The 71,828-nt window shown below is 36.5% G+C and overlaps 5 protein-coding genes and 1 pseudogene across 5 annotated transcripts; 2 read left to right on the forward strand and 4 right to left on the reverse strand.

Annotated features, from left to right (window-relative positions):
* The first annotated feature begins 3,939 nt into the window (after nt 1-3,939).
* LOC130947929 (probable LRR receptor-like serine/threonine-protein kinase At3g47570) lies at nt 3,940-7,155 on the forward strand. Its single transcript, XM_057876643.1, has 2 exons — nt 3,940-6,609; nt 6,777-7,155. The coding sequence occupies exons 1-2, from the start codon at nt 3,948-3,950 to the stop codon at nt 7,130-7,132; spliced, it is 3,018 nt and encodes a 1,005-aa protein (XP_057732626.1). The 5' UTR covers nt 3,940-3,947; the 3' UTR covers nt 7,133-7,155.
* Nucleotides 7,156-8,717: 1,562 nt separating this feature from the next.
* On the reverse strand, nt 8,718-20,742 carry LOC130949144 (probable LRR receptor-like serine/threonine-protein kinase At3g47570). The gene is made up of 2 exons (XM_057877951.1): nt 20,068-20,742; nt 8,718-9,106 (listed from the first exon to the last, which is right to left on the reverse strand). Exons 1-2 carry the CDS (start codon nt 20,639-20,641, stop codon nt 8,718-8,720), a joined length of 963 nt encoding a protein of 320 aa, XP_057733934.1. The 5' UTR covers nt 20,642-20,742.
* A 38-nt stretch (nt 20,743-20,780) lies between these two features.
* LOC130949145 (putative receptor-like protein kinase At3g47110) lies at nt 20,781-21,951 on the reverse strand. Its single transcript, XM_057877952.1, has 2 exons — nt 20,869-21,951; nt 20,781-20,786 (listed from the first exon to the last, which is right to left on the reverse strand). The coding sequence occupies exons 1-2, from the start codon at nt 21,949-21,951 to the stop codon at nt 20,781-20,783; spliced, it is 1,089 nt and encodes a 362-aa protein (XP_057733935.1).
* A 954-nt stretch (nt 21,952-22,905) lies between these two features.
* On the reverse strand, nt 22,906-28,511 carry LOC130949146 (uncharacterized; annotated as a pseudogene).
* Nucleotides 28,512-35,826: 7,315 nt separating this feature from the next.
* Nucleotides 35,827-39,356, forward strand: LOC130950592 (probable LRR receptor-like serine/threonine-protein kinase At3g47570). The gene is made up of 2 exons (XM_057879143.1): nt 35,827-38,537; nt 38,694-39,356. The coding sequence occupies exons 1-2, from the start codon at nt 35,837-35,839 to the stop codon at nt 39,071-39,073; spliced, it is 3,081 nt and encodes a 1,026-aa protein (XP_057735126.1). The 5' UTR covers nt 35,827-35,836; the 3' UTR covers nt 39,074-39,356.
* Nucleotides 39,112-44,163, reverse strand: LOC130950593 (probable lipid-A-disaccharide synthase, mitochondrial). Its single transcript, XM_057879144.1, has 8 exons — nt 43,854-44,163; nt 43,377-43,476; nt 42,774-42,879; nt 42,463-42,686; nt 42,167-42,245; nt 41,563-41,801; nt 40,712-40,938; nt 39,112-40,553 (listed from the first exon to the last, which is right to left on the reverse strand). The coding sequence occupies exons 1-8, from the start codon at nt 44,093-44,095 to the stop codon at nt 40,364-40,366; spliced, it is 1,407 nt and encodes a 468-aa protein (XP_057735127.1). The 5' UTR covers nt 44,096-44,163; the 3' UTR covers nt 39,112-40,363.
* Between the last annotated feature and the right edge of the window lie 27,665 nt (nt 44,164-71,828).

The following is a 71,828-nucleotide window of genomic DNA, read 5'->3' on the forward strand; positions in this document are numbered from 1 at the left end:
TTATATAGAAACTCAAAAGATAATAAACACGGTCCAAAATTACATAGTTTTCATACTCATGTTACAATAACGGAACGTATATAATTGTCATGGTTCTGAAAACCGGACCGGACCAGCCGGTTCAACCGGAATAACTGGGAATCGGTTACCTAGCCGGTCCGGGTAACCTCAAAAACCGACTGGCAAAGAACCGATAGAAAAACCGGTCGAGACAGCGGTTAACTGGGAAACTGGAAGAACCGTCCGATTTTTTGGCGGTTTAATGGTTTGCAACTTCAGATGCCAAACGACGTTGTTTTGGCTTTTTAAAAAAAAAAAGAAAAAATAGAAAGGCGTACGCGTAATCTAACCCTAATCTACTATGCCACTAACCCCAATCTCCCCTTTCTTCCCCTTTCCAAGTGCATTCAGCGCCAGCGGCCATTCACCCACCAAGGCTACCATTGCCACCGCCCACCAAGCTCCAGATTCCAGAAACCACCGAGCCACCCACAACCATCCACAGCAGCAGTGACCACCACCGCGTTCTGCTTCTCGCTGAGCCCGCCTCGTCGTCGCCGAACGTCGCCGAGCTCGCCGAGCCCGCCTCCTCATTCGCCACCAATAGCCATCCACAGCAGCCGCGACCACCACCGCGTTGAGCCCGCCTCCTCGTCGCCGAGCTCGCCGAGCCCGCCTCCTCATTCGCCAGTAAGACTCTGTTCTTGTCTTCTTTATTTTGAACTTGCTTCTTTCTGAATTCTGATTATGGTTTATGAGTTCTATGCTTCTTGATTTTGATTTTCTGAGGTTCTGATCTTGATTTATGAGCTCGCCTGTTCTATGCTGCCTTCTTGATTTTTGTTTTGATTGTCTGAGGTTCTGATCTTGATTTATGTTTGATTTATGAGCTCGCCTGTTCTGTTTGCTGCTTCTGAATATGTTCTGATCTTGATTTTTGTTTTTTATTTTCTATGCTGCCTGTTCTGTTTGCTGCTTCATGAATCATGATGAATATTTTTTGCTGCTTCTGAATATGTTTGCTGTTTCATTATTTTCATGATTGCTGTGGTTGATTTTGAATATGTTTTGCTGCTTCTGTTTGATGCTTCATGAATCATGATGAATATTTTTTGTTGCTTCTAAATGGAAATAGTTTGAAATTTTTATTTTATCTGAATCAGTTGATTTTTGTGACTGTCAAGCTGCATGAACAAATTACATATATTATGAACAGTGTCAATTATCTAGGCAGCAAAAGTTATCTTTCATATACATGACCAAATGAATATCATATATACCTGTATGTTGATATAATCTTCTGTGTCATCAATATATTCACGCAACTGCATTTGCAGAAGTATCGAACATCAAAGTTTATCATGACTCTAGTAGTGTTAATAGAAATCATATTGGAACTTAGTATGAATAGGAAAGAAAGAAAATGCAGTTCTAGCTAGTTCATACTGTGTTTAGTTTATTCAATGTGCCATTGATTTGCGTGAAATATGCCTGCAGGTTGTGCACCATAGAACAATTCACTAATCACTAGAACAAACAGTATCATGATCATGATGAATATTTTTTGCTGCTTCATTATTTTCATGATTGCTGTGGTTGATTTTGAATATGTTTTGCTGCTTCTGTTTGCTGCTTCATGAATCATGATGAATATTTTTTGCTGTTTCTGTTTGCTGCTTCATGATGAATATTTTTTGCTGCTTCTGAATATGCTTGCTGTTTCATTATTTTCATGATTTTCTGAAGTTGTTTTCTTATCTTTGATTTTCTGATTGTTATAGATGGAACAATCACAAAGTAACCCCCCACAGCCACAAGATAATGTTGTTCAAGATTCTCAAACTGGTTCATCCAGAGGTAAATCTGATCTAGCTTGGCAGTATTTTACAGTGAAGTATGACAAAAATAACAAGGCTCAATATACATGTATTTTCTGGTTGAATACTTACAATGGAGGGGATATATAGAATGAAATATCATCTTGCAAAAATTCCTAGACAAATTAAAGTTTGTAACAAAGTAACTGAAGATGTTGAACTTCAATTGAAAAGGCTTTTGGAGGAAAACTAAAAAAATCCAATTGACATTCAAAGCATTGTCACAATAGATTTTTGGGTAATGCCGGATGAAGATGATCCTGAATTTACTAATGGAGACATCGAAGGCATTGAAAATTTAATTATACGGATAATGATATGCCTTCATATCCTAAAGGTGATTGAAATAGCAAAACTTGTTTCACTTCCTCTCAATATCTGATGTAAAGTTGTAACTTTAATTTTTTCTTGATTTTCTATTTTATTTTATTAGATGGAGGAGATGTGGAACTTGATGTGGATTTCTCTAATGTTGCTGATTCTTCAAATACAGCTTCTTTTCGTGGTACTTCTGATGATGGTGGCTTTGAATTACCTGTTTATGATGGAGATGTTGGAACACTTAATGATAATTATGATTTTTGATGAGTTGCACCTTTGATTAGTTGAAAACTTGCTAGTAATTGTATCTTTTGAATGTAGAACATTATGGGTTTGTCATTATGTATGTTTTTTTTTGTTTAGTTATAAACTTTGATGTTTGAAGTTGTTTGTGAACCTCTAATATTAAGTAATGGATAATTTATTATGTGAAATATTAAATTTATTAAGTTAGAAATTATTGAATTTATATACTTAAAATTATTTTAAGTTTTTTAATAATTTTATTTAATATTTAATTAAACCGGTTGAACCCCGGTCGAACCAATGAACTATTGAACCAGTAAATTTACCGGTTTATTGATCGGTCCGATTCTCGCAACCTTAATAATTGTAGATAACAAAATACATGAACAATTTCGTTTTATTTCACACTATTTATTGACTGAAAAATATATATATCCACCATTTACTGAAAGATTTAATTAGTATTAATTTTTTTTTAAAAATTTAATTAATCCGAAGTCAAAATTCCCATAATTTAATTGTCACTTTACTTATTAATCAAACATACATGATACACCATATTACTTGGATCATGCTGATATCATAATTGATAGTGGAGCGACATTTTAAGATAAAGCTATTACTAACTAAGATACATTATTGTCTGAAATATACTTTATTAAGTAGAGAACTGCATAACTCTGAAAGTCTTAATAATTATTTTCTATATTTTGACCCATCCGGTTACGAATGTCGGCCTTTCTCAAAGTAAACTTCCCCATTTATTGTTCACGCGCGAGTCATTGTTCTTGGCCATTTGTGTAGCATATGTGGCTCATACATACTGGTATGTTATGTAACTTTTAAGGGTTATATATTTGCAATAATATGGTAATAACGAACGAAATCTATATAAACTTTTGAAAAATACTACTAAATAATGATTTTTAATTATGCAAATAAAAAATAAAATCAAGGAACACAACGCTAAGAGAGAGCATGATCAGATATCTTCTATTTTCTATCAATTTAGTGTGTACTCATGGAATGCAAATAATAATAAAAGCTAGCTATTCATTATATTTATTTTAGATATATAATTTTTAATTGGTGAAAACTCAATGTTTTTATGTGAAATTGATAGTAAAAAACCATTAAATGACAATTTAGTAAAACACATCAAATCATCTAACAGTTCTCAATTATTAACTTCACATAATGATAACTGCACATGAGTTTATATTTTTTAGTCGCTTCTCATATAGTTTTGTAGGTTGCAACTGTCATGGCCGGCAAGTTGACTAACAAAAAGCAATTCATTAAGAAAAAAATCTTTACAATGTGAACAATTTCTCAATTAATTTGCGGTTTCTTTATTAAATTACAGCGGAAAACAAAATCAATTTGCATCATCTTTTGAAAAAAGTGACATACGATCGGCTGCAAGCATCTCCCATTGTGTATAAAAAAAAAAAACAAGCACTGCAATTTTCAACTTGCAAACCAAAAATTAATATCCAAACAATGTTCTTAACTTCAATGCGACTCCTTTTCTTTTATGTATTCTTTGTGTGGCTTAAAGCTTCACTAGCCACCAACATTTTAGGAAATGGGACCGATGTTATAGCATTGCTTCGGTTTAAAGAATCAATATCCAATGACCCATATGGAGTTTTAAGCTCATGGAATACTTCAAGCCACTTCTGCAACTGGCATGGAATCACATGCAGCATTAAGCATCAAAGAGTGCAACACTTGAGCCTTCAACTATGTCAGTTGCATGGCACAATATCTCCATACATTGGAAATCTTTCTTTCTTGCAAACTCTCAACCTTGCGAGCAATAGCTTCTATGGAGAAATCCCTCGGGAGATAGGTCGTTTATTCAGATTACAACAACTCTACCTCCCGGATAACAAACTGACAGGAGAGTTTCCTGTCAGTTTGACTAATTGCTCGGAGCTAAGGCTTCTAAACATGTCGAGTAACAATCTCTACGGCCAAATACCAATGGAGATTGGCACTCTTAAGAAGCTTGAAAAGTTGAGTCTTAACAAGAATAACTACTCTGGAGAAATTCCATCTTCCATATGGAATATCTCTTCTCTAAGTATTCTTTCTATGGGTTATAATTACTTGGAAGGTAAGATACCTGAAGAAATTGGAAAATTAAAAAGCTTATCAGGTTTCGCCATTGGTGCCAATAAACTGTCCGGGGAGCTTCCTTCTTCGCTTTACAATCTGTCCTCCCTCACTCTATTCTATGCTGCAGACAACCAGTTTCATGGCTCCCTTCCATCCAACATGTTCTACAACCTCATCAGTCTGCAAGAGATTGGCATTGGAGGGAATCAAATTTCAGGTCCAATTCCAACTTCTATTTCAAATGCATCTTCACTTCAACTTTTTGATATTGGCTATTGCAGTTTTGTTGGAAAAGTTCCAAATCTAGGAAACCTGAAGGATCTTTATTGGCTAAATTTAAACTACAACAATCTTGGTAGTAATTCAACTCTAGACTTGGATTTCATAACATCTTTGATTAATTGTACTGAATTGGAAAGTTTGGTTTTGAGTTCCAACAATTTTGGAGGTGTTTTACCCAACTCTATAGGGAATTTGTCAACTCAACTCACTGAAATTAGTCTTGATTTTAATCACATACATGGAACTATCCCTGAAACTATATGCAATAACATAAACTTAATTACCTTGAATTTGGAATATAACCAACTTACCGGGTTTGTTCCAAATTCTTTTGGAAAGTTTCAGAAAATGCAACTATTGAGTTTGGGTGCAAACCACCTTATTGGTGACATACCTTTCTCCTTGGGTAACCTCACTCAACTGCTTGAAATAAGAATTTCAAACAACATGTTGCATGGGAAAATTCCACCAAGTATTGGAAATTGGCAAAACTTGTTGTACTTAGATTTTTCAGGAAACAATTTTAGTGGTGCTATACCAGTGGAAGTTTTTAGCCTTTCATCCTTGTCCACAAATCTGAACTTATCTCATAATTCACTGAATGGCACTCTTCCTGTTGAGGTTGGAGCTCTTGGAAACCTTGGAACTTTGGATATCTCCAATAACTATCTATCTGGCCAGATTCCTATGACTATTGGAAAGTGCACAAGTATGGAATATTTAGACTTAAATGGTAATTCTTTCAGTGGTATGATACCTTCATCAATAGCTTCATTGAAAGGCCTTTCTCATTTGGATCTCTCGCGAAATAACTTGTCCGGATCAATTCCAACAGATATGCAGAGGCTTTCTCTTCTAACATATTTGAATGTGTCTTTCAATATGCTAGAAGGGAAGGTACCATTGGAGGGTGTATTCAAGAATGCAACTGCAATTTCAATTGTTGGTAATAATAAGCTTTGTGGAGGTGTCTTACAGTTACATCTTGCACCATGCCCTGCCAATGTTATGGCAAGAAGCAATCACCATAATTTGAAGCTAGCCATAATCGTAATTTGTGTGGTTGTATGCCTTATTTTGCTTTCAATTGTTGTTGTTGTTTTCTTGAGCAAGAAGAAAAAAAGAACATCATCTTTGACAGCATCAACAAATCAGTATTCAATGGTGTCATACCAAATCCTACATCATTCAACAGAGGGGTTTTCTACCAGTAACTTGATTGGATCTGGTAGCTTTGGTTGTGTGTATAAAGGATTCCTTGAATCCGAACACAAGTTCGTCGCCATAAAGGTGATAAACCTTCAAATGAGTGGAGCTCACAAGAGTTTCATTGCTGAATGTAATGCTCTAAAATTTATCAGGCATCGAAATCTGGTGAAGATTTTAACATGTTGCTCGAGCATAGATTATAGTGGCCAAGAATTTAAAGCATTAGTGTTTGAGTACATGCCTAATGGAAGCTTAGAAAAGTGGTTGCATCCTAGTGCTGAAATCACAGATAGGCTATATACATTAGACCTTACTCAAAGACTAAATATTGTTGTTGATGTGGCTTCTGCATTACATTATCTTCACTATGGATGTGAACAACCTATTGTTCATTGTGATCTAAAGCCAGAGAATGTGCTTCTTGATGATGACATGGTTGCTCATGTGACTGATTTCGGATTAGCAAGGCTTCTCTCAATGACTAATGGTGATCCTCATAATCAATCTACCACAACTGTGTTAAAGGGAACTATTGGATATGCTCCTCCAGGTATAATCTGTTTCATCCAATCTTATAAGGAATTTTTTAGTTTAAATTTTTATTCTCTCTTTCCATTTTTAATGTTTTTAAAATAACTTAAAGAGGAAGTGGAAGCGAAAAACATAATTTTATTGTTTTCACTTTTTAAATGTGGTATTGGCATGTTGTTTTGACAGAGTATGGAATGAGTTGTGAGGTGTCAATGCAAGGTGATGTGTATTCATTTGGAATTCTAGTATTGGAAATGGTGACTGGAAGGAGGCCAATGGAAGAAATGTTTAAGGATGATAACAATCTTCATAACTATGTGAAGATGGCATACTCACACAATCTTCTAGAGATTATGGACTCAACTCTTTTGCCAAAACAAATTGGAGAAGAAGAAAACTACACAAAGAAGCTCACCATGTGTGTATTTTCTCTAATTAGAATTGGACTTGCTTGTTCAGTTGAATCACCGAATGAAAGAATGAACATGGCAGATGTCACTAGGGAGCTAAACCTTACCAAAGATATATTTCTTCAAGATTGATATATAAATGAATGCTACTAAATAATGAGTACAATAACAAAGAATTGTGTCTAATTGATTTGGTGACCGATTTTTAGTGTATACATAATATGACTGATTTTTACACATGCACCTAACTACGTAATATCATATCAATAAAATTGACTGCGTAAATAATTATCCAAAAGAATGAATGTCATCGAACGATGATGTAAAACGCTTTACACGGATCAAAATTAAAATTTTTTGTTGTTAACAAAAATTGGAATAAAAAAGTTGGAGGCAATTTTGGGAATTTACTAAAAATAACATATAACGAAGAAAACACACTTATTGTCTGTTCATTTAATCACCTATTACGTGATTTATCATTGAATTTTGTAACTTTTATTGCTAGTCAACAGTGGACATGTTTTATTTCTTTGTTAACGGTCACTGTATCTTTTGTTCTCTAATTTCTGGTTACTACTTTGTAAAGAAGAAAATGGTTCATTCCTTTATTGACTGGAATAACAAATTAAGAGTAAAGAACGTGAAAGAATTGAATTCTTTTGTTGATTATTGATCAATGACCAGATATTTATCACAATTATTAACACAAGTCAATTATTGATGAAAAATAACATTTTCTTTTTCTTTCTAATTTGTCTCTGTCAACATTAGATATTCTTTGCCGTTGACATATTTGTTGTGGGCTTCAACTTATTAATGTAAGTCGCTATTAACAATTAGGATTAGGATATTCGATGAGCTAGGCAGCGTCCATATGGATATGAACGAGTTTGTATGTGAAAAGGTTGAAAAGAAGAGTACAAGACAAATAAGCAGATGATTAAATAGATGTATAATAGAATCAATCAATACAAGACAATAGATTTCTATGCCCCATATATATATAATGGTTATTATAAATTATATATTATAACTTTTTTTAAGTATACTTCAAATTAATATTTGATTTCTAAATTATTGTAGAGCACAATAAATTATATATATGTTAAATTAAATGGTTGATTTTTAATTTTGAGGTCCTGTCATGTCATATTAAGTCAATAAAAATAACTATTTTTATATTAATCGCTTGAATGGTCATCTAAAAAAATATATTTAATTAAAAGACGGTATAATATATTTTATTTTATCAATGTATCAAAAATAAACTAGCTCAATGTTATATTATTTAAAATTTTAACATGTTGAAATATTTCACCACTCAAATTTTATATTATGATATTAAATGTTTTAATTAATATTGATGTATTGAATAAGTGATGCTAAATATTTATCGAACAATTAATGCAAATAATAATCAAATACGTAATTTTATTTTTTGTTGTCATCACATAAATTTATAAAAGTATAAAATTGTATGTCCAAATCTAATACTAAAAAGATATGCCTTGTAACCTGTATTTATTTATATTTATATTTATATTTTTGGGTTCTAGACTTGAATCATTTTCCATAAATTGAAATTAAAAAAAAAAACTACATGTTTTTTCAAAATATACAAGTTTTTCCAAAATAAGTTGTAAATTTGTATAGATTAATTTATCCAATACAAAATTCTTTAAGGGTGATTATATGATCTAACATTCATTTATATTTAACCATGAAGAAATGCACTTCTAGAAAGATTTAGCTCCCTAATGACATCCTTGATGTTCATTCTTTCATTGGGAGATTCCATTGAACAAGCAAGTGCAATTCTTGTTAGAGAAAACACACAAGTCTCTTCTTTTGGAAGAATGATGATCACATTCTCTATAATGCTTTCTTCCTCAGTGGATCTTCGTTGTATTTGATTTGTGAAAAGAGTTGAGTCCACAATCTCTAACAGGTTGTTTGAATATGCCATGCTCACATAATGATGTAGATTTTCTCCATCTTTGAACATTTCTTCCGTTGGTCTCTTTCCACTTAACATTTCCAATGCTAAAATTCCAAAAGAATATGTGTCACCTTGCATTGACACCGGAGAACCAATTCCATACTCTGTAATAGTTTATACAGTAGATTATTAATAGGGTTTAGCTAACGTGTTATGTAAGGACTAAATGATAAAGCTTATCACTAATAAAAAATTTTAAATATTTTTATTTAATAAATATAAAATAAATGTATTAAAAATTTGGATTTTTAGGGTATTTGGTTTGTAGTTTTATTTTTTGTCTTTATTTTCAATATTTTTTATTTTTTATATTTTATAAAAAAAAAGTAAAAACAAAAACTGAAAACAAAAAATAAAATTTTATTGTTTTTATTATTTTTATTTTTTTTATAAAATTCAAAAAATAGAAAATATTGGAAATAAAAACACAAACTAAATGCACCTTTATATTTTCAATAAAAAAATTTTTGTTTTGTAATATTAACATATGTCTTTATGACACATGATAGATAAATTTTTATTAATATAATCCCGTTATGTTACCATCAGCATTTCTATTAATTTCTGTCTACTCTTGTTTATAACGATATTTTATGAAAGTATTTTTGTAGATGTGTCTAATAAAAATGTCTTTTTTATAATTGTGTCTAATGAAAGTGTCTTTATAAATGCATTTTCTGGATATATCTCTTTATACATGTATTTAAAATATAATAATTAATTATTATTGACAATAAACTGACAAATAATATATTGATACCTGTTACGGTAGGTAACCGGAGATTAATACGACGAATGGCGTTTGGCGGCCCAAGTGTGTGATGGAGGAGAACTCCGGGTAGGCCCGCAACTCGGGAGGCTCCGTCCGACTTGTGCTCGCGTGTGAATGGGGGGTGGTACCTGCAAAGACACTCCGATGCCTAAGTTAGCAAGAGTGTGAGCAGGTCTAGAGAGTATTGGACTTAGAGATACCTGAGGGGTGTCAGTGTATTTATAATGGTGAGCCAATAACCACCGTTGGTGTAGTGCCGTATCTTTAGGGTGGTAACCGTCCCTATTATCTTGGGGAGGTTAAGATATGGCTTTATGAGGCGGTTAGAGAGATTTTAGGGACGGTTACTCATTTGAATGAGTGTTTATCTGCCAGCTAATCTCACATCCGACCTCTTCAGACCAAGTCGTGGTTGGCACCGACTTCTTATGTGAAGGTCGGCACTTAGCAAGGCTCTAATCCTTTAGATTAGGCCTTTTAGTTGGACCCGGGCCTTTGCATTGGGCCAGGGTATGAACAGTGCCCCTACTTGAGCCCAAATTTTCTCAAAAGTTTGGGTTCAAGTATTCAGCTCGGGTGCGTAGTCGACTTGTTTGAAGAAAACGTGGGTCTTGGAAACCGACGTGATTTTCGCGACCTTTTGTTTCTGACAGTTACGTCAGTTCAAGCGTCGTGTCCGTTGGGGAAGTGTTGAGGGCTTTGGTAACGGTGCAGTCTCATTAATGACTGCTTCGTTTTTACCATTATGCCCCTGGGTGTATTTATAAATACTTTCCCTCTCTTTCTATTTTCCGTTTCTGCAATCTTTCAAACTTCTCCTTATCTTGTTCGTGCTGCATTCTTGCGTTCGAAGACTTCTGTTCTTCTCCAACCTTCATTTTCGGATAAAGGTTAGTTTTGCTTTCTCCATGTCATGTTTGCATGTTTTGTTTAGCGAGTAGATAGGTTGACCCATAGACCTCAGATTCGTATCTCTTCTCTTTAGGGGCCGTGTTTTTCGATTTTTTCTTTTCTTTTTTCCTTTTTGTAGGTTTCTGCCACTTTTCTTTATATAAAAAATGGCCTCCGTAGACATTCTTTCTCAGTGGGTTGACGTTACGGTCCTTGGGGAGGAACCGTTGGTCGACGCTGAGTTCATCACTCACCTTCGTACTCATCATAGGCTCTGTACTTCGGAGGAGGACGAGCCCAAATATGAACTGATAACCCCGGGTCTTGAAGACCGGGTCTGTTTTGGGAGAGTTAATGAGGCGGCCCCTCATTTTTTCTTCATGTATGAATGTATGATCACCCGCTTGGGTGTTTTCCTCCCTTTCTCCGATTTCGAGATATCCGTTTTGCACCACTGTAAAGTTGCCCCTACTCAGCTTCACCCCAATTCTTGGGGTTTTTTGAAGATTTATCAGTTTATAAGCCATGCTCTGGACTTCCCGACCTCTTTGAGGATTTTCTTTTATCTTTTTCATATGACTAAGCCCTTTAGTGGGCTAAACAACAAACAGCAATGGGTATCCTTCCGAGCCATTCAAGGTCGGAGGATTTTCACCCTTTTTGATGAATCTTTTCACGACTTCAAAAACTTCTTCTTCAAAGTTCAAGCCGTAGAGGGTCACCACCCCTTTTTTCTGGACGAGCATTCCTCCCCTCGCTTTCCCCTTTACTGGTTGCCGGCCTCCCCTTGCGAAAAGATTGGTCTAGATGACCTAGACGAGGTGGAGGCGGCCATTGTGGGGTTTTTCCGAGAAGCGTGGGGGAGGGCCCCATACTTAGATACGAGGAAAATCCTTCAGGGGACGTCGACTTTTGTTCAATCTTGCATAGGTAGTGCATGCATTTCTTTTTTCCGAGTTATTTCCGCCGACTTGTGTTTTACCGACTTGTAACTTGGTTGTTTCTTTTGTAGATATGGCAAAAAAGAATGCTCAGGAGTCTTACCAACGGGTGCAGGAAGCTAAAGCGAAGTCCCGGGCCCGGTCCGGGGGTGCCAAGGCGGTCGTCTCTCCTCCTCCTCCTCCTCCTCCTCCTAGAAATGTGGGTACCCCCTCTCAACCTATTATTATTTCCTCCTCCTCAAGTTTGGCTCGACCACTCCCTTCTGCCCAACTACTTTCCGAGCCGGAGAAGAAGAAGCGCAAGACTTCAGAGTCTGGCCCCTCTTGGGAAGGTGGGGTTAAGGCGGATGCTCTTGCATTCGTCCGAAAGAACATCTATCCTCTTATAAATATGGATGATGTTTCTGTTCGGAACCACCTTACCGCTCTGGCCGAGGAAAGTTTTAGGGCGGCGGGAGTTTGTGGCAAACTTTTGGACATATTTGAGAAGACTCCCCTCAGCTCCTTGGGGACTTCCCCAAAGGTTGAGGAGCTGGAGGAGAGGCTTCTTATGTTTGAAAAACATGAGAGGGAGTTGAAGGAGGAGAGGGATAAACTGAGGAAGGAGAGAGATGTCCTCCGGGAGAAGGAGAGCCAGCTGCGAGCCCAATGCACTATGGAGGTGAATCTGAGGAAGGCAGCCCAGGAGAGTTATCAAAGCTTATTTAAAGATATGGTGGAGGTGAGGAAGGATTTGATGAACTCTCGGAATGCTTATACTGAGTTGGAGGACTCTATCGCCGAGGGCGCCGAGGAGTCTTGGAGAATTTTCTTGGAGCAGGTCAGGGTCATAGCCCCCGACTTGGACCTTTCTCCACTACATCCTGACAAAGTAGTTATCGATGGCGCTATTGTTGATCCTCCTGCCCCCGAGGTCGTTTCCGAGTCAGACCTAAAGACTCGGGGGCAGAGGATTATTGAGTCTCCTCCTCATTCCAAAGATGCTCCGAGTTCTTCAACCCTTGCCCCGACTTCCTCTTTGGCTCCTCCTCCCGGTCCTGGTGGCGCTTCTCCTGGTGGTGGTGATTCCTCTACTCCGATAAAAAAATGACTTTTATTTTGTGGCTATATGGGGGCCCGGCCTGTGGGTCCCCCTTTTTTAAACTTCTATTTATTTGTTGGTGGTTGTGAACAATTTCCTTCTGGCCTTTTAAAGCCGTAAACAAAATATTCCTATCCGCCCCCTTTTTTGGATAAGGGTTTTAAACAAAATAAATGCCCTTTTTTGGATAAGGGTCTAAGTTACCTTATGCGTGCACATGCTTTTCTGTTTTGGATATGTTTGATCTTTTCGGAGAAAACCTTTTGTTAGCTTGCATTGTTTTCTCGAGCCTTTTTCGTGCAAAGGCTTGTATGCAACCTTTAAGCTTTTTCGGGTTTTCCTATCTCTTTTGTTATCCTTTATACTCGACTTTACTTTAGTGAGTTTTTATGACTTAGGTTATTTTTGCGATGCGTTTTTCATTTACTCGGAATATATCCGAGTTTTTCTACTCGGGTTCTTGTCTTCGACTTATGAGTCGGACTGTTCCCGAGTTTAATACGATCAGCTCATATAACCTCTTTACGCCGACTTGTACCTCGTCGTTTCATCCTGACGACCACGTTAGGTCGGTTCATGGGATTTTCACGTTTTGTCGAGCTTAAGTCGGCGCGTTTCGTAGAAAGACTTATAAAAATAAAGGAGGATTTTAAGAGAGATATTGTAAAAAAGATCTTTATTAATTGGGAAGGTACCTTTTTGCTACTAAGGGTCTTGACAGCATGTTTTCCCTTAGCCTCTACTATGATGCCTCGTTAAAAACCCCTCTCCAGAAAAAACCCTTTTTTTGGGAAAAAAATCATGAAGCTGGAAAAAGAGTACATCAGGGAGTAGAGTTCGCTTCTAACTGTAGTACCTTTTCATATTACAAGCATGCCACGACCTTGGTAGCTCAGTGCCGTCCAGGTCGGTTACTTTATAATAACCTTTCCCTAACACTTCCTTGATTTTGTATGGCCCTTTCCAATTTGCGGCGAGCTTTCCATCTCCTGATTTGTTGACTCCAATGTCGTTTCTGATTAGGACCAAGTCGTCTACAGCAAATGTTCTTCGAATGACTTTCTTGTTGTATCTGGTTGTCATTCTTTGCTTTAATGCTGCTTCTCTTATCTGGGCATCTTCTCGGACTTCGGGGAGCAAGTCGAGCTCCTCTTTGTGCCCTTGTACATTTCCGACCTCATCATGGAGAATTACCCTTGGGCTTTGCTCACTGATTTCTATAGGAATCATGGCTTCTACGCCGTAGACTAGTCGGAAGGGTGTTTCTCCTGTGGCGGATTGGGGGGTTGTCCTATAAGCCCATAGCACTTGGGGGAGCTCGTCAGCCCAAGCTCCCTTTGCTTCCTGTAATCTCTTCTTCAGTCCTGCCAGTATGACTTTGTTAGCTGCCTCGGCTTGCCCATTGGCTTGTGGGTGTTCTACCGAGGTGAATTGATGTTTGATTTTCATACTGGCTACCAAACTTCTGAAGGTGGCGTCGGTGAATTGGGTTCCATTATCTGTGGTGATGGAATAAGGTATTCCATACCTTGTGATAATGTTTTTGTAGAGGAACCTGCGACTTCTTTGAGCGGTGATAGTGGCTAGTGGTTCTGCTTCTATCCACTTTGTGAAGTAATCTATTCCCACGATCAAGTATTTGACTTGCCCTGGTGCTTGGGGAAAAGGACCTAACAAATCCATTCCCCATTTTGCGAAAGGCCAGGGGGAAGTTATACTGATGAGCTCTTCTGGTGGAGCCACGTGGAAATTTGCATGCATCTGGCATGGCTGGCATTTTTTCACAAAGTCTGTTGCATTTTTCTGCAAGGTCGGCCAATAGAATCCTGCTCGGATTACTTTCCTGGCCAGCGACCTTGCTCCGAGATGGTTTCCGCAGATCCCACTATGTACTTCCTCCAACACCTCGGTGGTTCTTGAGGTCGGTACGCATTTCAGCAATGGCGTTGATATCCCTCTTCTGTAAAGGACATTTCTCACCAAAGTATAATGTTGTGCTTCCCTTCGGATCTTTTTAGCCTCTTTCTCCTCTTTGGGGAGGATGTCGAATTTCAGGTATTCGACTAAGGGATTCATCCATCCGAGGTTTAGGCCGACTACCTCAAGTACCTCTTGTTGATCCTCTGTTTTTGATACCGAGGGCTCTTGGAGGGTTTCTTGGATCAGGCTTCTATTGTTCCCTCCGAGTTTGGTACTTGCTAACTTGGATAGGGCGTCAGCTCTGCTATTTAGATCCCGAGTTATGTGCTTAACCTCGGTTTCCGCAAAGCGCCCGAGGTGTTCCAAGGTTTTTTCCAAGTATTTCTTCATATTGGGGTCCTTTGCCTGATATTCTCCACTTATTTGAGAAGTCACCACTTGTGAGTCGCTGTAGATTATCACCTTTGTAGCGCCAACTTCTTCAGCTAACTTTAATCCGGCAATCAAGGCCTCATATTCTGCCTGATTGTTTGAAGCCGGAAATTCAAATTTTAAGGAGACCTCTATCTGGGTCCCTTTTCCATCTACCAATATTATGCCTGCGCCGCTCCCTGTTTTGTTGGAGGATCCGTCTACATAGAGTTCCCATGTAGTCGGTTTTTCCTCTTGTTCACCTGCGTATTCCGCAATGAAGTCGGCGAGGCTTTGGGCTTTAATTGCAGTCCGAGTTTCGTATCTCAAATCAAACTCGGAGAGCTCTATTGCCCATTGAACCATTCTCCCTGCAACATCCGTCTTTTGGAGGATTTGCTTCATGGGTTGGTTCGTACGGACTCTTATTGTGTGAGCCTGAAAGTAAGGTCGTAGCCTTCGTGAGGCTATTACTAAGGAGTAGGCAAACTTTTCTAGTTTGTGGTACCTTAGCTCAGGGCCTTGTAAGACCTTACTGGTAAAGTAGACCGGGTGTTGACCGACCTCGTCTTCTCTGATCAGGGCTGATGAGACAGCCCTGTTTGCCACGGATAGGTATAGGACAAGGTCTTTTCCCGGTACTGGTCGGGTTAGGATAGGAGGTTGGCTTAAGAATTTTTTGAACTCTTGGAACGCCTCCTCACATTCCGGAGTCCATTCAAACTGGCATTCCTTCCTTAATAAGGAGAATAATGGAAGGGATTTTAGTGCCGATCCTGCCAAAAATCTGGAGAGGGCTGCAAGTCGGCCATTGAGCTGTTGAACCTCTCTTAGACAAGTCGGGCTTTTCATTTCTAAGATGGCTCTGCATTTGTCGGGATTGGCCTCAATCCCCCTTTGTGTTAGCATGAAGCCTAGAAATTTTCCTGCTTCTACTGCGAAGGCGCATTTTGCGGGATTTAGTCTCATCCCATGCACCCTTATAGTGTTGAAGACTTGCGAGAGATCGGTTAAGAGGTCGACTTATTGCTTGGTTTTTACTAACATGTCGTCGACGTATACTTCCATTAGGCTCCCTAGGTGGGGGGAAAACACTTTGTTCATCAGCCTTTGATACGTGGCTCCTGCATTCTTTAGTCCGAATGGCATGACCACGTAGCAATAGTTGGCTCTTGGTGTGATGAACGATGTTTTCTCCTGGTCGGGTTCATGCATCGGGATTTGGTTATATCCCGAGTAGGCGTCCATGAACGATAGGTATTGGTACCCCGAGCTGGAGTCCACCAGGGTATCAATACTCGGTAGGGGATAAGGGTCCTTAGGACATGCCTTATTCAAGTCGGTATAGTCGACGCACATTCTCCATTTACCATTCTGTTTTTTGACTAGCACTACATTGGCTAGCCATGTTGGGTATTTGACCTCTCTAATAAAGCCGGCTTCCAGAAGCGCCTGTACTTGCTCCTCTACTATTGAGGCTCGCTCTGGGCCGAGCTTGCGTCTTCTTTGCTGTATAGGTCGGGACCCTGGGTAAACCGAGAGCCTATGGGACATGAGCTCGGGATCAATCCCGGGCATGTCGGAAGCCTTCCAGGCGAAGAGGTCGGAATTAGCTCTTAGGAGTTCGCCCAATCTTTGTTTCAGGGTTTCCCCTAGGTTGGCTCCTATGTGAGTGTTTTTTCATTCCTCTTCTCCGACTTGTATCTCCTCGGTTTTTCCTCCCGGCTGGGGTCGTAGCTCTTCTCTGGTTCTTGCGCCACCTAACTCTATGGTGTGGACTTCTTTGCCCTTCCCTCTCAGATTTAGGCTTTCGTTATAGCATTTCCTTGCCAATTTTTGATCTCCCCTTACCGTTGCTATTCCTCCTAGAGTCGGGAATTTCATGCAAAGGTGGGGAGTTGATACCACTGCTCCAAGACGATTAAGGGTAGTCCTGTCAATTAAGGCATTGTAGGCTGACCCTTCATCGATGACTATGAAGTCTATGCTTAGAGTCCTTGATTTTTCCCCTTTTCCAAAGGTGGTGTGAAGGGGTAAAAATCCTAGTGGTTTTATTGGCGTATCCCCTAGTCCGTAGAGGGTGTCGGGGTAGGCTCTCAACTCTTTTTCATCTAACCCTAGCTTGTCGAAGGCGGGCTTGAAAAGGATGTCCGCCGAGCTTCCTTGGTCTACTAGGGTTCTGTGGAGATGGGCGTTGGCTAGGATCATAGTTATCACCACGGGATCGTCATGCCCGGGGATTATCCCTTGCCCATCTTCTTTCGTGAATGATATAGTGGGGAGGTCGGGTGTTTCATCCCCGACTTGATAGACTCTTTTGAGATGTCTTTTGCGAGAAGATTTAGTGATTCCGCCTCCCGCAAATCCTCCTGAGATCATGTGGATATGCCTCTCAGGGGTCTGTGGTGGTGGATCTCTCCTGTCCATATCATCTCGCTTTCTCTTTCCATGGACGTCCGACCTTTCCATGAGATATCTGTCGAGCCGACCTTCTCTAGCCAGCTTTTCTATCACATTTTTGAGGTCGTAACAGTCGTTGGTGGAGTGACCATATATTTTATGGTACTCGCAATACTCGCTGCGACTTCCCCCTTTTTTATTTTTAATAGGTCTTGGGGGTGGCAACCTTTCAGTGTTGCAAATCTCTCTGTATACGTCCACTATAGAAGTCTTTAGAGGAGTATAAGAGTGATACTTCCTGGGCCTCTCGAGACCGAGCTCTTCCTTCTTTTTGACTTCCCTTTCTTTCTCCCTAGAGGAGGAAGTGGGTCCAGGTCGCGAACTCAGGTCTCTTAGCTTTGCATTCTCTTCCATGTTGATGTACTTCTCGGCCCTTTCTTGTACATCACTTAGAGAGACGGGGTGTCTTTTAGATATGGACTGTGAGAAGGGACCTTCTCTAAGTCCATTGACTAACCCCATTATTACTGCCTCTGTGGGCAGGTCTTGGATCTCTAAACATGCCTTATTGAACCTTTCCATATAGGTTCGTAAAGACTCTCCGACCTCCTGTTTTATTCCCAGGAGGCTCGGTGCATGTTTTACTTTGTCTTTTTGGATTGAGAACCTCATCAAAAACTTCCTTGAGAGGTCTTCAAAGCTGGTGATGGATCTCGGGGGAAGGCTATCGAACCACTTCATCGCTGCTTTCGATAAAGTGGTTGGGAATGCCTTGCATCTCGTAGCGTCGGAGGCATCGGCTAGATACATCCGACTTTTAAAATTGCTTAGATGATGCTTTGGATCCGTGGTTCCATCATAGAGGTCCATATCAGGGCTTTTGAAGTTCCTTGGAACTTTTGCCCTCATTATGTCCTCGCTGAAGGGATCTTCTCCGCCCGGGAGTTGATCTTCGCCTTCATCGCGGGAGTTCTTGAGGGAGGATTCTAGCTGTAAGAGTTTTCTTTCTAACTCTTTTCGCCGTTCCATCTCCTCTTTAAGGTACCTTTCGGTTTCCTTTTGTTTCTCCCGCTCTTGCTCCAATTGCTCCAGGCGGCTATGGACCAATCCTATTAGTTCAGCTACGTGGGATGGTCCGTCCTTTTCTGATTCACGCCCATCTGAGGAATTTACCTTCGGATTCTTTACTCCGGAGGTACCCTCTCTGTGCTGGTCATTGTCTTCATTGCCATTTCCCATGTCTAGATTCTCTTGTTCAGAATCTGTTTCGACATGGCCTTCTTCATGGGATCTATCTGCCATCGTGGGATGATCTCGCGGGTCCCCGGCAACGGCGCCAATGTTACGGTAGGTAACCGGAGATTAATACGACGAATGGCGTTTGGCGGCCCAAGTGTGTGATGGAGGAGAACTCCGGGTAGGCCCGCAACTCGGGAGGCTCCGTCCGACTTGTGCTCGCGTGTGAATGGGGGGTGGTACCTGCAAAGACACTCCGATGCCTAAGTTAGCAAGAGTGTGAGCAGGTCTAGAGAGTATTGGACTTAGAGATACCTAAGGGGTGTCAGTGTATTTATAATGGTGAGCCAATAACCACCGTTGGTGTAGTGCCGTATCTTTAGGGTGGTAACCGTCCCTATTATCTTGGGGAGGTTAAGATATGGCTTTATGAGGCAGTTAGAGAAATTTTAGGGACGGTTACTCATTTGAATGAGTGTTTATCTGCCAGCTAATCTCACATCCGACCTCTTCAGACCAAGTCGTGGTTGGCACCGACTTCTTATGTGAAGGTCGGCACTTAGCAAGGCTCTAATCCTTTAGATTAGGCCTTTTAGTTAGACCCGGGCCTTTGCATTGGACCAGGGTATGAACAATACCTATACTTTTTCTTATTAATATTCCAATAGAAATGTTAAAAGTTACGTAAAACATATTGAACGCAAACATAAGGAAAAAGTGTCCGAGTATAATGCATTAAATAAACCAACAAAGACTTTTTTTTATCACACATTTTAGTATTTAATAAGTTATAGTTTGGTTATTCTATAATTTTTATAGTTTTATCACAATTTTAATTAAATTTTTATAGTTTAAATTTGTAATTAAATTTTTATATTATATAAAAATTTGTATTTAAATCTTTATTAGTTATTATTTTTTAGAAAAAATACAATAACTCTATAATATTAGCTTTCAGAATATTCTATAATTTCTCTACATCAAACACAAAAATAAATATTCTAAAAAAATATATTTCTTAACAAACTTTTAAATTATAACACCTAATTAAAATTTTGTATCTAATTCATAAATTCAATTGCAAACTTTTAAATTATAAAAACCTAATTAAAAATTTTAAACTACAAAGACCAGAAGAATAATCAAGTTATTATTTAATTGTTCAATCAGTCTCCAAAAATTTTCAACAAATTAATTAGTCCATATCAAATTGCTATTTACGTGAAAAAATTTATTCAAGAAATTTTCTTATCTCTATTATGGTGGAGATTAATTTATCTAATTTTTTTTACCAAAATTTGAGATAGAATTGATTTGTCAAATAAATTAAAAGGTTAAAAAGTAAAAACTGATTTAACAATTAAAATTAGTTAAAAACTAAACTAAAAAAAAAAAAAAACAACAAGAAGATACCTGGAGGAGAATATCCAATGGTTCCCTTTAACCCAATGGTGGTAGATTGCTGATTAGAATCTGTGAGAAGCCTTGCTAACCCAAAATCAGTCACGTGACCAACCATGTGATCATCAAGGAGCACATTGCTTGGCTTTAAATCACAGTGAATGATTGGTTGCTCGCATTCATAGTGAAGATAATGTAATGCATTTGCCACATCAATTAGAATGTTCAATCTTTGAGCAAGCTCCAATGGATGTGATTCATCTTCAATGCTTTCACCACAAGGTTGCAACCACTTTTCTAAGCTTCCGTTAGCCATGTACTCAAACACCAATGCTTTGAAATCAATGCTTGAGCAACAAGTTAAAATCTTTGCAAGATTTCTATGCCTCATAAACTTCAGTGCATTACATTCAGCAATGAAACTCTTGTTGGCTTCATTCGTTTCGATGTTCATTACCTTTATAGCAACAAACTTCTGTTCAGATTGTAGAAATCCCTTGTAGACAGAACCAAAGCTTCCAAATCCAATCAAGTTGTTAGTGGAAAACCCCTCTGTTGCATGGTGTAGAGTTTTGTATGACACCATAGGAAGCTGGAATATTGATGACACAAGACAGGAGTTGAAAATAACAGAAAGCAAACAATCACACAAATGATGATTACTACTTGCTTCAAATTATGGTGCTTGTTTCTTAACACAATAGTAGCAGGGCATGGTGGTAGATTCAACTCTGATATACCACCACAAAGATGATTATGATCACCGGCTATTGATATTGTGCTCGCGTTCTTGAAAACACCCTCTATTGGTACCTTGCCCTCCAAGTTATTGAAAGAAAGATTCAAGTATGTTAGAAATGAAAGGCTTTGCAATTCTATTGGAATTGTTCCAAACAGATTGTTTAGTGAGAGATCCAAATGAGTAAGTCCTTTCAATGAAGCTATTGATGAAGGTATCACTCCATTGAAGGAATTCCCATGTAAATCCAGATACTCCATGCTTTTGCACTCGCCGATCGTCTCCGGAATCTCCCCGGAGAGATAATTATGGGAGATATCTAAAGTGTCAAGGCTTGAAAGGGATCCAACTTCAACAGATAGATTGCCATTGAATGAGTTATGAGATAAGTTCAAAAATATTGACAAGGAAGGAAGTCCAAAAATCTGCTGAGGTATCTCACCAGTAAAATTGTTTCTAGAAAAGTCTAGAATCTGCAATTTTTGCCAGTTTGCAATAATGGGTGGAATTTTTCCTTCCAACATATTGTTTGCAATACTTATTTCAACCAGTTGAGTGAGATTTCCCAAGGAGGGAGGTATCTCACCTAAAAGGTGGTTTTGCCCCACATCTAAAGATTGCATCTTATGAAACTTTCCAAAAGAATTTGGAACATTCCCACTAAAGTGGTTGTCACCCAAATACAAAGAAATTAAATTTATGTTATTTCCTATTGTTTCAGGAATAGTTCCATGTATGTGATTAACAAAGAGACTTATTTCAATGAGTTGGGTGGACAAATTGCCTATTGAGATGGGTAAAATACCCCCCAACTTGTTGGAACCAAGAACCAAATTTTCCAATTTGGTGCAATTAACCAAAGATGTTACAAAGTCCAAATCACCTTCTGAACCACTGCCAAGATTGTTGTAATTTAAGTTTAGCCAGGTAAGATGTTGCAATTTTTCAAGAGATGGAACTTGTCCAACAAAGTTGTTGAAGCCAATATCAAATTTTTGAAGCAAAGATGCATTTGCTATTGAAGTTGGGATTGGACCTGAAATTTGGTTCATTCCAATTTCAAACATTTGCAAATTCGAGAGGGCGGAGAACATGCCGGCCGGAAGCGAGCCGTGAAATTGGTTCTCTGCAGCTGAGAAGAAAGCAAGAGATGTCATATTGCAAAATGAAGAAGGAAGCATACCAGAAAACCTGTTTGAAAGTATCACTAACATGGACAACTTTTTCAGTTGTCCCAAATCTTCAGGTAACTTTCCCTCCAAGTTATTAACTGCTATGGAAAAGACATTAAGGGAAGAGATATTTCCTATGGAGGGTGGAATTTTGCCACCAAAATTGTTTTTAAAAAGACTCAACTTTTTTAATTTCTTAAGAGAACCAACCTCAATTGGTATTTTTCCATGAAAACTATTTGCTGAAAAATTGAAGTATCTTAGTTTAGAGCAATTAGTTAAACTAATAGGAAACTCCCCTGTCAAATTGTTGTTTGAAAGGTTGAGTTTCCTTAGTCTAAACAAACGGCCCAACTCTCTTGGAATTTCTCCATAAAATTTGTTGCTAAGAAGGTTGAGAATTCTCAAGAAAGAAAGGTTGCCAATATAAGGAGATATGGTCCCACTCAAATGATACTCTTTAAGGTTCAACATCACAACTCTTTAATGTTTGATGCCACATGTGACTCCACCCCAGCTGCAAAAATGGTTAGAAGTATTCCATGACATCAAAATTCCATAAGGGTCACTTGATATTGATTTTTTAATTTGAAGTAATGTCACAAAATCGGTCTCATTTCCTAAGGTGGTGGTAGCGGCGGTTATTGTAGGGTGAATCAATGGCAATGTTACACAAAAAAGAAAGATGGTTGTCAAGGTAGAAAAAAGCATTGTTGGGTTGGAAAAATGTGAGTATATGAATGTTTATGCCAATGGAAAAATGTGATAGTGCTTTATGGATTAAAATATTGGAGTGCTACTATATATATATACTTCTAAAGTTTGTGGAATTCTTTGCCCCCTACCCCACCCTGTTCTCATTGCTTAGGTAGTTAACGTTTTTTGGTGACCGAAATAAATTAAACAAAGAAAAACAAAATAAATAAAACAAGGAACTGCTTAAATAAAGGGACAGTTCCGTTTAAGACTACTCTTAAACTCCTCCCAAGGTGAAAGAAGCTCTACATGCGAAAGTTGTAACTTCATCGCCATCTTTGCCATAGTATCTGCCACCGTGTTTACATCTCTCATAATCAAACGAAAGTCAACACGCCAATTCCAACGCATGATATCTCTTATTTTGAGCACCAATGGATCAATAAATCCAAAACCATCTTGAGTAACAAGATTAAATACTTCCACACAATCCGTCTCACAAATAACATCTCGTTGACCCACATCCCAAGCTAAGAGATATCCACTCCAAATAGCAAACAATTCTCCTTGAAGAATACTATTACTCTCAATCATTCCCAAACACTCCCTTTGCCAACTCCCATTACAATCTCTAATAACACAAGCAAAACCAACGCTATCACCCGAACCAAAATAACTAGCATCACAATTAATCTTAAAAGTACCAATGGATGGGGGATTCCAAAAACCATTTAGAGTAGAGGGAATGGACATACGTTGTAATTCAAAAATATTCCTAAGCTTCTTTTCTGAAGTTAATGCCAGATAAATCACTTTTTCCGGAGGCCAAGTTTTATGGGGATTAAAGATGTCATTATTTCTTGCTCGCCATATCCACCAAAGTTCCGAAAAGAACTTGAACGGATGCTCTCTGCTATGATACAAGAACCAGCTCTTCAATTCCAAAGAATGACAAGAAATATCCAACCTATGCCAGACAAGCTGAGCTTTTGGACAATCCCGAATACAATGTAAAACCGATTCCTGGCTAGAAAGATATCTTGGACATCTATCCGATGACGACATCCCCCTTCTAAAGCGAAAACTTGCAGTAGGAAGAGCCTCCTTAAGACACAACCAAGCCAAAAACTTATGCTTTTCCGGGACAAGCTGACGCCAAAGCCAAAACCAATTATCCCGCTCCTCCCAACCAAACAGCTGCTTATACAACCACAAGTAACCATTGCGTGAGTCATAGACTTGGGCAGCAGACCCACTCCAATACCAACCCACTTTCGGACCTGCTTGCTCATCTGGATTGTAAGAGAGAATATTACCTTTCAGATTTTGAGATAAAGGAGAATAAAGAGTATCCAAATGCCACCTACCAACCGACCAAATATCTTGTATCCAGAGATTCGAATCAGAAATATGAACATAATCAATCTCATTAGATAACCATCCTTCTCTCCTCCAGCTAGAAAACCAAAAATTCTGGTTCAAATCTCCAATACACCAAGCAAACTCATCCTTCAATACTTCCCAAGCCTTGCAAAGACACCTCCAAATGGGAGAGTCCTTATTCTTAGGATAACTAAAACAGTCATATAGAGATGATCGGTATTTGGCATCCAATAATTGGACCCATAGCTTGTTTGGCTGCTGGAAAAACGTTCAAACTAGCTTCCCAAGAAGAGCAATATTTACACAATAAGGATCTCTAATCCCCAAACCTCCATATTTTTTTGGAGTAACCAGTACCTTCCAACTAACAAGATTCAATCCTCTTCCATCAACTTGTCCTTTCCAAAGAAAACTCCTCATCATAGACTCCAATTTACTAATGATTCCTTTGGGAAAAATAGAGACCTGCATCTGGTATGTGAAAATAGCAGCGACAACAGAATTAACCAAGCAGAGTCTACCAGCCCAATTGAGTAAACTCCCTTTCTAGCTTGCTAGCCTACTCCGAATCTTATCCAAGACACCATTGAAAGCTGAACGAGTCACCCTAGAATGGCTAAGGGTAACTCCATGATACTTGCCCAAGTCCTGGACAAATTTGATAGAGGATGCCCCAGTGAAAACCTCTTTTCTTGTTGCAGAGATATTCTTGGAGCAAAACGCTTTAGACTTCTCCACATTAATCTTCATCTCAGATGCTTTGCAAAAAGTCTCTAAAACCAACATCACATTTTGCACTTGTCTCTTTGTAGCTTTACAGAATAGAAGCAAGTCATTCGCAAACATTAAGTGGGATATTCTTGGTCCCCCTCTAGAAATAGCAACCGGCTCCCATAAGCCCAAATCAACCTAATGACTAATAAAGCATGCCAATCGCTCCATACACAACACAAAAAGATAGGGTGACATAGGGTCTCCTTGTCTAAGACCTCGGCTAAGAGTAAAGACATTCAGACGATTTCCATTCCAAAGAATAGATAAGGAAGAAGCAGTGACACAATTCATAATCAAATTAAGTGTAGGAATAGGAAAACCAAAGCTCTTAAGGGTATGAGCTAAAAACCTCCAGTCAACTCTATCATAAGCTTTCTCCAGATCAATCTTAAAGGCCAGTGTGCCTTTCTTTGATTTAGTCTTCTTCATAAAGTGGAGGACTTCTTGAGCAATAATGATATTATCAGGAGTTCCTCGTCCCAGAATAAATCCTCCTTGAAGCGGGCCAACAATCTCTGCAAGATGAAGATGAAGCCTATTAACAAGGACCTTCGTGATGATCTTGTAAACTACATTGAAGAGACTAATCAGCCTGAAATCTTTCATAGATACCGGTGATTCAACCTTTGGAATAAGAACCAGTAAAGTCTCCAACATTCTCGGATCAAGAGTAACACCGGAGAATGCTTGCTTAACCATCTTCCAAACATCAAGACCAATGATCTCCCAATATTCTTTGAAGAAGAAAGCTTAAAACCCATCAGGACCTGGAGCTTTAAAAGAGTTCATGTGAAAAATAGCTGTTCTGACTTCCTCCATAGTGACTGGTGCCGTAAGATTATTGCAAGCTTCCTCATTCAGAGAAGGAAGAGGCACATCACCAAGGCAACCCAAATCAACATCATCCAAATGACAGAATAAGCTTTTATAGAAAGACTCTGCTTCTAGACTCAGAACCTCTGGATCAGTTTCCCACACTCCATCCTTGAGAAAAAGGCCATGAATCTTATTATGCTTCCTTTGCGTAAGAGTTTGAATATGAAAGAATCTTGTATTCCTATCCCCGAACCTTACCCACTGCTCTCTGGACTTTTGAAACCATAGAAGCTCTTCTTGCACTAGAGTATTATTATAATCATCAAGTAACTGTTGCTCTTGCTGACACAAATAAATACTATCCACCACTTTCAAACGCTTTTGTAAATAATTAATCTGCTGCTCTAATTCACATTTTTTAACAAAGATGTTACCAAATACCTTCGAGTTAAATTCTAGTGAATTCTTCTGTACTTCTGAAAGCTTGCCATGAATCCCTCTATTACTAGACTGCCATGACTGGTTCACAATATCCCTATACCCAGGATGAGTAGCCCAAGCAGCAACAAATCGGAAAGGTCGATTCCCTTTAGGCTGAGGACGACATTTACAACGCACTAGAATAGGGCAATGATCAGACTGAAGCCTATTTAAAACTTCTGCATAAGCCTCTGGAAAGATAGATAACCAACTACTATTTATACAGACTCGATCAAGTTTTTTTGCCACGTCAACATAATTCTTCACCCTCCTGTACCAAGAAAACTGCCTCCCAATAGTCTTCAAATCAAACAAACCACTATCCCCTAATGAAGTAGCAAACATGTCAGCTTTTTGATGAGAAAATTGACAGCCCTTAGATTCATGAGAAAATTTGACTTCATCAAAATCACCAAGAATGATCCAAGGTCCTTGAAAAGCCATGGATTGTACAACAAGATAATCCCAAAGGAGAACCCTTTTATTAAATTGAGGACTGCCATAAATACCACTACACCTCCAAATTAAATTATCAAAGTGAACTTCAACAATAACACCCTGATCAAAAGCATCAATGAACTTACAGCAAACACCCTTCATAGAGGATAGAAACCAAATACCTCCCTTATGCCCCTCTGCTTCTACTATACCAACAGAGTGATACCCCAACCTTTCTCAAAATAATTTTAAATGCTGAAAAGGAGAGTGAGTTTCAACCACAATAAAAAAAATAGGTCTAAATTTCCTAACAAGTTCCTTACAATGCACCCGGGTTAACTTATTAGAAGCACCCCTAATATTCCAAACAATCATATTTAAAATATCCATAAATAATAGGGACAGAATAAATAAGAACATAAAATCTAAACAGAATCACCAACCTCAATAGGTGGTTTGTCCTGCAGTATTGGCACACTCTGATCCTCAACAATTGCTACCTTCGGACCCCCTGACACTCCACCTGTCATGCTTCCATCTACTAAGGTTTCCTCTGTTGTGCCACCATTTTTATCAACTGGCGAGTTCTGCAAGGAGGAAGGCCGAGGACGCTTCCGTAGAGAAATTCCACGACGTGCAAGAGTTCTGCGCGATGGAGATGGCGCAATTTCATGTTTATCTCGTTTCTCCATCCTAATGCCAATTGATTTGCCTTCATCACCATGCAAATTGGGCCTTGGAACCCTTCACGAACCATACTTGTGCTGCTTTCCATCTTGGTCCTTTAAACCTGATGACTGGCCCATTGTGAATTTTTCCTTACGCAGTACTTGTTGCCAGCCCTCTCCATCATCCATGCATGCCTCATTAACATGACCATCAGGCACGTGAGGAGTCAATGATTCCGTAACAACATCCTTCCCTTTAACAACTCCTAATTTCTCACCCAAATTACGAGGATTCTCACCCAAATCACGAGCTTCTGATTCAGCCTCTTTTTGAATCTCATGATTGTTGTGTGGCACTAGTGTTGGAGCTTCATTATTTTTTCCATCACCAAAGGAATTTTTGTTTTCTTCCAAGGACTCCTTCTCCATGCACAATGATTTATCATGCCCATACCGTGCACAAGTAGCACAAATTAACTGTAAACTCTTGTACTCCACTTCATAAGTCACATCCTCTACTATAATATGTTTGATTACAGGCAACTCAATATTACTTTAAACACAAGCTCGGGCATATTTTCCTCTTTCTGCAAGTTTAGTGGCCAAATCTACTTTCATTGGAACCCCTATTGCAGAAGCAATTCACAGCATTGCTTGTTCCTAGTAGCACCAAATTGAAAGTCCCGAGACTCGAATCCATACCAGCGTTGATCCAAAAGATTTTTCGCATGGCCTAAAATCCACATCTCATGGCTTTACTACAACATAGTGACCGTCTATCAACCACGGGCCACCAAGAATGACTTTCTCACGATCCGCAGCAATATCAAATTTAACCAAAAAATATCCAAACCCCACATCCAACAAATCAAACCCTCCTTTGATGCGACATACTATCCGAAACTTATGCATGAGAGCCGTGTAGCCATAATGCTTATCCAGCACCTTGATCACGATGGCTTCCTTATAAGGTTCAGCTAGACAACTCTTTGCCTCCTTGGTAAAACTGACACTTGGTGGACGAGAATCACCCTGCTTACCTGTCACCGTCGCGATACCATCCCCAGATAAAGACCCTACTAATGCAAAGACCTTAGACTTTTCTGCACCAATGACTTTATCTCTAAAAGAGACCTTGGATGGCTTTTCTAACTCTTCCCGAGAAGAACCCTTCTTAACACTGGATACACACCCACCCACGCTCTCCCCCTTTTCTCTTCCGATAGCATGGCCATTTTTCTCACCGTGTTTCACCCTCAACCACTCACACCTACTCTCTCCTTCTCTCATTCTCCTTAGGTCTTAGACAAACTATTTAAAACAGTATAAAGTTTGCCTAAGCCTTAGGTAGTTAACGTTTATTTTGGTTTTTATATATACTCGCAAAAGTTATTTAGATTTTCATATTGCTTGAGAAATTAAATAAAAATTAATATTTTAAAACACTAACTTAACTAGGATTTTTTGAATAAATAAAATAAATTAATTATTTACCAATATGTATTTTTTTTAAAATAATTATATGTTTTCTTTTTTTAATTTTATTTGTACTGCAAAGGAGAAAAATAAAAAAAGAAAAATGTAAATATTTTTTTAAAAAAATCACATGTTGGTAAATAATCAATTTATATTATTTATTTAAAAAATCTAACTTAACTATGTCAAAAGATTAACTTTGTTGATAGCTTACCAAAAACTATTTAATGATATTCTCTTCTCATAATAAAGATCTTTCTTAGTTCTATTTTTACATCAAACTAGAGTGAGATTCGTGTGCGAGGCGATAAATTAATGATAGTATATAATAAATATTAAAAATTATGTTTTGTAGAATTAAATTAAATGTGTAAATTAAAGTTAAATTTAAAAAGTTTGTAGTACAAAAGATTTGGATATTAGAGTTGCATGTACAAAATGACATTTTTATTTGGTGGTTTGATTTTTGTATGTCTTCTTATGTGGCGCTCGTCCTCTTTTTTTTTTATTGGTTGTTGTTAGAGTTGTTACTTTCTTCTTTCTGTGTAAGTTCTTGAGAAGGCATGTTCTTTATGAATTATTGAATTATATGCACTTTCTATTGTGTTGTTTGTTCCATCTTTGCAAGTATGTTCTTTCGAAATTGTGTCTTGAATTTGTATAATTTTCTTTCTCCTTAATCTCTTGATGGGTATGTGATCTTCGTCTCAAGATATTAGTGTTGGCGAAGTTGGTTCCTATAATCAATGAATAATTTAAATTAGAAATAAAAATGATGTTTAAAATAACTAAAGTAAGTGATTTTTTTTAGTATACCTGTTTTATTTGTTGTAATGGGTGTTGAAATTTAGTATTTTTTGTTAGAACAAATGTCTTGGTAACAAATAGGTGTTAAAATTTAGTGTTTTTTTGTTAGAACAAATGTCTTGGTAATAGTATATTGTTGAGAGCTTTCTTTAAGATTAAAATCATTTACATTGATTCAAATATAAGTGAGGTTGCACAAATTTTTTAATTGGGGTGGTGCTTCAATGTCGTTACTTTTCTGGAGTGCCATTAGATTTGAAGTAGTTGTACCCAACAATTTTTTTGTTTCGCCATCAAATAGTACAAAAGTTGTTGTATCACTTTGATCATAAACCTTTAATTGAATTTTGAACCTAAAATAAGTAGTGGGTTAGTAACTAATAGTTACCTTATTGTTGGATATTGTGGTGTTTGATTACATGTGCCACAAATGTAGTTATCTCCTTTTTCATATGCTTTTTTCATACACTTTTCACATTCAACATAGTTATCTCCATTGAGTAAGTTTGAGATGTTGTGTTGAGTAAGTTTGAGATGTTGTGTAGTTCAGAAATAAATTTTTTGTGCTAAATTTGATGTAATTTGAAGGAATAGTGATAAGAGACTTATATAAGTAATTTAAATAGTATGAAATTTGAATATTTGTAACGTAAAATTTATTATGATTAATAATATTATTATGACATTTGTAATATGGATGTTTATTACATTGAATGAGCTATTTATAGAAATTAATATATTAATTATTGGAGTTATAAATTTCTTGTATTGTTTACAACGGTAAAATATAATAAATATAGGTATATGAATTTAATGTCTTTGTAAGTTACAAATTTGGTTAGACACTATTAATTTTTAATTATTATCATTAGTAATTATTGTATTGTTTTTTTGTATATTTTTTTTTGTTGATTTGGAAATAATAGATGATTTGGCAAAATTTGAGTGGTTGATTCTAAAATTTTGTCGAGTAAGCGATATTGCTGATATGGCGTGAGTAGAAGAAGAGAAATAGCTTAAAAATAATGTGGGTAAACTTATATATCTACTTTTATATATTAAGAATAGATTAATTGTCTTTTTAATTTCAATAACTCATTTATTTTTTTCTACTTTTAATACCCTTCAAATATTTATTAAGTAATGGAAATTATAGTAACAGAAAAAATGTGTTGTGAACTTGTGATTGATAACATTTATTTTTGCATTTTTTTTTCAAATTTATAGATGTTAAATCAAATTTACTACTAATAATAATAATATAAACTAAAAATAGATAATTAATTTGAGAAAGACATACTATATCAATTAAATAATCCCAGTACATCTATAAAAAACGAAGTAAGCATTAGCTTTTTTTTTTTTGCTTACATAATGATTTGGTTTAAATGATAGTGGGTTAGACTTAGGGTTTGATTATTGGTATTAAGTATTTCATTTTTAATATTTATTATTTTCAGGATTTTTTGAAAATAAAATAAAAAATAATAACAAATAAAAATAAAATTTTATTATTTTTACTTTTTTTTTATAAAACCTTTAAAATAAAAGATATTAAAAAATAAAAATAAAAATAAAAATTTTCTCCACACCAAACCTATTCTTGATTTCCAAAGATGAAATAATTTTGGTTACTTTAGCGTGTCAAAGGCGCTTTGGAGAATTTTGTTTATCGTTTTTTATGATCGATTGGATCAGTACGTAATGCATGAGATAACAAGCTAGTGATGACAAAAGGAATTTATAATGATCAGTTAATATATACAAAAAATGCTATTTGACTATTTATATATTAAAATCGGTCATTAAAATCAATTATTAATATATTTGTATATAAATATATATGATTTAATTTATTTTTAATATATATTTATATTTTAATATATATATTTTGATGACTAATTTTAATGTACACGTACGTAACTCTAATATATATTGCCAGTCTTGGTTGGAAATACTAGAAAAGAAAGTGATATAAACCACTGTATAAACTTTAGCCTAATCAGGGGACCCATAATGGGACATTAGACTAACATTAGTGTTCATATTATGTTAAATGAAAATATGGAAGATGCCATTAGCTAGTACCATTTCATACTATTCTTGACTTCTTTGTAAATTAATTAATATAAGTGGACCATATATACTTCTCATGCGAATCCAAAAGCGGAAGAAAATTCAAGCATGATGCAAAGTTATTTCTTCAGACTTCTTTAACGTGCAAGAGACTCCGAAGAAAATCTCTTATTTGTGAGAATGTTTGTGTAATATATTACTTACCAATTACTATTGAGTAATTAGAACTGCACATAAATCGGATAATATTCATATATCTGCGATAATTATTTATATTTAATCTAAATTTTATGAATATTATTTGATCTATAGAGCCATCGGATTGGATAGGATCTGGTCCGCATTATAATAGAATTGAATTGCGAATTTGATAGTGATATTTACGGATCTAATCTCCAGATCCATATATTCGCACATCTCATATAAATAGCATAGTTTAAGAAAGTAAATTCTAATGTGATATGAATTTTAGTGTATTATTTTATGAATTTTATAATATTTTGTTTTTAATTTTTTATGTTGTACTTTAACTTAAAATAATTAAACTTAAATCTTGTGTTATTATTTTTCTTTTGTTATCCAAGAGAACTTTTATTGATAATATTTTAGGAGTAAATAGGCTTAAACAGGTGAAAAAATAGATTTTCTAGAGCCAAAAATAGCCTTAAAACAATTTTTTTGACTTATGCAGATATACCCGATATCCGATCCGATCCGACGAGTGTAGTACAAATTGGATAGAATTATAAGCTATATCAGATCCAATCCGATCCGTGTGCAGTCCTATAAATAATGAGTATTGAGTACTGTTACGTTTCTTTTTATCTATTCTTTGGCTTGTCTTTTTGCCACATAATATATATTTACTCTTATTTTCCTATGCAAATAATAAAATTTATTATTAAATTATCATTTATTATAATTAATTTATAAAAACATTAAAAATTATTCTTTTATTATTTCTCTATTAATAAAAAATAATTAATAATATTATATTTTAATTACTCTTAATTCTAAATTCTTAATAATTAAATTTGTAATGCTACACGTACAAGTATTTTTGTAATTAAGTCTAACTTATCGATATAGAATAAAAATTTTGCACATAACACATAAACTTATTAATATAGTATAGAAATTTTTGCACATAGCATATAAATTTTTATCGCAAATATATTTTGTTGGTTGGATAAGACAACGTTCTTGTTAGTATAAATTTCGACTTATGAAGTAATTCGATTAGGATTTATCGAAATTTGAGAAAGATCGACGGATCAGGCCTCTGGCTATCAAGAAACAATACTTTTGACTACAATAAGAATAATAGTCAAGATCGAGAGTTTAATAAGAAGAAATGGGTCGAAACTAGATACACCATGTGGATAAATTTGAACACGATGCGAGAACGTGGAGTTTGGAGACCAAGGCAAGATAGAACGTACGAAAGCTATTATGAAGATTTTTCAGAGTCAAGGGAAGGTCGTAACCTGAAAAAAAAGAAGAAACTGAGTCGTGGGCAAGATTCTTCAAGAATAATCCTATTCTTAGAATCTATAAATAGAAGAAGTTTTAGAAGAAAACGGGAGGACTTCAATAAAAAATACTATATCATCACACAAAACTCTGTAAAAATTTCTAATCTCAGTGATGCAACGAAAGACCATGAAGTGCATGTGAGTGTTAAAAGCCCCTTTTATTTTATTGTTCTTCATTTTTCTTTCTTTAATTCCTTTGTTTTAAACGTTTCATTGTTATTTTGTTGTTCTATTGATTTTCATTTTACTTTTACACTTTCATGTATTTAAATTTCTCTTTCATTTATTTCGCATATTTTTATTTTATTTGTTGAAATTTGTCACTAATAGTTCGACACAATTTGTTTTCGACACGAACACTAAGTAATTCCCGGATCGAGCTCACTCTTTTTAGAGGAGTCGTATCTGTTCCCCGAACTGAAATCTTAATACAAGCTCGATTCAATACCCTGTCGAAATTGCTAAAAATCGAGTGAAATAATTCTAAATATGTGGTCCTTCAAAAATTTTTATGTTGTACACCAAAATTTTTGTGTTGTACATATTTGTTAGTTAAGTCTCAATATTCTAGACATATGGTCTTTAAAAAATTTCTGTGTTGTGCACCAAATTTTTCATATTGTGCATGTTTTGTTAGTTGGGTTCAGTATCTGGACATAATCTTTAAAAAATGTCTATGTTGTGCAGTAAAATTTTTGTGCTCAGAAATTATGCTGAATATATATAAGAGGAGAAGAAGATGAAAAAAACGCCGATGATGATAACGTAATAGAATGAGGAGGAAAAAGGAAGAAAAGAAATCTAACAAGAAAAGAACATTGAAGAAGAAAAACAAAAGAAGACGACGATGAAAAAACTCACATATATAAGCGTAACTTGATTGTAGGGCTGCACACGGATCGGATCGGATATAGCCTAAAATTCTATCCAATCCGCATTGCATTCATCGGATCGGATTGGATACGATATCCGCATACTTGCAGATCGAATATCGAGTATATCCGCATATTTAAAAAAATTTTCATTTTAATATTTTGTTTGGCTGTTTTTACAAAAAAATATCCAGAAAATTCATTTTTTATCTGTTTAAGCCTATTTACTCTTAGAATATTATCAATAATAGTTCTTTTGAATAACAAAAATAAAATAATAACACAAGATTTAAGTTTAATTATTCTAAGTTGAATTACAACATAAATTAAAAACAAAATATCATAAAATTCATAAAATAACACACTAAAATTTATATCTCTTAAACTATGTTATTTATATGTGATGTGTGGATATACGGATTTGTGGATCGGATCCGCCGATATCACTGTCGAATCCGCAATCCGATCCGATCCGCCGATTCGATGACTCTGCGAATCGGATAATATCCGCAAAATTTGAATCGAATGCAAATAATTACCGCGAATATGCGGATATTATTCGATTTATGTGCAGTCCTACTTGATTGGACTTGGTTTAAAATTTATTTGGCCGCTTAATTTTATTATAATTTAAACTATACGCCAAAGAAACAAAATAATTGGAAATTCATTTGAACTTATAGTCTTATTTCCTGTCCAATAGAGGAAAGAACTATGTGAACACGGTATAAGCAACAAAAAGTGGAAAAAGTAACCTAGTTTTAGATTTTGATGCATACTTTTTTTTTTTGTCGGTGAATTAGACAACCCCCAATCTTAGGTACACAACACACCCACACACTCTTTACATATTTTATCACATTTTTTCTCAATTGCATTCTTTAGGGTTTGAACCCTAAACTTTTGAGATAGGGAGGGGGAGATATGCCATTAGAGCCAAAGCTCATTGGCGATGCATACTTGATATGCCCATAATGCACGGCATGGATGGACTATCCAGGGCTGCGTTTTCCACAACTAAACGTCCCAAAAACGCGTTGTCGTACTCACTTTTATGGTGCTGCATTAGAACATTAATGAGGGCAAGCTTCTAGTTGCAACTTTGAGATAACCACAACATTAATTAAAAAAAAAGGGGAGAGAGAGAAATGAGGTGTTAATAATTCGATACAACAATTTGATCAAATGCATAAATTCTCCACAATCACCCAGGATACTCGGCATCCATGCTGTTGTCAATCGACTCCATTCATACAAGTGAGTTAATAATTCGACGGGCCAAAAAGAAATGAGTGTTAGTAGCTGATACGGAACCCATATTTTCTTTTTATAAGATATCCTTCGACATAATTAAATCCAATACTTGAAGAGAAAGTCAATGGTATTTGGTAGTTGCTTTCTGATTGCGAAAGCAACAAATGAATTCAACGACAGATTGCAATAATAATGCAACAAACTAGATAGGGAATCCCACATATTTCAGAAATTAACAGCAGTCCAAGAAAGCTGTCGTTACCTACAAGTACACACACTACGTGAAATAGGTCAATGAAGCTACTGAATTGAGTGAATTCCCATTAAAAAATTCTGGTTTTTCTGATTCCATATGGATAAGTGAATTTTAAATTTTTATCCAATTATAAACTCAAAGTCAAAGGTACTAAGAAGCTCCTGCTTAAGTTTCAATTTTTTTAATCCATCTTTAGTTGAAGTCTTTGAAAATTACACAAGAATCGTTCACATGAAACTTCCTTCTATATTTCATGCAGACCACCCTAGCTATTATTTTCTATATATAACAGCATTACAACATTTCGCTCTATCTAAAGCCAAGTTTTCCAACAAAACAATGCCTCTTGTTTCCACCCCATATCCAATCTGGTCCATGTACCTCTTCCATGCTTCCCTTCTCTTTTATGTATACTTAGTGTGGCTACAGCTTACAACAGCCGCCGCCGCCACCGCCACCTTGGGAAATGATACTGATTTCATGGCATTGCTTAAGTTCAAAGAATCAATATCTGATGACCCACACGGAGTTTTGACATCATGGAACACCTCTACCCACTTTTGTAACTGGCATGGAGTCACATGCAGCACCAAACATCAAAGGGTTGTAATGTTGAATCTTAAAAGATCTGATTTGCGTGGGATTATATCGCCTTATATGGGCAATCTCTCCTTTTTGAGAAACCTTTACCTCCAAAACAATAGCTTCTATGGAGAAATTCCAACGGAGTTGGGTCGTTTGTTCAGATTACAACAACTCTCACTCTCAAACAACATACTAACAGGGGAGTTTCCTATCAAATTGACAAATTGCTCTGATCTAAGGCACTTAAATGTGTCAAGCAACAATCTCCATGGCAAAATACCAATAGAGATTGGATCACTAAGGAAGCTTGAAAAGCTGAATCTTTTCACAAATAATTTCTCCGGACAAATCCCACCTACCATGTGGAATATTTCTTCTCTTGATGTTCTCTCTCTGGCCTATAATAACTTGGAGGGCAATTTACCAGAAGAAATGGGACAACTTAGAAACTTGTCAGTTTTTGCAGTACCTGGAAACAAATTGTCCGGTACGCTTCCTGCTTCACTTTACAATATGTCATCTCTCTTTTTCATCACAGCTGCAGAAAACCAATTTCACGGCTCCCTTCCAGCCAACATGTTCTCCACCCTCACCAATCTGCAGGTGTTTGGCATTGGAGCAAATCAAATGTCAGGTCCTATCCCAACTTCCATCACAAATGCATCTTTACTTCAAGTATTTGATATTGGTGTTAACAGTTTTGTTGGACAAGTTCCAATTCTAGGAATGTTGAAAGACCTTCACTGGCTAAACTTAAATTATAATAATCTAGGCAATGGTTCAGATAATGACTTGGATTTTACTACATCTTTGGTAAATTGTACCAAATTGGAAAATTTGATTTTGTCAACCAACAAATTTGGGGGTCCTTTGCCCAACTCCATAGGTAATTTGTCAACCCAACTCATTCGACTATATCTTGGTGATAACCAGATATATGGAACTATTCCTGAATCTATAGGAAATTACATAAATTTAATTGCCTTGGTTCTAGAATACAATCAATTTACTGGGACTGTTCCAAATACTTTTGGGAAGCTTCATAAGCTCCAACTGTTAGGTTTGGGGATAAACAAACTATCAGGACAGATACCTAGCTCCTTGGGTAATCTTACTCAATTGCTTCAAATAAGCATTTCAAACAACAAGTTGGAAGGAAAAATTCCACCCATAGTTGGAAATTGGCAAAAGTTACAATACCTGGAACTTTCAGGGAACAATCTTAGTGGTGCTATACCCTTGGAGGTATTCAGCCTTTTCACCTTGTCAACATTGTTGAACTTATCTCATAACTCATTTTCTGGCACTCTACCCGTCGAGGTAGGAACCCTTAATAACCTTGGCACTTTGGATCTATCTAAAAATGATCTGTTTGGAGAGATTCCCACAACCATAGGAGAGTGTATAAATTTGGAATACCTAAACTTACAGGGGAATTCCTTCAATGGGACAATACCTCCATCAATTGCTTCATTAAAGAGCCTTATCCAATTGGATCTATCACAAAACAAATTGTCTGGATCGATTCCAACAGCATTGCAGAGCCTTTCTCTACTAACATACTTAAATTTGTCTTTCAATAAATTGGATGGCAAGGTACCAACAGAAGGAGTTTTCAAGAATACAAGTGCAATATCAATAGCAGGCAACAAGAAGCTTTGTGGGGGCATCTCAAAGCTCCACCTGCCACCATGCCCCAATACTAACCAACAAAAAAAGCAGCATAACTTGAAGCTAGTGAGAATCATAATTTGTGTGGTCATTTGTCTTCTACTGTTGTCAATTCTTACTATATGTTGGAGTAGGAGGCAAAAGCAACTATCATCTTTGATATCAAAAACAACAGACCAGAGCTCGATAGTGTCGTACCAAAGCTTATATGCTGCTACAGAAAGGTTTTCTACCAACAATTTGATTGGTTCTGGGAGTTTTGGTTCTGTGTACACAGGATTCCTAAAATCAGAAGACAGGGTCGTTGCCATAAAGGTGATCAACCTTCAAAGGAGAGGAGCTCATAAGAGTTTCGTCACTGAATGCAATGCACTAAGAGTTATTAGACATCGAAACCTTGTGAAGATTCTTACATGCTGCTCAAGCATAGATTATCGCGGGGAAGAATTCAAAGCACTAGTTTTTGAGTACATGTCTAATGGAAGCTTAGAAAAGTGGCTGCATCCACAAGGTGAAACTGCAGATCGAACACATACTTTGGACCTTGCTCACAGATTAAATATTCTTATAGATATAGCTTCAGCGTTACATTATCTTCACTATGAGTGTGAACAACCTATTGTTCATTGTGATATAAAGCCAAGCAATGTCCTTCTTGATGATGACATGGTAGCTCATGTGACTGATTTTGGATTAGCAAGGATTCTCTCAACAATAAATGGCTCCTCTCATAACCAATCCAGCACAAGTGGATTCAAAGGGACCATTGGATATGCTCCTCCAGGTATGATCATTACCTGAAAACTTTAAATTCTAACATTTCCTTTTCTAAAAAAAACAGGAGTTTTAGACCATTCTTTTCTAGAATGGAATTTTATGCTTGTTGTATTATTGTTGGTATGTTATATCGCTAATCATTGACCATAATCAACGTGTTCAGAGTATGGAATAGGTTCTGAGGTGTCAACACAAGGTGATGTATATTCTTTCGGGATTCTAGTATTGGAAATGCTAACTGGCAGAAGACCCACGGAAGAATTTTTTGAAGACGGTGACAATCTTCATAACTATGTGGAAAGGGCATATCCAGAGAAGCTTTTGGAGATTGTGGACTCAACCTTTCTACTGAAACAATTAGAGAAACCATTAGCAGAAAAAGAAGGCAACATAGTGTCGTGTGTATTTTCTCTAATCAAAATTGGACTAGCTTGCTCAGTTGAATCTCCGAGAGAAAGAATAAATATGAGGGATGTCATTAGGGAGCTAAATGTAACCAGAAACGCATTTCTTTGTGGTTTAGTAAATGTGGAGTATTGTTGACCACATAAATATAAATAATAAATTAAGAATGCATGTTACTTCCAGATTATGGGTCCAACAAGCTATAAAGCTTTTAAATCAGTTTGAAATTTCCATGTAATTGGAAAGTAGTAGTGTTAGGACACCCAACTAGTTCCACTTAGAAGAGTTAATTTCCATAACTAAAAAGGAGTGGATTAGTGAAGAGAGTGGAGAGTTTTCAAATATCCTTTCCATATTTTAATTATTCAATAGACAATAGTTGTATGATTTCTGATGAAGATTGTATACAGCTTATCTTGTTTGTTACCTTTTCATTTTCTTCTCCTACCTAGAGAATATGCTTGTTCTTCTATGTTTGTTTTCTTGAAATAACCTATAACATGAGCTTCTTGTCGGAAGTTCTATATAGTATACACTTATTCTACAATAGAATTACCAGTTCCTATCAAGTACATAATGGAATATCTCTATTTTTACTTCAAGAGTGAAGATTGCCAACTGAGATGCAAATCTCAAGTTTAATATTCAAAATTTAATCTCAAGAATAAGATAGGCCTAATCCAGGCATCTAAGAGTCTTGCATATCGGTATCTAGTGCAAAAAGTGAGCTTATGCGAGAGTGGGAGGAACAAATCCGAGCAGTTAGATATTGCATAAATGGAAAGGTATCTAAGTGATCATCTGACATTTTAAAAAACTTAAAGCCTAACCATCCATGTATGGTTATATGCTCAGATTTGCTCCTCTCACTCTCACATCTAGATGCAATAGGAAGCATCAAAGAGTTAGTGTTGAACCTCAAACAAAATCACTTGCAAGGGATTGTATCACTCCATTGGCCTCCAAAACAACAGGTTCAATGAAGAAATCTGACATGTGTTTACGATATAGTAGATAACAGATAGTCTTTGCATATCTCTCTTCTCAAATGATCTTGAGTTATGGAAATGGCTAAAATAAGACAGTCAAAGAAATGTTTGTTTTAGTTTTTTTCTAACAAAAAGCTTTCCATATAAGCTATTCATCTCACATCTACTGAACAAAACTTCTTAGATGAGTAACTTCTATGAATGATTGTAAACATTTGGAACCTCTGTGTACTAATTATGGTCAGAAGACAGTAACAAGCATATTGATATAATTAAAAAATGTATTATAAATATAAATAAAACCTGATGCATTTCCGAGTGCTTTAGATTACATGTGGTTTGGAACATTAGGTAACAATCTCCACCTCAATGTTGAACTTTCGTTGTAAATAATTTGATGTCGTAGATCCTTCAATATTTGGATGTCCTTAGATACTTGTTATATAGGCTTTCCATAGTTCAATATAGTCAATGCTGCAACTACACTTGGACTGTAGTTAGAATTAGCTCTCATCAAATCTTGTTGAGAAAGGTTGCCTCGTATTCTTTCTGAAGGCAGTAGAAGCTTAACAAACTTTTCAGCTGCCACTATTTGTTCTTCTCGAAAATTGTTATCGTGTATTAAATTCCTGTAGTATAGAGCCAAGACCTCATCAAATGTCCCAGAGAAATATTGTTTTGCAACTGAATAGTAAAGTGCAATGCTTTCATTTTTACACGCATTTTAGCATACACTAAGCTTTTGAGACACATCACACATATGAAATATTTTGCGTGTAATTCTTACATGAGCAACAAGGCTAGGTTCCCTGGTGTGCAGGACCGGAAGAGCGCTTCAGGAATAATAGCTGAATCCAAGAGGATATTGGGAAGTGAAATGTATTGTATCTTAGCTTTGTATTTGATATACCATTCAGTCAAAAAATTGGCACGATATGCAACAACACAAGGTAGACGTGCAAGCTGCAGCTCCACAGCAACAGTCCCAGATGTGCATAATGCAACTCTACTTGCCTGCAATGCAGTTACCTGAAGTTAACTAGGAACAAGTCAAGAATGCAGCCTTATAGGCAAAAAGTGTAAGGTATATGGGGTCAACAAATGAATATTAAAGCTTTGTTAAAATCAATTTATCTATATTCACATAGTTAGTTGATTGTAGCTTTAAACCATTTCCAAGTTCAGAAAATTATCCTATTATGGTCCTGTCTAATATAAAGTAATATTGTAATAATAAGATGAACATGAGAAAGTACCCAGAAGGAATAGATTGAAAACATTATTCAGGAAACATTTTGAGCATAACTACCAGTAATTTGTATTGGCAGGAACAAAACTGAAAATTTCCTATGCTGTCACCAATTATGGTGCCAAGGCAAGTTCAGATTTATGTATTTCTATACTGCACACAAATTTGACAAAGCTGGCTCTGTCAGAATCTGCAATGAGCTAAAAGAAACACTGGAATTGTTTCTTCTTTCCCATTTTTGATAGAAAAATAAATATAATAAAAGATATAATAGAACTGTTGAATCAAGTTTTGGAAATTGCAACAAGTCTTTACAAGATAAGTTCATGAAACCAAATTCCAACGACTTCAACATATTTGTAAAAGATGAGTGTACAAGGGGACCTTACACTAAAGGCATCATATCTCAGCTGAGTCATTCCGCCAGGAATTAAAACAGAAGGAAGAGGCCATCTATGAACAGCCTCAGCAATAAAATTTTCCACATACTTGTTAGGCGCAACATGAATGACTGTCATCATCTGAGGAAAAGTCTCTTTCAGGAGTTCCAATGTGTTTGCAAAGATGGGAAGCATCCGGGTGACTTCTTGTACCCTGCTTCCAGGAAGCAAGCTAATAACAGTGGCTCCTTAGAAGTTAAAGATCAATGAGATTTTACATCAAAATATGATTTCAAAAGCTGAACAAAAAAACTATATATGACTGTAAAAAATAACCTTTAGCCCAATTCTATCAAATATAACGTATTTATTTCTATCTTTTTTTTTCATGTTTTCATTTTTTAAATGATAAAACCCAATTTTTATATCCTTTTCTTTCACACCTACTATTTATTTCTGCAAAGAAAGCAAAAACAAATACTTATCTGAGAAAAAGACTTAAAGTAAAATTGGTGAAAGATCAAACAATATCCTTACATGTGCCTGCACCACAAACACTAAGCAATTGAGAAAAGCATATTGAGCATGTGGATCTTCATCTGATTATCCATACCTGAGGGTATCACATGTTTATTTCGGAAATCTTCAGCATTGCCTTCAGCCCTCCAATCAGGGACTAAGTAATTGCTTCTCTGTGAAAATATCCAGCAATTACTACAAACTTAACTTTACCAAACGACTTAGCACAGTGAGAAAATCCAATACAAGGTTTGCCACATATAAAAGACGAATAAATATATATTTTGATCGATTGAACAATGAAAAGATAAATTATAACACAGTTTTAATTTAAATTTAATGATAAGCAGAAATAAGCTTTATTAAAACTACAAAATAATTGAGTCTTACCAAATTCAATTCTAGAACATCTTCTAGGACTGGATGGCCAACAAAGGTTGCAGACACTCCATTCAATTTACATATTTTATCTTCATTTGGAAGTATGCACAATAGATGATCTACAATTTCTGCTAGCCCTCTGAGTCTTGCTTCGCCTCCTTTCCATGCCCAGAATGATGGTGCTACATAGTGAAAGTGTACTGGCCAGTGTGGTTTTTGCTGATTATATCTAGCTGCAAAGCCATTCCCCCACTTGCATACAGCTTAACTGTCAACAATATAAATGTAGCAGTTTCCCAGCAAGGCAGGGGAATTAGTACCTCTTAGCTGCTTCAAGAACCGGAAAGAAAAGCCTTTAGAGTCTACGGTTAATACAACATGAGGCTCAAATGAAGCAGCTGCTTCTACAGTTTCCTTCAATCTCACCTGAAAATTTTAAATAAGCAATCGAAATTTATGTTCTGAATATCTCCTTTCACTAACACATACATGACATCTACATAACAAAATCCAACAAACAAACCTAGGACTCAATTTCAATGTTCATCTTTAGGAGGTTGATCTAAAAAAATTCTAAAGAATAAGAACATTCCTTAACAGTTAGTGCTAACATAATTACATGTCCTACTTATTTTAAATAAAAATCTAAAAAATTATACTTCATATCAATAAGGGTGAGCCTTAGCACAACAGAATGCTTGCTGCCTTGTGACCTAATATTGGCTTATTAGAATAAGGCTGCTTACATCTGTCCTTCCCATACCCCAGTAGATGGAAGGCTAGTGCGCTTAAGTTTCAAAATTCAAATTAATAAAGTCATAGCAAAACTTCAGCTACTATAAAAAGGTAGGGTACACTACCCTCTTAACTAGAAATGTTGACTATTGCAAAGAAAGCAAGGAAGATAATATTCACACACTCACTCGGATTCTATACAAATGCGGCAGTAGTTCCCAAATTCCCATGACCGAGATATCCTCAATGGGAAAAAGAGATTGCATTCCTTCACTTGACATCTTAGCCCTGAAATAGATAAACATCAAAATGATAGATAGTAACATAAAAGTTAACAGAACTCCAAAATGAGTTCTTCCAAAGAGAAAAGAGAGTGATCGAAGTTACAAATGGAGAAAACGAATCCTTTCACTGATTACAGAATCACAGTCAGCTTATATACAAGTCCCTAGAATGTAATCGTGTAACTAACTATGCAAGCTAAGCAACAGCTAGAAAAGGAAATTTAACTAATTCTAACTAACTCTAGGTTCTTCATCAATATGACTCCAATCATCAATTCTCGATTTGCAGAGATCACAATCAATCATTATGAGATGAACATTTTCAATTTCTCTTTGCTTCTTTTCTTATTGATGATTTAAGAGCGAAGAAAACGGTGTTACCCTCCAACACCAGCAAAGCGAACAGGGAAAGGGGAGAGAAGCTTGAGGGAAGCCATGACACGAGAAGCAATGGAGTCTCCAGAGACTTCGCCTGCAACAACGAAGACCCTCAGTTCCCCATCTCTTTCAGCCATCTCCAACGGCGCTTTAGTTCTTGGAACTGACGAAAACCACAGCGCACTCGAACTGCTTGGACTCCATTTCCTTCTGCACAAGGTTTTGCCAACAGTGGCGCCCAACATCGTCGTCCGAGGGACCACCGTACGCGCCACTCACCGTCGCCGATCACTGGAACCTGCTACCTGCTACCTGCTACCGTTAGATGAGGCCGTTATTTCTGTGTATATATATATATATATTCTTGGATTTTTTATTATAAAATAAAAAATATATATTTTTCTAAAAAAATTATTAAAACTTTATTTTTGGAATTTTTTTTAATTCAAATGCAGTTAATTTCATGTAAAGTTGATAGTTGAGAGCCGCCAGATAAAAATTTATTCAAATTATTCAAATCCTTTGACGACTCTCAATTATCAACTTCACGTGAAGTTGAATGTCATTGGGTTCTCACCTTTTTTTTTTATGTTGGGGCAAGTTTATCGTAACTCCTTGCAAACTCTATAAATTTTATAACATTTATAACAGAGCTGCTACACATCCATATAACTATATAATCAAGTTGGCCCAAGCCCAAATAAAATCAGGCGTATTAAATGGCGTGTGACAACACGCGCCAGACGAAAGAAAGCCCTCCTCTTTCATTCGCACTTCATTATGAAAAAATGTTACATCTTCTTCAACACAAAACCAATACACGAAACCACTCATTCTCTTCGAATCTCTCTCAACATCACTCAAACTTCAATCACATTCTCTGCAGAAACCACTACTGGAAAAGAAACAGAAGAAGATTTTGCAAGCAACAACCAGAAACGAATAAAAACAGCAACAAAGACTACCAAAGATATGAGAAAATTATTGTTCATTTGAAATCATGCAATGTCGCGTTTCTCCTAGTTCCGTTTTAGTTTTACTGGATTGATTTGCTTCGTTTAGTAGATGGAACTATTGTGAATGATTTATACAGTGTAACTAACGCTTGGAATGAAATTTGTTGTTATTTTCGTTCAATTCAGTGGATAGTGTAACTAGGGCTTTAAGATATACATGCTTGTTCTTACTGGTGTGGATAGTTTAACTAGAGCTTTGAAATTGGTTGTTACTATCTTCAGTTCTTTTGCATGGAAGAATATTATTCTTATTGATTGAAAATTGATCATCATTTATTAACCACATGAACGTTTTTCGGTTTGGTGGCCTTTGTGATTTTGGTTCTGTGCATGAATGAGTTTCGGTTTGGTGGCTTGTGGCATTTTTATTGACTTGATTAAGATATACATGCTTGTGCTTGTTGATGTATTGAATGAAGTATTGACCAAAATTTTTCATTACAAAACAGAACAAAACAATATCTCTCTTTCTACAAAATTTTTAAGCATGAGTTACACTTGATGTAAATGAGTTTTGTTTAGGACAATTGACATTAGAGACAACTCTTTCACTTTGATAAGCTATACTACTGTCAAATTGTCTCATTATATTGGATAGATTTCAGCACGAATGGTAGTTAACCTTGATACTTAAAGAAAGATATCAAGTTTCAGTAAGAGTGTTTAAAGAAGCTAATTCGCAAATTTTATTTTGAAAGAACACCTAATTCATGAAATTTTAAAAACTTTTCTTTTGGAAGATGTTGATTTGATTAAGATATATGTGGTTGTTCTTTTTTGTGTGGATAGTTTAACTAGAGTTTTGAAATTGATTGTTACTATCTTCAGTACTTCTTTTGCATGGAGGAATACTATTCTTGTTGATTGAAAGTTGATCATCATTTATTAACCACATGAACGTTTTTCGGTTCAGTGGCCTTTGTGATTTTGGTTCTGTGCATGAATGAGTTTCAATTCGATGGCCTTTGTGATTTTGGTTCTGGTCATGAATGAGTTTCGGTTCGGTGGCTTGTGGCATTTTAATTGACTTGATTAAGATATACATGTTTGTGCTTGTTGATGTATTCAATGAAGTATTGACCAAAATTTTTCATTACATCAAAACACAATAAGAAAATGGCAATAATGAAGGAGAATGCACATTATAACGTAAGCAGATTAAATATATTTATCCGCTTTTATTTGAATAATATCTATTTTGTATTATAAATATATCATCACATTCTGTTTCAAAACTTGCAGAATACTCATTATTGCAGATGCCAAACAAGGCAATAGCAACAATGTACAGAAAAATGAGTCAAGAAAAGAAAGATATAATAGAAGAAATGGGATTTGGTGCCCTGACAAATGTCCCAGAAATGAACGTCTCTAATACCCTGTTGAAAGAATTGCTTGATCGCTTTGATGAAGAGAAAGAATGCTTGAAAACTCTCCAGGAGAAAATATACATAACTCCTCGGAAAGTAGCAGCTGCCCTCGACATAACCAACGGAGGTAATACACTTTCCACTTACTACTTATTTTCAGTTTATTGGTGTCCAGAAAATTAAACTGGCCATTTTGGACTGATTTTTGCTATTAAAATATTGTAGGAAATTATTTTCTTGATAAAGTTGATTACAACAACCTGAATCTAGCAGACAAGGAATGTGCTGGATATGAGTGTAGAAGGGGAGGAGAACCAGAAAATATTCAAGAGAACTTTTGTTGTCTTCATACAAAAGTGCTTCTTGCTCCCCACAACGGTAAGTGTGACCTCCCCAATCCGTAAGCCACCGATCTTTCATGTGGACAACATTCAGGAATGGGATTGGGCAAAACATGTTCTCAACTTCTTGATGAAAGGAGTTGAAAACAAGAGAAAAGAGAAGAAACAGTCTGTTGATGGCTATGTTTTTGTGTTAATGTTGATATACTTCCATGAAACCAAGTTCCCCAACCCGTTTGCACCTGATGCTCCCCCTGCACCGTGGGTGGCTTATTGGACAAGGCAAATGATGCTTGAACAGATTTCATCCGAAGCAACAGAACCAATGATAAATACTCTACTAAAATTTTTCCAAAAATTTGCTTTCAAATGCTTTTAAAATACTCTACTAACTAAATAAATTTCTGTTTTAGGTTATAATTAATTTATTTTTCCTACTTGCAATTGTTAGTTTGTTCATTTGAATATTTTTGCATTAAGAAACATTTTTCTTGATGATTAAATAGTTGTCATGTACTATTCACCATATGAACATTTTTCGGTTCGGTGGGATTGTTTCATTTGGTTCACCGAATTGTTAATGTGTTTTCTTGATGATTAAATAATTGAGTCCTTGTTTCTGTTTTAGGAACTCCTGTATAGAAAGAAAAAAAATAAAAAAACAAAAACAAGTAACTTGGACAAGAAAGAAAAAGGAAAGAAAATAAAAAAGAAAATTGTCGAGACGGATTCTTCTTTGGAAGAGGAAAGACTTTCCGAATCTGAATCTGAAAGCCAGTAAGTTTAATTTTCATATTGATTTCATTTAATTTGTATTTGCTTAAATTTGTTTTTATGCACTTGTTCTTATGTATTGCAGAGAAGAAGAAATAAAAAAACCGGAACAAAGAACAGAAAACAACTACCGAAGATGGTTAAAAAACAAACCAAAAAACCAAATCCTGTGCCGATAGATTCAGAGAGCACAAGCGAATCTGAAAGCCAGTAAGTATTGTGTAATTTCTGTTAGACGTTTTGTTGATTGCATATATATCACCTTTTCTTCAGCAAATGAATTAATTTCGGTTCGGTGAGCTTCTAATTTTCATTTTAACACTTTAATTTAGTTTGGTTTGGTGGTGTCTATCAGTTTGGTTGACTTTATTGTTAGTGTCTTGTCTTCGGTATAAATTCGATGTGTTTATCTGTATTCCAGAGAAAATGAAATCGAGAAAACACCCGTAATTAAAAGAAAACAACCGCAAAGGGTGGAAAAAACACAAGTCCAATATGAGAAGGAGTAAGTTTCTCGAATCATATTTTCTTTTATTAATACTTACGTATTACGTTCCTTGATACTTATTTCATGAACTTTCAGAACTGAACAAGCAAAAAATAATGCTGCGGAAAGAAGAAAATGAGCATTGGAGACGATAAGAGGAAAGAGATCAAAGAAAAGAAATGATGGAGCTCAGTCAACAAACATTGCTCCGGATCAGTTTGACTCTCTAAAGGCACAAAATGAATTCTCTCAGACATAAGATTCAGTTTATTATTCCCGAGTTCTTTTTCTTTCTTTGCTTAATTTTGCTATAACCTTTTCTAATTCCTCTAGATTCAATTACTAATATTTATTTATTTTGCTTAGAGTGACTCTTACAAACTCAAGGAAGCTCTACACCTTCTGTAAATGCCGCGAGCAATACCAGGTAGATTGGTTCACTGCATATTGTATTTTTGGTTCGGTGGTAGCCCAAAAATAAATTTAATGTGTTTCTAGACCTCTACTTTTAATCTTGGTTTCTAATTTTAATTTGTTATCTTTTTTTAAGAAAAATACCCCGGAAAGACTTTTAAAACTCCACCATTGTAAGTTAAAAATATTTATGTTACTCTTTTAGATTTAGTTAATAATTTTTGTTTAATTAATCACAGGAAAAATGTGTTTAAATGTCACTAGAGCTACACCTAATTCTGAGCTACAAATCATTGAGTTTCAACAAGAAACTCCTTCTCAATCTTTGGAAGTGTGAGTTTTTCAATATGCAAATTCCTATTTTTCAAAATAAATTCTAATTATTCAACATTAACTTTATCCTTGTTTACATTCCTTAGACCTCCTCTTGCATTGTCTCTTCCAAGTTCAGTTCAGAAAGAGTTGATGAGGGATGACTTCATCTATGTCCCTCCACAAAAGGAAACACAACAAACTTCTAATAATGAGTAAGTTAATAAATATTTATTCACCACAAGAATCTTGTTCAATATTTACTACTTATACATGGTTTAATTATGGTTCAGTTGAAACCAGAAATGAATTCAATGTGTTTTTGTCTTTGGACTCTCTTCTTTTTATTACAGTTGCCCTCCAGAACCCAAAAAGTAGAGTGTTACAGTGTCTCTTACGAGTTCTGTAATTGAAGACTTATTCAAAGATGACTATGTCTATGAAGTTTCTAATGAAGAGTAAGTTTCACATAAAAATTCTTTTTATTAATTTTAATGGTTGTTATTGAACTGTTTTCTATTTAATGCAATAGTCTTGCCAAAGAACAACAGCAACAATCCCAAGAACCTCCAGTGCCACAGCAATCAGAACAAGAAGCACCTGTTAATGTGTAAGCATAAAATTCTTTAATATCACTTTTGTTTAATATAATTTCGGTTCACTGTAAGTTTGGATTTAGGTTTACTATAAGTTTGGATTTCGGTTCACTATAATGATTGATGTCATTTCTGTTAAATATCATTGTTAAATATGATAATAGTTTGGGATAATTATAGAAATGTTTACTGTTTAATACAGCAGACCTCTGGAACAGCAACAACAACCCTGCGAAGAACCAACAACGCAGCAATCCGAACAAGAAGCACACGTTGATGTGTAAGTTTTACTGCTTATATAAATACCGATAATATTTACTGCTTATACATGGTTTAATTATGGTTCAGTTGAAACCAGAAATGAATTCAATATGTTTGTTGTCTTTGGACTCTCTTATGTTTCTTATAGCTGCCATCCAGAACCCAAAAAACAGGGTGTTACGGTGTCTCTTACAAGTTCTGTTATTGAAGAGTTTTTCAAAGATGACGATGTCTATGAAGTTTCTGATGAAGAACAATCCCAACAACCTCCAGTGGCATGGCAATCAAAACAAGAAACTCTAATCTTGTCATCATTTGATAGGTATGTTACTTGCATTTCTTTAATATCATTTCGGTTCACTATAAGTTTAGATTTAGGTTCACTATTTGTTTAGATTTTGGTTCACTATAATGATTAATATTATTTTTGTTTAATATCATTGTTAAATATCTATCATCTTGCAGTGCTGCTCAACCTAGGCAAAAGGAAGATGAAAGGCCTTCCTTTAGCCTTGGAATAAGTCCACCAGCATCTCAACTAACTCAGTCCTCTCAAGAGAGTGTTTCACAGCTTGAAATCTTGAAAGAGGCGGTGGTAGATTCTGGAGTGACAGCAGCATTAAAATTTGCTGAAGCAACAACTTCAGAGCCATCCTTACCAGCTGCTGAAGTTTACAAAACCCGGGAGAAAAGGATAAAAATCACGAACGAGTTGATTGAAAAGTGTTATCATTGGATGACACATGTGAAACAGACAAGAGATGGTAGCAATGAATATGATGCAATATTTGTCTTGAAACATGATGCACTTTACGAGGGGTTAAGAGAATATTTCATGTCTCTAATGTCCAAAGAACAAGTCCATGCCTTGGTAAATTCTTTCCTAATTGTGTTAACAATAATAATTTTTCTAAACACTTTTATACAATATATCTCATAACTTTTCTTCATGTAGGTTGTCAGTATACATAGCATGATTCTCAACCAAATCAAAGTTCGGCAGTATCAGGAACAAATATATATTGTGCCGCTGGATATTGTGGTAAGCTAAATTTCTTATTCACTACTGATTCCTGTTCTGTTGAGTTCTTTTGCATGAACAAAACTTTTCTCTTGATGATTGAATGTTTTTCATGTTTTATTCAGCATATAAATTGTCTTCGATTCGGTGGAAATGTGATTTAACTGATGTTCATTTTGCAAAATTTTATGTTGGGAACACATGGCGTGGAGTACACTGATAAGAGGACAAACAAGGCTTACAGGTTTGATATTGAGCAGTATGCCCACCACCGCCAGTTTTTTGACAAAAAGAAACTTGCATCGCATCCATTTGTAAGTTGTAATTTCTAAAAATTCTTTGATAATTCTCTTGTTTGTTATTGTTTCGACTAAAATATTTTATAATTTTTTGAAACTTCAGCTATTTATCCCAATTTGTAATGGAGGGCATTGGTGGTTGTGGATTGCTGATGTCAACAAAAGAAAATTCTATGTCCTTGAACCTATCAATAAGCCAAAAAAAAGATATACCTGAATCAAGAGTGCAACTGAACAAATGTGTGGTAAGTTATTCTGTTGTAAATTATTCAAATTATTCTGTACATGAGAGGAGTTTGGCTCACTATTGTTGGTTCTCTTTATTTACTTTTTTTGTCTCTTTCAGGGTTTAATAATTTTTCAGATGAGGGTGTACGCTGGGGCGGAACCCTTAATGGAGGATGGACTGGGAAAGGAAGCAGAGTATATCCAATTAAATGGTCAACGTATAAAGTAAGAATCTTTCTCTTCTATGGTGCTATTTTTAATGTGTTTTATTTTGTATACTATTGATCGTATTATACTCAATTCTTGCTTAGCTATGATTGTGGAATATACGTGATGAAATAGCTCAAAACAATTTACCCACAAAAAATCAAAAGCGGGAAGAGATATAAATATAAAGCTTGGACACAAGTAAGTACTTTCTATATTAATAAACTTCTTTCTTTTCTTATTTGATAGTGTAACTAGGGCTTTGAAGTTTGTTGTTACTCTATTCAATAGTTCTTTTCTATGCAAAAATACTAATTCTTGTTGATTGAAATTTGATCACCATTTATTCACCACATAAACAATGTTCGGTTCGGTGGCTTTTATAATTTTGATTCACCAAGTGAATATTTTTCGGTTTGGTGACCTCCTTTTAATTTGTTCAGGATTTAGGGTTACTGTGATTGCATTTTTACAGTATAAATAAGGCTTTGAATGAAATGTGTTGTTATTTAATTGATATTTAATGTGTTCAAGGTTTAGGGTTATTGTCATTGCATTTTTACAGTATAATTAGGGTTTTGAATGATATTGTTCTTATTTCAGTTGGGTTCATTTCTTATGTAACTAATTCCTTTCAATTGAAATGTAGGAAGAGATTGATAGCTTCAGGTACCAATACGGTCTGCACATTCTGTTGCATGAAATGAACAAAATCAGAGACCAAGTGATTTGGAAATATGAAGCAATAAGACTCCCAAAGCCATCTGCTGCCCTCTCCAGCTCTTATTGTAAATTCACATATGAGGATTTAGATAGTAAATAGAATATACTATAATTGATTGGTTGTAATTAACAATATTTTGTTTAACTTGTTTAAAAAGCAAAAAATGGTTACTTCAAATGTATATATGTCAATATTAATGTAAATGTTAATGTTAATATTTATATTTGATTCAAAATGGATTACTCATCTGAGATGTTAATTTATATATCTCTTGGAACTGGCTGCCTGCTATTTTGTTTTAGGTTCTCATTCATTGCAATCACGGTATTTACCAATACATTACGAACACTAAACGAACACACTGAACTGAAATTAATACAGTGGGCGAACCAAAAATTGCAAACACACTGTACAGAAATTCGGCAAGCTAAACCCTAAACCCTAAACCCTAAACCCTAAAATCCTAAACCCCTAAACCTCTAAACCCTAAACCCTAAACCCAAAATCCCTAAACCCTAAACCTTAAACCCTAAACCCTGAACTCTGAACCCTAAACCCTGAACCTTAAACCTTGAACCCTAAATCCTAAACCCTGAACCCTAAACCCTAAACCCTGAACTCTGAACCCTAAACCCTAAAAGCCTAACCCCTAAAACCCTAAAACCTAAACCCTAAACCCTAAATCCTAAATCCTAAACCCAGAACCCTGAAATCAACCCTAGACTAAGAACAGTAGACAAATCGAAAAACTGCATATATCAATACACTAGACGAATTGAAAAACTGCATATATCAATATAGAATTTCACAAAAAAGTGACTATTTATTAAAGACTAACAACATTCAGAAATTAACCCTGCTATAACCAGGGTGAACCGAAATTTGTTCATGGGTGAACAAAAATTTATATTAATAAAAATTAAAACTTGTACAATCCTCTCTTAGATAATTCATATCTGGCGCATTGTAAAGAGTGGAGCTTGACTGAATCGATGATCCGGAATCTAAAAGGTTCAACTACAAAAGCCATAATTTATTGTATATTAGCAAAATGAACAATTGAATTTTTTAACTAATCAAAAGCAAGTCAATTTTACCTCGCTTGGAGCTGTCTTTTTCTTTTTCTTCATGGCATTTGAGATCTTTTTTTCCAGGTTTGATCCAAGTCTGTTCTTGGGCCGACCTCTTTTTTTGACACGTAGTGGGCTTTGAAGGTCATTCACATTCTTAATGTCGCTTCTTCGTGGGTTAACAAACTTTTTCCTTTGCTTCTCTCTTGATATTTATCCATCTCCACCATGACCATGTCAAATGCTCGGTGCAGAATTCTGGTCAACTCTTCAAACTCGGATGCAAATTCACATATATTGTGCGACTGAAACACCAATTCGTCGAATCTCTTACTTCTTGGCTCCAGTCGAGGTTCATCTTGGCTACTCTTGATGTGTGTGTACCTCCTCTTTGTGTTCTTGCTCTAGTGTTCCAATATGTATTTCAGTGCCATGTTATCCACTCGCTCAAAGCTTAGGACACTTAGGAAATGGTGGCATAATATGCCCCTAGACTCAAATAGCAAGCAATGGTGATTTACATCTCGTGATACTGCGTCGTAGGTGATGACAAACTTGTTGAATGTGGAGTTGGAAACCTGCTCTATGACTTCATATGTTGTGAAACCTAGGGTGGAATGCATTGATCTTGTGATACAGTTCACTTTACCTTTCAATTAAGCTTGAACTTCCCTAAACTTCTCATGGGTATATACATGCTGAAACTGTGCCTCTATTGCTGATTTTGTTGCACATGGTATCACGGTGTGAAAATCTGCAGCATCGAATTCTCTCTCTGCTTACTAGGCAATTGTTGTATTGCTTCACGAATTGTCTCAAGGAGCTATTCCGTGTGATAAACTTGTTGAAAAATGAATGCATGCTCTCGCTCCTTTATGTGCTTCTCATCCCGGCCCAAAAGTGGTGATCCAAGTAAACTGGAATCCATATATGTCGATCCTCGTACAGCTTTGCAAACCAAACCGAACACATAAGGTGTGGTGAACCGAAAATAGTGCATGCTTTGGGATAAAAAGATATGAGCATGAAAATAATTCAAATTGAAATCTTAATTACCTGAAAGCCACTTGTTGCCTCCGATGCCGTACTTTCTGAGAAAATCGATTCAGTTTCTGTCAAATGCTTCTTTTGTGTACGAGTTTCAAATAACATGGCTCATCTCTTGTTCAATTTCATTGTGTCCCTTATATCCATTTAATTTGCTTGGGATCTTCTTCATAATGTGCCAGATGCACCAGTGGTGAATTGTTGTTGGCATGCACAGCTCAATTGCCCTTTAAATTGATGCACATTGATCGGTGAGAATAATACCTTCTGGTGCCTTCCCTCCTATGCAACGTAGCCAACACTCAAATAGCCCTTTGAATGATTGGATGTCCTCATTTTCATCAGCGCGCATCCATTTGAATGATTGGCTGTGGTGATTCAAGCCCACAAAAGAACATAAAACCAAATTGTACCTGTATAAAAAATAAGCAGACGGTGGTGAACCGAAATATATACACGCACTGAACATCAAAAATATATATGAATGAACCGAATACCTGTTTGTGTTATAGGTGGTGTCAAATGAAACTACATCTCTGAAATAATCAAATGCAGCCCTGCTTCTTGCATCAGCCCAGAATGCATGTTTAATGCAATGATCGCCTTCAAGGTTGAGCTCAAAGAAGAAATTTTGGTTCTTCTTTTTTATTCTTACTAGGTACTTCCCAAATTCTTTGGCATCGTCTTCATCAAAAATATTCCGTACTTCCCTTGTGATGTAATTCCTGGCGTCTTTTTCTATAAAACCTAGTTCACGGTGGCTGCCAGCTACTGCCACAAATGATTGGTAAGTTTTGCTCGGTCTAATTCTGGCTTACTCGTGGGTTTCGATGGTGTGATGCATGAACATGCTAAGCTCCCTGTGTTGTTTGAACATCTCAGCCTGGTCTAGACAACAAGGATGTGAATGATTCAAAACAGCTTTGAAAATTGTCCAAAGACTAACATCCTTCATTATGTGTACATCAATTCTAGCCGGACAATTTAACCCAGTGGAAGGGTTTGTCTTCAAAGTTGGAGATATCTTAGATTTCCACCTCCCCTCTCTGGTGCATATAATTAGTTGATTCTTAATCTTGTCTCCTTCCCGAGTCGTGTTCCTTATTTTTGTAGAAAAACTGGTAAGTTTGGAATAATGTTTGTAGAATTTTCCAGCTTCTTCTAGTGTCTTGAAAATCATTCCCACCTTTGGGACAAAATTTTCATCCACAACACAGCTGCTTTGCACGATGAACCGATATCTTGATTATGGTGAACCGAAATCTTGATTATGATGAAAGAATTATATAGTACTTAGGGTACAAAACAGAATATATTCGTCTAATTTTTTTTACTCCTTTCTGCATACCGAACCCAACACATGCACATGGTGAATTAACCCTTTAGTACTTACCGAACCAAAAAGTTACTCACAGTTACTCACACTCACAGTTACATATTATCAATTCAATTTAATTCAATTCAGATATAGATTCAATTCACTTCAAATAAAATTAGCAATTTCATTCCATTAAATTAGATTCAAAATTCAATAATCTAAACCTCATGAAATTGATACGTTTCGGAAGAATTTTCCAAATCGCACTCATTCAACTGATTTGAAGTTGATTCATTCATTATTTCAATTCAGAAGTGCAGATCGAAGAAGAAAATGAAGAAGAAGATGAACGACAAAACTAATTACGTTGAAGTCAATCTAGATCTATAATGCAGAGAAGAAAAATGTGAATAGAGGAGAACAACGAATTTAATTAGGTTGAAGAAGAAGGAGAACATGAAGAAGAAGAAGAAGAACTAGAAGAACAAGAAGAAGAACGCGAACAGAGAAGAAGAAGAAGAAGAAGAAGGTACTTGGATTACGTTATATGGAAAGGTTTACGTTGAGAAAGGTTTACGTTGAGAAAGGTTGATCACGCGAAATAAGGATTACGTTATATACGTTATATGAGGCGCGTGTAAAACAAACGAGTGTGTGGGTGAGGTAAAATGCATGGAGTGGAAGGTACTTGGATACCATCTATGTAATTTTTACATGAATGTAGAGCTTTTTCGATTTTATAAACTTCACCGGTATTTCTAGTTAACTTCAAATTTTAAGTTTTTTTTTTTTTTTTTTTGTGTTGAGGAGCACCATTCTTACTCCATCACTATTAAATATAGCTTATTTCTATGTACTCTTGATCATAGTTGTTATTGTCGCCGGCGATGTTAAAGAAGTCATTCTTATTATTTGTCCAATATTCAAGATTAAGGTGTTGAGAGCATCATTCCTATTACACCATTGTTAAATACAGCTTATTCATGTATACTCTTGTGTACTACTCCTATGTACTCCTGGAGGCGATGATAATGGTTGTGAACTTGCTTCCACAAAAAAAATTAGATTCCGAAAATTAAAGTTTCAATAATTTTTTTGAAAATAAAGTTTTTTTATTTTATAAGAGAAAAAAGTCTAATGCTAAAGTTATTAGAATTTATTATTGAGTAAACTACCATTTCTATTCATGAAAGTTGAAAACACTGACATATCTGTCCATAAAAGATGAAAATTACCATTTATACCCATGTAAAATTGACTTTTGCAAGCAAAATTACCCAAACTCCAAATAATTACATAAAATTTTCAAACTACCCTAGGTGAGTCTCGTCCTCCTCAATTCTTCGTCTATAGCTCTTTCTCTGTGTCACAACTCCTGATCCCCCTTCTCTTCTCTCGCTCACCCATCCTCTAACTCACTCACTCACTATCTGCAACACCTCTATCAGCCGTGAACCACAACTACCGCAGCACCATTTCCCTTCCTTCCTTCTCTCTCTCTCTCTCTCTCTCTCTCTCTCTCTCTCTCTCTCTCTCTCTCTCTCTCTCTCTCTCTCTCTCTCTCTCTCTCTCTCTCTCTCTCTCTCTCTCTCTCTCTCTCTCTCTCTCTCTCTTCCTATCTCACCTCATCATAGCCCAACGACTGTCATCTTCAAAATCACAAAAAAAAAACTAACATAGATCAAATCAAAGAATAAAACATGCATAGATTCAAAATAAAATTCTAATTTCTTAGAACATTCTTTACCAAAAATTATCAATTTATCAGATTTCAAATCACCATTTTTGTTGCAAATAACACAGAATACTAATTCGATTCTAGTAGCACTAGGAGGAGAAGCTTACAAAGACGCATCGCCAGGAGGAGAAGAAGAGGGTAGTGATGCCGAGGGAAGGAGAAGACGAAGACACGATGTTTGGAAGAGAAAGGGACTCAGCGTTGAAGAGGTTATGGTTGCAGAAAATAGAGGACTCAAAATTGCTACTTCCTGAAGCCAGACACCTCCCAAAGAAGAAGAAAAAGAAGGAAGGAGAAGATGGAGCTCGCGGCAGCAAAAGGAGGAGCCATCATTGATGCACAGAAGAGAGAGAAGAACGACAGATAAGAGAGAAACATCAATAGGGAGAGAAGAGGTGTAACACTCTAACTACCAAAGCTCACGCTTCCGGCTGCGCAACTCTGATAGCTCGGACATTACGACGACACTTATACTATTTAATACTAAAATATGAGCCTGTTTAAAAACTTTAAACCGCAATACCATTCCCAAAAATACTTTCGCCATACAACGTACGTCCATACATACCATACAACTTATAGAAACTCATAAAGAGTACATCCATATATGTATACATACATATATATAAATAATATTACAAACATTATCCAGTACAATTCCTATCCCTCTCACAGAATATATCAAGATAAAGGCGAGGGTACAAAAATAATAATCTAAAGCAATACAGAGCATCTCAATAACAAATAATTAAACTCTTCATAACTTCTGCGCCCAAATCCTGAAAGGGGAAAAATGTAGGGGGTGAGAACATCATCCTTGAAAGGGTTCTCAGTAGAGGGTTTTTGGGAATTACTGTAATAGGATACATGAAGATAAACCGTACCAGTGATTAATAACCATCTTATGCCTCTTATCAAAAACAACAGTTTACAATAAAAGTAAAGTCAGAAATCTTTTCTGAAAGAGGAACCGTTCAATTCTCAAAACATCAAAGCATTTCAAAAAGGTTATCTATACTGAACCAAAATAACCTTTCATATCTTATTCCAAACCAGAACCACAAAACCGAAATCAACCATCAGTTCATCTCATTCCAACCACGGCCCTAGGCCCAAACAATCCAACCTTCAACCAAATCACCACAATCCAACAGAGTTCTAGTTGCAAACACAGATAGAAAGATGCAAGCACAAACAAACAGTTATTGCAAGTAGAACAATTAGCAATTAATCACATTAGAAAAACAAGTACAATATGCACACCCAAACAATGTCACATAGATGCATATGATGCATGCCTGTCCCTAGTGGCTGATGATATCATCTGTCGGTTATATAGCCAACCCGACACGTCCTGGTAGCTAACCATGGACAGAAACACCCATCGCGGAGCAAGTAGGTTTGAGCTACAACCCCATTGCTACTACCTGCTCAACCCAGAGCCAGTGGAATAACCACTACTGCGGCTACTACCCAGGCGGGTGTTTAACAGCTCAACCTGGAGTGAGTGGAATCACCACTACTACCGCTACTACCCAGGCGTCACAGTCTCTGACCTGGAGCAAGTGGGACGAACCACAACCCTTGCTACTACCCAGGTATCTCAAACATATATTCATTCAGTTCCAGCCATGGATCAACATCCATCTCAGCCATCCGGCTTAAATTCAAAATTCATAGTCAGCCATACGGCCCATAACTCATTCGGCAATCAGCCATAAATCAATATCATACACAGCCATTCCGGCTCACGGTTCAATCCAAAACCAGCCAATATTCATAATCATACACAACCATTCCGGCCCATAAAAAAAACAGCACTTCCACCATTCAACATCATTAAATTCATAAAACCGGAATTTAAGCCATAAGTTACTTTTCTCAAGCCATTTCACTCTGAAATCAAATTTCAACTCTTTTCAGCCTTGGCTTCAAAGATCTCATTTTCTCAAATCATCTCAGGCTCATAAGCCTAATTTACTCAAAGTGAGTCTCCTTTTGAAAACAAAGCCACTCTCGGCATTCTCTTTCCAAAACTTCCAAAACCATGGCAAGTTAAGGATTTATTTCAAAGTATTCGAAATCACTCATCCAACAATGGGATTTTATAACAAAAGCTTCTCGGTAGAGTCCCAAGTCTTTAGGGAAGGTCATCTTACATCAATTCTTTAAAATTCATTGAAACTCTTAAAATCACGGATTCTCGGTTCAAGTAAATAAAACTGAATTTATTATAAAGTTGAACCATACAAAATCACAAGTTCCAACCCGGTCCAAAAATCAACTCATTTGAAAAGGAACCGGTTCATTTGAATCAAACCACTTTCAGGTTTCTTTTTGGAACCCATTTTTCTAACTCTTCCAAAATGCCTCAAACTTTATTACTCCATCAAAAGTCTAGATTCCTTTGAAATCACTAAAAGCTCCTTTTTATATTGAAATCAATATTAGAGCATCATTCTTTCCTTCAGTAATTCAAACGGTAAAAATAGTTCATTTCTAAATAAGTCAAACTCAAGGCATAAAGTTCACTAAATAAATTAAGCTTGAAAACATCAATATTCTCTTAATAAATCAAATAATACAACTTCTCAAATCCAACCCTTTTCAAATAACTTTTCAAACAAGGCTAGAACTTTGTAGAAATTTCGGCAGCACCTCCCCTAAAACTTGGACTTTTGCCACCCGGTTCGGGTCCCAACTAAACCATTTCTCATTCCTTTTCAACAGCTCAAAACCAGAAATCAATTTAAAGCAAGCTAAATCCAACAATCACCTCAGTGGCGTATCTCAATGATACCATTTCAAAATCAACTCAACATCAATCGATATAACTCATTTCCAAAGCTTTAAAGAAACGGTTCAATAACAAATCATTTGTCCAAAACCAAATCAATTAAAATAAACCAGGCTTAATTCAAAAGTGCATTCGACCTTTCACATCATTGAAATAATTGACTCAATTCAAACCCATCCTCAACGGTTTAAACTCAGATTTCAAATCTTTAAAGAATCAACTTCAAAACATTATATTTCACAAAGCCGCACAACAACTCAGCCAAACCAACATCCATAATCATTCAAGTCAATCAAATAATACATAAGGCAGATACAATCGCCAAATACACAATATCCCACATCAGTATCCATATGTAATAATTCTAATACACAAAACATAGTTTTTGGAAAGCGCCCCTACCTCAAAACGCAATTCCATAATCCAAACGTCTCATAGAGTCCTTTCCGCCTCATCCCGAACTGACGGCAACCAAAACCTCAGCTCCCAGTCATGTTCGCAATAACCATAGCAACACTAATCGCAACATATAATAATCAGGACTCGACCCCACGTTATCAAAACTCGTATTCATTAACTGTACACAACAGAATACTAACACGAGGCCTTCGAAATAGAGATACTCACTAAATTAACGAAACGAAACAGCCGAAACTCCAAATCGACTCGGCAGCGGCTCCGTTAATAAATTCTGAATAATGGCGGCGGTCCAAATTTCTGATAATAGCAGCTGTACAACCATGCAGTGTCAATACTCTTTCCGAAATCCAAAAAGGACAGAAACCGTAAATTAAAACCCTTACCGGAAGAGTTCTCCGGCGACTCGGCACGGCGGCGCGGTTGACTTCTCCTCCGGGAGCGGCTATAACGAAAACAGCAGCTCCTCCTTCCGTTCACAATCCCAGCGGCAGCCACAGCGGTGGTTCTCGGCAGCTCTGGCGGCAGTGGGCTCCGGCAGCTTGCAGGACCCCGAGGCAGAGGCAGACAGCAACTCCGGTGGCCTTCTCCGACGACGACACCAGCCACCACGGGGACGGCGGCGGTGAGACCCCAACGGCGCCGACGTGGCTCACCCACTCCGTCCCGTCGATCTCCCTGTCTCTCAAGCTTCTCTCTGATCGGACCTTGTCGGCGGCGGCCAAAGACGCGGTGAACACCGCGACAGCCACGGTAGCAGCAGCGTCGCAGCAACGGATTCCTCTTTCCGGCGATAAGGACGCAGTTGGCTTCACGACTCCCACTCCCTCTTTGCGCCTCCCTCTACTCGATCTCTCTCCTCCTCGAGTGTGGGTGGCGACGGCAAGACGCGTTGGTGGTGATTCCAGGCCAGCATGGACTGCAGAGGCGGCGCGACGCGGTGAGCTTCCCTCTGTCACTCGCGCAGTTCTGGCGGTGATGCGGCGGCAATGGTGGCGCCCAGCGCACGGCGCGATGAGCTTCCCTCCTCCTCTCCTCATCCGCCACTCAGCCCCTCTCTCTGTTCCGTTTCTATTGGAGGGGTTTGTGTTTTTGCTGCTGTTTTGGGGGGAAGAAAGGGATTTCGGCTACAGCTGTGTATAGGGGAAAAGGGAACCGGGTCGGGTAACGGGTCGCTGGGTTAGGGTTTCATCATTTTTTTTAACCTAGGGTTAGGGGCACTTTGGTAATTTCAAATAAAGTTGGGAATAATATGGTAATTGAAACCCCAAATTAAATCCAACACTAGAGGTATATAGAAAATACTACTTGCTCATCAATTTCACAAATTATTTTCAATAAAATGCCTAAATCTAAAAAATTAGAAATAATATACTTAATTTCTTCATTTTCCAAAATAGCAGTAATAATATTTAAAATATTACTTATCTAATCCAAATCGTATAAAATCCTTATTATTTCATAACTATCAACCTTATACTTTAAATATAGAAAATATTCCAATAATTGTAGAATTGAATAATAACCATAACTTATCTCAAATTCAATAAATCAAAACTTGCCTTAATTATCTTTAATAAAATAATTTCTGAAATTAAGGTTATAAAAAACTATATGATTTGAGACTTGATCATAAAAAGACTTTTCAAAGATTCTGGGTCTTACAAGAGGAAGAAAAAAGTGCAAAGATGGAAGAGAGAGAAAGAGAAAGAGGACGATTAAATAAGATGGAGGAGAAGGAACATGGCTGGAGAGAGAGAGAGAGAGAGAGAGAGAGAGAGAGAGAGAGAGAGAGAGAGAGAGAGAGAGAGAGAGAGAGAGAGAGAGAGAGAGAGAGAGAGAGAGAGAGAGAGAGAGAGGATGGTTGCTGAGAGAGAGGAGATGAAATTGAAGAGAATGAGACTCACCAAGGGTAGTTTGGGGATTTTATGTAATTATTTAGGGTTTGGATAATTTTGCTTGTGAAAGTCAATCTTTTATGGTACAAATAGTAATTTCTATCTTCTATGGATAGATATGTCAGCGTTTTCAACTTTCATGGGTAAAAATATTAGTTTACCCTATAATTTTAGGCATTACTTAGTTATAGACTTAATTTCTTTAGTCTATAAATATAACAACATATAATTCCATATTTTTAAATATTTATGGTTAACTGATAGTAAAAAATAATAAATTCTGGTCCTCCAGCATTTTATATATTTGACAAATGTTTATTTTAACTGAATGACAAATGTCCAATTCAAACTGTAAAACAAAATTTAAATTGGATATTAAGCGATAAGTCAATCTAATTCAAAATTCAAAAATTCATTCTCCTCAAATCTGTCTCTTCACCCTTTTCTCTGCATTTTTATTATCTTTGTCGCTCGCCATCATGACTGACAGATAAATTGCATATTCGAAAAGTTAGTTAATACCAAAGTTTCGCACTGTCACCGAAGCAAACAAAAAAGTTCTGCTCGTGATAAAAGCAGAAGAACTGCCATTAGGGACTTCTCATCCATTCACAAAAACTAAAGCTCGATATGGTCATAGTTACTCAGTAGGGAAGGCTGTCGTGGGTTATGGTTGTCATCGGCAAAAGAATTGCCGATTAGATTCATCATCATCAAGCAACGGAGATAAAAGAACAAAAAGAAATAGAGATAACAATGAGTGGTGTTGCTGCTGAATCATTGTGATTGTGCGAAATCAATAAAACTGAGGAAGTGTTTCTTTAACCATTAAACTTCTCCGAAAATGTGTGTTTTATAAATCTAAAAAACATGTTTAAAAAATTTGTGAGATCTAAATCTTTGTTAGGCGGCCTTATCTTTTTTATTAGTCCGTTACTTTTTTACTTTTCTAATTTATTGCTTTTATTTTTAAAATTTTTGGAAAATTATGTGTTTTTACCTACAAAATCTGAAATTTTACTATATTTGAGGTGAAATTTTATTATATTTAGAGTGATTGCATGAATAAAAAAGTATTTGAAAATCATTTTGTTGCAATTCAAGTGTTGTTGGAGGGTTAACAGTTTTAGACACATTCATTATTTATCCATAAAATGTTTTAATGTGTTGTGGAAAATGATTTTGACATGTGCACCAAATTTTGTGGTGTTTATTTGGTTATCCACGAAAGAAGTTTATTGCAATTCTGAAAATTTTTTGATACTCTCTAACTTCATAGCCTGTGTATTTTGAGAAATATTGTGCATTTATTTTGTGTGCACCAAATTATATCCTTTTTTTTAATCTCTGATGCTATTTATAAAAACTGGGATTTAACCTATACTGTTGCATGTGAAAATTAAAAACTATAAGTTTTTAAATTATTATATCTATTACAAGAGGTCTGGTGATAATTTTATTATTTTGTTGTTATATGTGAATCATAGGTTAGAAATATATTTTAACAAAGATCAAATTTAAACTTTAAAAACATAATTGATTAGAGAGTTTGATATAAAAGACTTGAGACTAACAAAAAAGATTTTAGAAATATAAATCTACTGAGATAAAAGGAACAGAAAAATTTGACTATCACAAAAAAATTGTTTGAAAAAGATCTTGCAGTACTTTAACATGTAAGAATGTAAACTAATTTCAACTCCACTTCTTAGGAATTTTAAATTATCTCCAGTATGTGTCCTAATAATAAAGTAAAGAGGATAAAAATATTTCGAGTATCGTATGTATCAGTGGTGGGAAGCCTTATATATGTCATGATTTGTACAAGATCAGATATTACTTAAGCAGTAGTGGTAATTGGTGCAGAATTTATAACCCACACTTACTAACCGGCAAGTGCACCGGGTCGTAGCAAGTAATACCTTACGTGAGTAAGGGTCGATCCCACGAGAATTGATGGATTAAGCAACAATAGTATTTGATAGGATTAGTTAGGCAAGCAGAAAAGAGTGTTTTGGTATTCAAAGAGCAATAAACACAGACAAATAAATAAGTTGGAAATAATATAATGAGAAGATAGTTAAGGTTTCAGAGTTATCTATTTTTCCGGATTAATTTTTTTTATTACTAACTAATTTAATCATGCAAGATATAATTTCATGGCAAACTATATGTGACTAGGCCCTAATTCCTTAGACCTTTCTAGTCTCCTCTAAAATTCATTAACTGCCAATTCCTTGGTCAGTTAATTCCAATTAAAGGGTAAAAATCAATTTTCAGTTTATATGCCACAAAAATTCTAATTACCCAAAAATAAGGGGATTATATGTCACGTATCACATTAAATTCAAATAATTAAAATTTAGGATAATATGTTTCCAAACTGTTGTTCAAGTAAAGAACTTTTCCAAGTTTTACAAAAACTCAATTAGAACATGGGTCATACTTCCGTTCCACCCATGTTCATAAAATAAAGAGCGAAAACAATTATTGAAATATAAATCAAAGCATGGAATAAATTAGAAAGATCAAACGAATTAATCCATTACAAATAGACAGAGCTCCTAACCTTAACAGTGGAGGATTAGTTGCTCATGGAATGTAGAATGTAAATTTGTATAGAATTCCCTAATGGAATCCCTCTCATCCTTGTAATCCCTCTAATGTAATGTCTAATAGAAGAGAAGTCTCCCCTTTTTTATAACTAATCCTAATTAATTTAAAATCTAATTTATCTAAAAAAATAAAAATAATATATTTTCCTGAAAAATAAGATTTGAATTTAAATTCGAATTAATTAACAGATTTTCAGTTGATGGGTGGGGACCACTTGCTTTGTCCATTCTGCAGCTTCTAATCTGTATTTTCTGGGCTGGAAAGTGGGTCAAAACAGCCCAAAATTCGTAACCAGCGTCATTTGTATTTTTGCAGATCGCGCATGTGACGCATCCACGCGTTCGCGCCATTTGTGCAGATTTCAGTCCATGCGTTCGTGTCAGGCACGTGATTGCGTCATTGCGATTTCTCCATTCCGCGCGGTCGCGTGGGCCATGCGTCCGCGTCGGTCTTCGCTGGTCATCTCTTTGGTTTCTTCTTCTTCTCTGTAGAAACTTCATCAAATCCATCCGAATGCTACCTAAAATAAATAAAATTGCACAAAACTCAAAATAGCATCCATAGTGGCTAAAATATAATTAATTCTTAATTAAACTCAACAATTTAGATGCAAATTCACTAGGAAAAGATAGATAAGATGCTCACGCATCAGTAATAAAGTCGATTTATAATAGATCCGGATAAAGAGCATTGGAATGCTGTTAAAGAGGATCTTAAAATACATCAAAGAGACCTCAAATGCTCCATTATGTTTTGGAGGAGTTAATAGTCAAATTAGTCCCTGAAAAATAAGGTATTTTTCAAATTCGTCCTTTAAAGATTTTTGCAATCAAATTGGTCTTTCAAAGACTACAAATTAATCATATATGTCCTTCAATTACTCTACTCATAATTTTCATCAACGGTTGATGATGTGAAATAGTAATTGATAGCATATATGACACATAACATGTTCAATTAGATATTGACTAAATATGTTTACAAAAATTTATCAATTTAGTCACTAGGTCATATTAGGAATAGGATTTTTGTAATTGGAAAAAAATGACTAAATTAATAAATTTTCATAAACATATTTGGTCAATATCCAATTAAACATATCAGATACTATATATGTCATCAATCTTTGAACAAAATTGTTAATAGAGTGACTCGAGGATAAATATGATTAATTCGCAATCTTTGAATGACCAATTTGATTGAAAAAATCTTTTAGAGATGAATTTAAAGAATGTCTTATCTTTCAGGGACTATATAATTTGACTATTAACCCTGTTTTGGAGGATCAAAACTCATTGTTAGTGGATATGTCAATTCAAACTTTGCAAGTGATCTTGATAAATGAAAATCTACTACATAATGTGTGTTCATACTTGTAAGAGGAACTGTGAGTTGACTATCTAAGTTACAAACTGTTATAGATTTATCTTTCGCAGAAACTAACTATATGGCAACTACATGAGTATACAAGGAAGTTAATTTGGATCAAAAGATTAATGGAGGAACTCAAGTACAATTAACAGAAGATTCATGTATATTGTAACAGTTAGAGTGTCTTGCACATTACAAGAAATATTGTCTTTCATTCAAAAACAAAACACATTGGAGTAGAATATCATTTTATTTGAAAAGTAGTAAAAGAAGAGAGTATGAATATGCATGAGATTCTCACTAAAGATAACTTAACAAATGCCATGACAAAGCTAATTAACACAAATAAATTTGAATAGTACAGATCCTACTATAGTATATTTGATACATGAACAATATGGATTTATAAAATTTACTAAAATTAGTTTTAAGTTGGAGATTGTAAATTTAGTAAAGCTAATTTTATAGGGAAAAAAAACTAAAAAATGAAAAAGAAAAATACTCCTCAGTAATAACCATCAAATTTTGATGGTGGATGGAGAAGAAGATTAGCAACCGCATGTTATGGGTGATTTACATAATAGCGATTCATCTATAAACTAAGCTTTCTCATTTTACTTTTCATCAAGTCGTCCAACAATAATAATAAAAATATTTAAGTTACATAGAGATTTTTTTATTTTTAGAGGTATTCTCCTATATATTTAAAGTGAAGCGTATTCTCCATTTGTGAAAAGAGAGTATTATTATAATTTTCTTGTGATAGAAATAAATTATAATTCTTATAAAGATAGATGTTTAATTCTTTCTATATTTTTACAAATTTCAAGATTTTTATTTTTATATTTTAGTTACGTCATTTATTTAGTACCTAACAGATTTTACAAATTCCCATTAAATTTCGTTGTAGATAATACTACTTGCTTACATAGATATTTTTATCATCCCTAGTTGTCTTGATCATAGTTGTCAAAAATCAAAACCGAATGGTTGATCGAATTGATCAAGTTATTGGTTCATTAGTTTACTAGTTCAACCGATAAATCACTGATTGAACTAATAGAATCGGTCCTACGTAAATAAAAATATAAAATAGTACAAAATTGAGTAAAGTAGTAATTAGGTTCTTCAAGTTTTCGACTTCAGATTAATTAGTCTTTGAAAAAAATAAATTACCAATTTGGTCCTCCACGATAGCAGACGGTGGACATGTTATGTCTCTCTATTTATTTATCATGTAAAATTTAATGGTGATACTTATATGTACTGTTAACTATTGTGACGTATCTATTTATGAAAGATTGTTATGTAGATAACAATTTTTGAAGCGAAACTTCACCTATTTTAATAGAATTCGTAATAAATAGAGAGCAGTTAATAAATGTTATATAAAAATTCGAAAGATAATGGATACTTCATTATCCAAAACTATATCGTTTTCATGCTTATATGACAGTAACGAGACATGCATCATTGTAGATAATGAAATATACGGGCAACTTCGTTTTGTTTCGCACTATTCATTGATGAAAGGATATGCATGTCCACTGTTTACTATCGTGGAGGTCCTAAATAATATTTTTTTCTTCCCGGACTAATTAATCCTAAGTCAAAATCCTCGAAGACCTAATTTCACTCTATTCTAAAAAATTTAAAATAAATATTTTCACTAATATTTATATAAATTTTAAAGAATTATAAATTAAAAAAAATGAGTATAAATCTAAAAATAAATTAAATAAGTATAAAATAATTTAATTGTGTATGTATATAATATAGATAATAATTAGCACACATTTTATTAAAGGAACAAGTAGCCTGGTGGCACAAAATGGCATGTTGGAAGGTAGTTAGAGAATACGAGTTCGAACCTTTATCCATGAACACAGGAACACCGAGGATCCACAAGGTAAAGGAGTACAGGAGTAATCGCTGAGTTCCTGTAGAATGCTCTGGGAGCACCGAAAAACTCGGCCAGTTCACGAATTTGTATCGAATTGGCTGATTTTGGCCTATTTGTGATGAATCATTCGATTTTTGGCATTTTATTTGCATTTTGGTCCATACTTTTAATCAAATTGACTAGATTATCAATTCATCGATTTTTTTGTCAAATCGATCGATCCGGTCAAATTCTTATCACTGTGGTCTTTATATTGGGTGATTATTGTTGTTCATATATTGTGCGGAGTTCTTTTTGTTATTAGAACGTGTTAAAAGAAGATTTAAATTAAATCAACCTCTTTCTATACTTTGTTATGTCAAAAGAAAAATCTAACTATCATTTTTTTCTTCCAAAATGACATGATTTATTATATGATCTAGTCAATAGAAATATACAAAGGTTTACATTTTTATTACCGTCTTCGAAAATTATTCTTATTAGATGAATTATTTCTTCAATTGTTTTGAGTGATATTTTTAATATCTATTAGACAAATAATTTTTAATAGTTTTTTTTATTTTAATTTTTATCGGTATCTCTTAACTTGCAGGCTAAGAACTAATTCATTATGGATCATGTTCGTTAGTCGGCTTCCGAACAGGTCGGGTGGACAGAAGATGCAAAGATGGATAGGTGAGGATGTCTTAGTCCTGGTCGCACTGATGGTGGGTCTGCCGAGCTGGCGAGCACTTGTACTGGCGAACGGACGAGGGGGGGGTGCCACCTGCAAAGACACTCCGACGCTCAAGTCAGCAATGTGCAGGCGGGCAGAATAATGGGGTGAGAGAATGTGACGTACCTCGGGGGAAGAGCCAATCTTCCCCTTATATACATGTCAGTAGTGGGCCCCTTACGTGACAGGCCCATATTCCCAAGGACGCTGTCCTGCAGCACGTGTGTGATCCGTACAGGACGCGTGTCCGGGTCGGTTGTAGGGCGCGTGCCCGGGTCGGGTGTTACACGGTCGGCCCAAAGCTGGTTCTGGGCCGGGCCGTAACAGTGCCCCCACGCGCCAATGGTAGTCGTGGGAGCTACCAATGGCGTGTCGTCTCGCATCTCGTCTGGTCGGTCGCTCGTGGGAGGACGTGCCCCCAAGGCGCGTCTCTTGGTTGCTCAAACAACCGTTTCATCGCCTCGTTTCCTGCGCCGAGCATTGAATGCTCATAATGGGGTGAAAAACCCCGTTTGAAAAGACCATTTTGCCCCCAGGCGTTTCGCGCTCTGGAGGCAGCTTTTAAACGAGCGGTTTTGGTATTTCTTCATTTTATGTACTTTTTCCGCACCCTCTATTCTCCCTTCCCCCTCCTTGCTACAAGGCTTTGCTGTGGTGCCTCCGTTCGGGTTTCTTGCATTTTACCAGATTCAACTCCATCTTCCTCTCATCAATTCAGGTAATTTTTCCTGATCATCCTCCCTTTTATGCATTACTTCTGCATGCTTGTTATTTGGTTCTTTTGATGTTACTGCGTAGCCTTAGTTGCGAGTAGACGTGTTAGGGGGGAAGTACCATTCTAGGGTAGGCTTTTTCTCGTTCCTTTAGTCTTCTAGTCTTGTTTGCCGTTAGTCGGGAAGTCGTGGGGGGTGGTGTTTGTTTCGGCCTGAGCGACCGATCTCTTAGACTAACTGGATGGTACCCCCATGTAGGTATGGCCCGCACGGTCTCCCGAGCATCCGTTAACCCTGCGGCTTACGACCAGTATGCTTGGGTCGTCTCAGATGTGAGGGATTCACCCAACCAAATGAGCGAAGAGGAGCTCACCGAGTTCCGACAAGCCGGGTATCTGTGTGGCGGGACTGACGAGGAGGCCAATTATGACGCCTTCGTCCCGGCTGCTCACGAGCGGTTGTATGAAATCAACTTCCAACCCCGCCAGGTCGCCGACTGGATTTGGTTCTACAAGGCCATGTTCACTCAAGTCGGAGTTCGCATTCCGTTCTCAGCCTTTCAAATGGCGCTCTTAAACCGAATTTCTGTGTCACCGTCGCAGTTGCATCCGAACAGTTGGGCTTCGATCCGCTGTTTCGAGATGGTTTGTGAATATCTCGACCTGCCGGTGTCCGTAGATGTCTTCCTCTTTTTCTTCACCCTCACAAACCCTACCAAGCAGGGGAAACACAGGAAAGGGTTCATGTCCTTCCGGGCTGCTCAGGGTCGGAAGATTTTCGGCTTGTTCGAAGATTCTTACCATGGGTTTAAGGACAAGTATTTTAAGGTCCGTCCGGCCAAAGGTCGCCACCCCTTTTGGTTGTCTCTGGAGGGGGTACGGCTCATCCCGACTTATTGGAGCTTCGGGGCAGGAGCCAATAGTTTATTAAGGTAGTTTATAAAAACATGTCGGCAGAAGATCAGCAGATTGCCGAGGTGCTAAACGCGGTTTTTGGGAAGAACCCAGTAAATCCCCACCTCCTCATGGGTGATCGGGATTCCGGTCGTAATTATATTTGTGAGAAGCTCTTTACTTTACGCTTTATCTTTTTCCTTTCTTGTTGATATTATGTGACGACTAACCGACCTTACTTGTTTTCCCGCAGTGGATATGTCGGCGTCCGTGACGGGTCATCCCGACTTGTTTCAAACTTTCCTTGGTGGTGGCGACGATGAGGAGAGTGACGAGCAACCCGCCTCCAAGGGACCTGATGCTCCGGAGGACAAAGACGCTCCCGAGCAGAAGGCCGCAACCGATGGGATCGGGACCTCGGCTCAGGGCGCCTCGGTTGAAGGTGGCAAGGCGGTCCGTGTTTCTCCCATCCGTGAGGTTGTCGGGACTGGGGGTTCGATGCCCAATCCGGATGATGAGGAGGAGGTGGTGGAGGTCTCTAGCCTGAAGAGAAAGAGAAAGAAGACATCCACGGCGTCCTCTAGTCCTGAGGGTGTCCTTACCGTCATGGAAAGGAATTTCGATGCCAGCAACTTCATAGATACCCAACTCATTCCTGGCACTGAGGAGTACTTCCATGAGTCTTCCCTTGCCGGGCAGGCGAGGTGGATGTACCGAACTCTTCTGCGGGGCGCCGTGATAGCCCGGAAGGCCGAGTTTGAGCTATCCGGGATGGAGTCTCTCCGTCGGAAGTTGGACTCCGCTGGGAAGGCCAACAATGAATTGAAAAGTGAAGTGGAAACTCTCCGGGAGCGGTTGACTCAAACTTCGGAGAAGTTGGATGCCGCCGAGAAGAAAGCCACCACCGCCGAGCAGAAAGCTACTTCCGCCGAACAAAGTTAACAGCTGCCGAGAAGAAACAGAAAGAGTCGGACGCGACGATTGAACGTCTAGTCGAGCGTGAGATGGCTCTGGAGAAACAGGTCGGCGAAGCGCAGAAGCGTACGGCCGAAGTCGAGAAAGAGAAGCAGGCCGCGGAGGCCGAGCTGGCAACGTGGAAGGTGAAGTATAAAGATGTCGTTAAGCAGGGCAAGGCTGCGATCTTGGGTACTGAGGAAGCCCTCAAAGCTCAAATTAAAGTTGTTGCTCCTGAGTTCGACACGTCGGCGATTGGTGTCCGCAAGGTTATTCTTGATGGCAAGGTTGTCGACGTCCCCAAGAAGTGAATTTTTTGTTTACAGCCTTTCGTGCAGCCGCTTTGTTATGACTTGTAAACTATCTTAGTCTTGGCCGTTTTTGACTTGCGAACAATTTAGCCGTTTTATTTTGGCTTGTGATTAATGACCATTTTAGCCGTTTGCCCATGTTGTCGTGATAAGCTTTTTATTTGTCT

The sequence above is a fragment of the Arachis stenosperma genome, chromosome 9 (genome assembly GCF_014773155.1).
Source record: "Arachis stenosperma cultivar V10309 chromosome 9, arast.V10309.gnm1.PFL2, whole genome shotgun sequence".
In the NCBI taxonomy this organism is placed as follows: domain Eukaryota; kingdom Viridiplantae; phylum Streptophyta; class Magnoliopsida; order Fabales; family Fabaceae; genus Arachis; species Arachis stenosperma.

Bases quoted from the DNA above. Each gene is read 5' to 3' on its own strand.
- LOC130947929 (XM_057876643.1), top strand. From the start codon at position 3,948: ATGTTCTTAACTTCAATGCGACTCCTTTTCTTTTATGTATTCTTTGTG. The intron at 6,610-6,776 runs GTATAATCTGTT...TTGTTTTGACAG, and splicing joins TATTGGATATGCTCCTCCAG to AGTATGGAATGAGTTGTGAG.
- LOC130949145 (XM_057877952.1), bottom strand. From the start codon at position 21,951: ATGACATCTCTTGCTTTCTTCTCAGCTGCAGAGAACCAATTTCACGGC.
- LOC130949144 (XM_057877951.1), bottom strand. From the start codon at position 20,641: ATGGTGTCATACAAAACTCTACACCATGCAACAGAGGGGTTTTCCACT. The intron at 9,107-20,067 runs GTATCTTCTTGT...AAACTATTACAG, and splicing joins CATTGGATATTCTCCTCCAG to AGTATGGAATTGGTTCTCCG.
- LOC130950592 (XM_057879143.1), top strand. From the start codon at position 35,837: ATGCCTCTTGTTTCCACCCCATATCCAATCTGGTCCATGTACCTCTTC. The intron at 38,538-38,693 runs GTATGATCATTA...CAACGTGTTCAG, and splicing joins CATTGGATATGCTCCTCCAG to AGTATGGAATAGGTTCTGAG.
- LOC130950593 (XM_057879144.1), bottom strand. From the start codon at position 44,095: ATGTTGGGCGCCACTGTTGGCAAAACCTTGTGCAGAAGGAAATGGAGT. The intron at 42,687-42,773 runs GTACTAATTCCC...ATGGCTTTGCAG, and splicing joins GTTCTTGAAGCAGCTAAGAG to CTAGATATAATCAGCAAAAA. The intron at 40,554-40,711 runs GTAAGAATTACA...TCTATACTACAG, and splicing joins AACCTAGCCTTGTTGCTCAT to GAATTTAATACACGATAACA.